The 72,089-nt window shown below is 33.3% G+C and overlaps 1 protein-coding gene across 1 annotated transcript; it reads right to left on the bottom strand.

Annotated features, from left to right (window-relative positions):
- Positions 1-56,126: 56,126 nt before the first annotated feature.
- Positions 56,127-68,454, bottom strand: LOC148574879 (uncharacterized). The gene is made up of 14 exons (XM_088505976.1): positions 68,322-68,454; positions 67,279-67,290; positions 67,127-67,166; positions 66,484-66,601; positions 66,087-66,187; positions 63,430-63,502; positions 63,073-63,343; positions 62,893-62,992; positions 62,636-62,752; positions 62,149-62,448; positions 61,932-62,046; positions 61,626-61,757; positions 61,441-61,521; positions 56,127-56,237 (listed from the first exon to the last, which is right to left on the bottom strand). The coding sequence occupies exons 1-14, from the start codon at positions 68,452-68,454 to the stop codon at positions 56,127-56,129; spliced, it is 1,704 nt and encodes a 567-aa protein (XP_088362102.1).
- Positions 68,455-72,089: the final 3,635 nt, after the last annotated feature.

Below are 72,089 nucleotides of genomic sequence, written 5' to 3'. Positions count from 1 at the left end.
CTCCTATCCACTGATGCTCAAAGCCTTGGATCCTTTTTATTACCCTTGCCTTTTGGTTTTAAGGGCTATTGGCTTTTTGCTATTGCCTTTTAGTTTAAAGAGCTTTTGGCTTTTTCTGCTTGCTTTTTCTTTTTCTTGCTCTCTCTTTTTTTTCGCATTTTTTTTTCTGCAAGCTTTATTCTTCACTGCTTTTTCTTGCTCAAGAATCATTTTTATGATTTTTCAGATTATCAAATAACATTTCTCCTTTTTCATCATTCTTTCAAGAGCCAACAATTTTAACATTCATAAACAACAAATTCAAAAGACATATGCACTGTTCAAGCATTCATTCAGAAAACAAAAAGTATTGCCACCACATCAAAATAATTAAACTATTTTAAAATTCGAAATTCATGTACTTCTTTTTCTTTTTCAGAAAACAATTTTCATTTAAGAGAGGTGATGGATTCATAGGACATTCATATCTTTAAGACATAGACACTTAGATACTAGTGATCATATAGTAAAGACACCAACATAATTAAACATGAAGCATAGTAAACGAAAAACAGGAAAATAAGAACAAGGAGATTAAGGAATGAGTCCACCTTAATGAGGGTGGCGTCTTCCTCTTGTTGAAGAACCAATGGTGATGTTGCTCCTCCCTTATAGCTCTTTGATCTGCAGTCAATTACTCTACCACTGAATTATGGAAAAACAAAAAGCAATACTTTTACCACACCAAACTTAAAAGGTTTGCTCGTCCTCGAGCAAAAGAAGAAAGAAGTGGAGAAGATGGAGGAGATGGAGGTGTGTGAATGGGTGGGTTTAGGAGGGGAATGGTTTGAATTTGAATGGTGAGGTAGGTGGAGATCCTGTGGGATCCACAGATCCAGAGGGGTCAAGGATGTATCATCCCTGCTCCTATTAGGCGTGTAAATGCTCTTGCAGTGCAATCCTGGCGTTTAACGCCAGACTGCTGCCTGTTTTTGGCGTTAAACGCCCAAATGTAGCCTGTTTCTGGCATTTAACGCCAGGTTGATGCTTGTTTCTGGCGTTAAACGCCAGCTTGGTGCTTGTTTCTGGCGTTAAACGCCAGACAGATGCTTGTTTCTGGCGTTTAAACGCCAGAATGCTCTTCCTCCAGGGTGTGCTATTTTTAATGTTGTTTTTCATTCTGTTTTTTATTTTTCAGTAGTTTTTGTGACTTCACATGATCATCAACCTAAAAAAAACATAAAATAGCAATATAAAATAAAGAGATATAGTTAAATAACATTAGGTTGCCTCCCAACAAGCGCTTCTTTAATGTCAATAGCTTGACCTTACTGAGCTTTTAATCTAGTCTCAGCCTTGAGCATTCTTGCTCAACATTGCCTTCAAGATAATGCTTGACTCTCTGTCCATTAACAATGAACTTCTTATTAGAATCAATGTCTTGAAACTCCACATAGCCATATGGTGACACACTTGTAATCACATATGGTCCCCTCCACCGGGATTTCAGTTTCCCAGGGAATAGCCTGAGCCTAGAGTTAAACAGCAGAACCTTCTGTCCTGGTTCAAAGACTCTAGATGACAGCTTTCTGTCATGCCACCTTTTTGCTTTCTCTTTGTAAAGCTTGGCATTTTCGAAAGCAGTGAGTCTGAATTCCTCTAGCTCATTCAGCTGAAGAAATCTTTTTTCTCCAGCTAATTTGGCATCAAAGTTTAAGAATCTGGTTGCCCAGTAGGCCTTATGCTCCAGTTCCACGGGCAGATGACAGGCCTTACCATACACAAGCTGGTATGGAGAGGTCCCTATAGGAGTCTTGAATGCTGTTCTATAAGCCCACAGAGCATCATCCAAGCTTCTTGCCCAATCCTTTCTACGGGTACTTACAGTCCGTTCCAGGATTCTTTTTAGTTCTCTATTAGAGACTTCAGCTTGCCCATTTGTCTGTGGATGATATGGAGTTGCCACCTTGTGGCTAATTCCATACCGGACCATAGCAGAGTAAAGCTGTTTGTTGCAGAAGTGAGTGCCCCCATCACTAATTAGTGCTCTAGGGACACCAAACCTGCTGAAGATATGTTTCTGGAGGAACTTCAGCACTGTCTTAGTATCATTAGTGGGTGTGGCAATGGCCTCTACCCATTTGGATACATAGTCGACTGCCACCAGAATATAAGTGTTTGAGTATGATGGTGGGAAAGGCCCCATGAAGTCAATACCCCATACATCAAACAACTCAATCTCCAAGATCCCTTGCTGAGGCATGGCGTAACTATGAGGCAGATTACCAGCTCTCTGGCAGCTGTCACAGTTACACACAAACTCTCGGGAGTCTTTATAGAGAGTGGGCCAGTAGAAGCCACATTGGAGGACTTTTGTAGCTGTTCGCTCACCTCCGAAATGTCCTCCATATTGTGATCCATGACAATGCTATAGGATCTTCTGTGCTTCTTCTCTAGGTACACACCTACGGATTATTCCATCTGCACATCTCTTAAAGAGATATGGTTCATCCCACAAGTAGTACTTTGCATCAGTGATTAATTTTTTCTTTTGTTGCCTGCTGTACTCTTTGGGTATGAACCTTGCAGCTTTATAGTTTGCAATGTCTGCAAACCATGGTGTTTCCTGAATGGAAAACAAATGCTCATTCGGAAAGGTTTCAGAGATCTCAATAGAGGAAAAGGATGTCCCTTCTACTTGCTCTATCCGGGACAGATGATCAGCCACTTGGTTCTCTGTTCCTTTTCTATCTCTTATTTCTATATCAAACTCTTGCAGAAGCAACACCCATCTTATGAGCCTGGGTTTTGAATCCTGCTTTGTGAGTAGATATTTAAGAGCAGCATGGTTAGTATACACAATCACTTTTGATCCTACTAAGTATGATCTAAACTTGTCAATGGCATAAACCACTACAAGCAATTCTTTTTCTGTGGTTGTGTAATTTTTTTGGGCATCATTTAAAACGCGGCTAGCATAATAAATGACATGCAGAAGCTTGTTATGCCTCTATCCCAGTACTGCACCAATGGCATGGTCACTGACATCACACATTAGTTCAAATGGTAATGTCTAGTCTGGTGCAGAAATAACTGGTGCTGTGACCAGCTTAGCTTTCAGAGTTTCAAATGCTTGCAGACACTCTGTGTCAAACACAAATGGTGTGTCAACAGCTAGCAGATTGCTCAGAGATTTTGCAATTTTTGAAAAATCTTTTATAAACCTCCTATAGAATCCTACATGCCCCAGAAAGCTTCTGATTGCCTTAACATTGGTAGGTGGTGGTAATTTTTCAATTACTTCCACCTTAGCTTGATCCAACTCTATCCCCTTGTTCAAAATTTTGTGCCCAAGGACAATCCCTTTAGTCACCATAAAGTGACATTTTTTCCAGTTTAAAACCAGGTTAGTCTCTTGGCATCTTTTCAGAACCAGTGTTAGGTGATCAAGACAGGAGCTGAATGAGTCTCCATATACTGAGAAGTCATCCATGAAGACTTCCAGAAATTTTTCCACTATATCAGAGAAAATAGAGAGCATGCATCTCTGAAAGGTTGTAGGCGCATTACACAATCCAAATGGCATCCTTCTGTAAGCAAACACTCCAGATGGACATGTGAATGCTGTTTTCTCTTGATCTTGGGAATCTACTGCAATTTGGTTGTAGCCTGAATAGCCATCCAAAAAGCAGTAATAATCATGACCTGCTAGTCTTTCTAGCATCTGGTCTATGAATCGTAAAGGAAAATGATCCTTTCTGGTGGCTGTATTGAGCCTTCTGTAGTCAATACACATGCGCCACCCTGTAACTGTTCTTGTAGGAACCAGTTCATTTTTTCATTATGAACCACTGTCATGCCTCCCTTTTTGGGGACAACTTAGACAGGACTTACCCAGGGGCTATCAGAAATAGGATAAATAATCCCAGCCTCCAGTAACTTGGTGACCTCTTTCTGCACCACTTCCTTCATGGCTGGATTTAACCGCCTCTGTGGTTGAACCACTGGCTTAGCATCATCCTCCAATAGGATCTTGTGCATACATCTAGCTGGGCTTATGCCCTTAAGGTCACTTATGGACTACCCAAGAGCTGTCTTGTGTGTCCTTAGCACTTGAAGTAGTGCTTCCTCTTCCAGTGGATTTAAAGCAGAGCTTATGATCACAGGAAAAGTGTCACCTTCTCCCAGAAAGACATATTTCAAGGATGGTGGTAATGGCTTGAGCTCAAGTTTAGGAGGTTTCTCCTCTTCCTGAGGAAGTTTCAGAGGTTTTTTCGATTCCTCTGAATCCTCCAAATCAGGCTGAACATCTTTAAAGATGTCTTCCAGCTCTGATTCGAGACTCGCAGCCATGTTGATCTCCTCTACTAAAGAGTCAATGAGATCAACTTTCATACAGTCTTTTGGTGTGTCTGGATGCTGCATAGCCTTGACAACATTCAATTTAAACTCATCCTCATTGACTCTCAGGGTTACTTTCCCCTTTTGGACATCAATGAGAGTTCATCCAGTTGCTAGGAAAGGTCTTTCTAGAATGAGAGTAGCACTCTTATGCTCTTCCATTTCCAGCACCACAAAGTCAGTGGGAAAGGCGAATGGCCCAACCCTGACGATCATGTCTTCAATCACGCCTGATGGGTATTTAATGGAGCCATCAGCAAGTTGGAGACATATTCGGGTTGGTTTGACTTCTTCAGTTAAACCAAGCTTTCTGATAGTGGATGCAGGTATTAGATTGATGCTTGCCCCAAGATCACATAAAGCTGTCTTGGTGCAATTACCCTCTAATGTGCACGGTATCAGAAAGCTCCCGGGATCCTTAAGCTTTTCTGGGAAGCTTTTCAGAATGACTGCACTACATTCTTCAGTGAGGAGAACTCTTTCAGTTTCTCTCCAATCCTTCTTATGACTCAAGATCTCTTTCATGAACTTGGCATAAGAGGGTATTTGCTCAAGTGCCTCTGCAAACGGAATCTTTATTTCAAGAGTCTTGAGATAGTCTGCAAAGCGAGCAAATTGCTTATCCTGCTCCTCTTGGCGGAGTTTTTGAGGATAAGGCATCTTGGCTTTATATTCCTCAACCTTAGTTCTTGCAGGTTTATTTCCTACAGAGGTGGTTGGAGAAGCCTTTTTAGAGGGATTGTTATCAGTACTTGTGTGTGTCTGATCCCTCACTGGCATTTGAATGCCAGGGTTAGAAGCTGGAGTGGCGTTGGACGCCAACTCCTTACTTGTTCCTGGCGTTTGAACGCCAGAACTGAGCTTCCATTGGGCGTTTGATGCCAACTCCTTGCTTGTTTCTGGCATTTGAATGCCAGAGTTATTCCTCTCTGGGCTCTTACTGTCCTCAGAGGGATTTTGGATAGCAGTTTGTTCATTTCTTGGCTTCCTGCTGCCTTGAAGTGAGGTATTTAATGTTTTCCCACTTCTTAATTGAACTGCTTGGCACTCTTCTGTTATTTGTTTTGATAACTGTTGTTCTATTTGCTTCAACTGTACCTCCATATTTATATTAGCCATTCTTGTGTCTTGTAGTATCTCCTTGAATTCGGGCAGCTGTTTTGTTAGAAAGTCTAATTGCTGATTGAATTCAGTAATTTGTTCTGCAGGACTGAGTTCAGCAGTTACTGTTTTAGCCTCTTCTTTCATGGAAGATTCACTATTTAGGTACAGATGATGATTTCTGGCAATTGTATCAATAAGCTCTTGAGCCTCTTCAATTGTCTTTCTCATGTGTATAGATCCACCAGCTGAGTGATCTAGAGAAATTTGAGCTTTTTCTGTAAGCCCATAATAGAAGATGTCTAACTGCACCCATTCTGAAAACATTTCAGAGGGGCATTTTCTTAGCATCTCTATGTATCTCTCCCAAGCATCATAAAGAGATTCATTATCTTCTTGTTTAAAGCCTTGGATGTCCAGCCTTAGCTGTGTCATCCGTTTTGGAGGGAAGTATTGATTCAGAAATTTTTCTGACAGCTGTTTCCATGTCCTTATGCTAGCCTTAGGTTAGTTATTTAACCACCTCTTAGCTTGGTCTTTTACAGCAAATGAAAATAGTAATAATCTGTAGACATCCTGATCTACTTCCTTATCATATACTGTATCAGCAATTTGTAAAACTTGTGCCAGAAACTATGTAGGTTCTTCCTGTGGAAGACCGGAATACTGGCAACTTTGCTGCACCATGATAATGAGCTGAGGATTCAACTCAAAGCTACTGACTCCAATGGAGGGTATACAGATACTGCTCCCATATGAAGCAGTAGTGGGGTTAGCATATGACCCCAGAGTCCTTCTGGACTGTTCATTTCCACTTAGGTCCATGATGGAGAAAGGGAGATGATGCGAACTGCAAATAATTTTTTTTTTTGAAAACCGAAATTAAAATTAAATAAAATAAAATAAAATAAATGAAAAATTGACTATATTTTCGAAAATTAGAAGAAAAAGAAATAAAAGAAAATTGAAAACTAAATTAATTAATTAAAAATATTTGAAAAAGATGTGGGTGAGGATTTTCAAAAAAAAAATGAAGAGAGAGAAATTGGTTAGGAAGTTTTGAAAAAGATATGTCTTAAAATTAAAGATACTTGTAAGAAAATAAAATAAAATAAAATAAAGAAAAGATATGAAAAAGATTTGATTTTAAGATTTGAGATTAGAAAAGATAAGATAAGCTAAGTAAGAGAAGATAAGGGATTTAAATTAAAAAGTTTTGAAATTTTAAATTTTAAATTTGAAAATTAAATTTTGAAATTTGAAAATTTAAATTTGAAATTTTGAAAATTGAAATTTGAAAATTTGAAATTTGAAAGTTGAAATTTGAAAATTGAATTTTGAATTTTCGAAAAAGTCAACAATATAAGATAAGGATTTGAAAAAGATTTAAATTTTGAAAAGATTTGATTTTTAAATTTGAAAATTAGATTTTGAATTTTAAATTTTGAAATTTGAATTTTGAAATTTTGAGAGTTGAAATTTGAAATTTGAAATAAGATAAGATAAAATTTTGAAAAAGATATGATTTTTTTTTAAATTTGAATTTTGAAATTTTTAAAACTAAGATAAGATAAAATAGAAATTTTGAAATAAAAATCTGAATTTTTTTTTTGAAAAAATTTCGAAATTTGCTCAAAAATAGTTAGAGAAGATATTTTTTTTATTTTTGAATTTTATGATGAAAAAGAAAAACACACAAAAGACACACAACGTAAAATTTTTAGATCTAATGCTCCTTATTTTCGAAAATTTTGGAGGGAAAATATCAAGGAACACCAAACTTAAAAATTTTAAGATCAAGACACAAGGAAAACTCAAGAACACCTTGAAAACTCACAAGAACAACATGAACATGAAGAAAGAACACCAAACTTAAAATTTTTAGAAAACTTACATAAAATTTTCGAAAACAAAAGAAAAGCTAACAAGAAAACACCAAACTTAAAGTTTGGCACAAGATTTAATCAAAGAAAAATTATTTAGAAAAAAATTTTAAAAAGAAGATAGCCAATTACCAAGAACATAAGCACAACGCTCTAGCCAATTGAGCTATAAATTTAACATATTTTAATATTGTATAAAAAAATAAAATTTTCCTTGGAAACCGATATTTTGAAAAAGCACAAGAAAAACAAGAAAAGACACAGAACAAGAGAAACTAAAGATCAAACAAGGAAAATAAACAAGAACAACTTGAAGATCAAGAAAGAACAATGAACACTAATTCGAAAATTTTAAAGGAAAATAAAGACATTCAATTGGCACCAAACTTAAAATATAAAACTAAACTCAAACAGAGAAATTCAATTATTAGTAAAAAAAATAAAATTTCGAAAAATTATTTTTGAAAAAGAAAATAAGGATTCTAAAATTTTAACAAGAACAATAATAAAAGACTCAAAGACAAATCACAGATTAATAAAGAAAAATAAAAATCTTTTGAAAGATTTTTAAAAAGAAAGTAAAAGACTCTGACCCAAAAGACAAAATCTTTCTAATCTAAGCAACAGGATGAACCGTCAGTTGTTCAAACCCGAACAATCCCCAGCAACGGCGCCAAAAACTTGGTGCACGAATTGTGAATCACACTTTTCACAACTCGTACCACTAACCAGCAAGTGCACTGGGTCGTCCAAGTAATACCTTACGTGAGTAAGGGTCGATCCCACGGAGATTGTTGGTTTGAAGCAATCTATGGTTATCTTGTAAATCTTAGTCAGGAAATCAATTATAATTATCAGTATGAATTGCGAAGAATAAAAGAGCATGGATTAAATACTTGTTCTGCAGTAATGGAGAATATGTTGGAGTTTTGGAGATGCTTTGTCTTCTGAATCTCTGCTTTCTCCCTGTCTTCTTCTTCATGCATGCAAGGTTCCTCCTATGGAAAGCTGTGTGTTGGTGGATCACCGTTGTCAATGGCTACCATCCGTTCTCTCAGTGAAAAAGGTCCAGGTGCGCTGTCACCGCACGGCTAATCATCTGTCGGTTCCCACTCATGCTGGAATAGGATCCATTGATCCTTTTGCGTCTGTCACTACGCCCAGCCCTTGTGAGTCTGAAGCTCGTCACAGTCATTCAATCCCTGAATCCTACTCGGAATACCACAGACAAGGTTTAGACTTTCCGGATTCTCAAGAATGCTGCCAATGGATTCTAGCTTATACCACGAAGATTTTGATTAAGGAATCCAAGAGATACTCATTCAATCGAAGGTAGAACGGGAGTGGTTGTCAGGCACGCGTTCATAGATTGAGAATGGTGATGAATGTCACGGATCATCACATTCATCATATTGAAGTGCGAATGAACATCTTAGATAGAAACAAGCGTGTTTGAATAGAAAACAGAAATAATTGCATTAATTCATCGAGACACAGCAGAGCTCCTCACCCCCAACAATGGAGTTTAGAGACTCATGCCGTCAAAGAGTACAAAGTTCAGATCTAAAATGTCATGAGTTGCGAAATAGACCTCTAAAAGTTGTTTAAATACTAAACTAGTAACCTAGGTTTACAAAAAATGAATAAACTATGATAGATGGTGCAGAAATCCACTTCTGGGGCCCACTTGGTGTGTGCTGGGGCTGAGACTTAAGCTTTTCACGTGCCTAGGCTGTTTTTGGAGTTAAACGCCAGGTTGTAACCTGTTTCTGGCGTTCAACTCCCATTTGTAACCTGTTTCTGGCGTTTGACGCCAGACTGCAACATGGAACTGGCGTTGAACGCCATTTTACATCGTCTATCCTTGAGCAAAGTATGGACTATTATATATTATTGGAAAGCCCTGGATGTCTACTTTCCAACACAATTGAGAGCGCGCCATTTGGACTTTTGTAGCTGCACAAAATCCATTTCGAGTGTAGGGAGGTCAGAATCCAACAGCATCTGCAGTCCTTTTTCAGCCTAAATCAGATTTTTGCTCAGCTCCCTCAATTTCAGCCAGAAAATACCTGAAATCACAGAAAAACACACAAACTCATAGTAAAGTCCAAAAATATAATTTTTAATTAAAAACTAATAAAAATATAATAAAAATTAACTAAATCATACTGAAAACATACTAAAAACAATGCCAAAAAGCGTATAAATTATCCGCTCATCAGTGGTTAAACGAGATCTACATATAAACAGTCTCTCTGTAGACATGATACATGACAGAGCACAATGGCGTCGTTTGATTCATGTAGCCAACCCCACTTAGTGGGACAAGGCTTTGTTGTTGTTGTTGTTGTTATTAGCTTAGTTGTTTACAATTTCTTTTTCTTTCTTTTATCTTACATTTTTATGTTGGTGTTGGAGCTTTATTTGGGTAATTATTTTGCTATATTTTAACTTGTGGCTATTATGAGGAGTAATTTGACAATTGACATTTTATTTTGGGTCTCATATACACTTGGATTAATTACTTTACTTCCTATTTTAAATTGCACACCAAGTGTTTGTGAAAAAGCTCTCATGGAATTTTGAATTCTTTTCTATTTATTCTTACACTTTAATGCCTCTTTTTCACAACCCTTGCAATCCATGTGTATTGAGTATATTAGTCTTTAATTGGCAACATACAAGTGCTCATTATTTTGTTGCATGTGATTATTTGCATGCTTTAACCCTCTTGCATCTAGTTATTATGATATGCCTTTATGATTTTTATTGATGTTTTCCATGCATGTAGTAGCTACCATGTATTTTAGACATTCTCTTCTCCTTTGGCATTCATTATTACTTGAACTTTCCTCCCTCCGGTTTTTAGCTATCTATATTTGACATTACTTCTCTTTCTTTCTTCTTTAGGATGGCCACCAAGAGAGAAAAAGAGAAGACTTCTGACAAGACACCGGTAAGGAAAGGCACTAAAAGAGCACCGAATAAGACGCAACCATCTACAAGTGTCAAGCCACCTACCAAGCGGGTGAAGAGGACAATCAAAGTTGATGAAGCAGAGAAGGCATTTCCTGCACGGGATTCCACACAGTTCACTAACTGTTACTGTGAGCAGATGTTCCCCATCATGGCAGAAAGAAATTACAATAATGAATATCTACTCATCCTTCCAACACATTTCGTTGACTTTGTGGAGCTCCGCATTGACAGGAGACAGTGGGGATTCTTAAGGAGGCAGCCGCAGGAGGCCAATCTATCTTGGGTAGTCGAATTCTACTCTAACTTCCACTCGCCTACCCTGCAGTCTATCTATGTTCGCCAAAAGCAAGTCTCTGTCTCCGAAGGTGACATTCAGAGAGTACTGGATCTTTCACCTAGCCTAGAGGGGTTGGATGCCTATCAAGAGACCCAACTCAAGCACCAGACATATCAGTTTGACTGGAGCAGTGTCCTTGGAGTTATAGCCCAACCTGGTAGCAAATAGATCTATGGACAACACCGGGCAAAACCCAAGAGCATCTCCGCACAAGCACTTACCTTGGAGGCTCGCGTGTGGGTACAGAATATGTCTCACTACATCTTTTCGAGCACCCATGAGTCCACATTCACTGCTGACATGGCGGTTCTCATCTGGTGCATTCTTACAGAGCAACCTCTCAACTTACCCCGACTCATCCGGCAGGCCATGGGACATGTGCAAATAGCGGGCAACCTACCTTTTCCCGCATTGGTTACAGATTTAGTATCTGCAGCGGGAGTTTCCTATCGAGCGGGGATACGAAGGCCATGATCCCTAGGGATGATCAGTATGTCCCGAATGGGAAGTATAGCAGACCTCCAGTACCCTCTGCGAGCCGGTATGCAGGCCCGTCCTTAGACACTCCTTCTTCTTTTGCTCCACCATCATCCACACCTCCAGCACCATCCACCAATCAGATGTTCTTTCAGAGGTTAGACCGGCAAGACCGGCGGATCGAGCAAATAGAGCGCCGCAACAAGCGCCGATACAATTATCTGAAGGAGCTCATTGTTAGTACTCACCCACCTCCGGAAGAAAAAGATACCCGGACTCCACTTCACCTGCCAGCATGGAGAGCCATGACGAGCCAGACAGTGGAAGCGATGCTCCCAACCCCACCTTGCTCCTTACTGATGGCACGGAGGACCGTGCCAAGCCTTAAGTGTGGGGAGGTCAGTATCTGACTTCCGAAGGTAATCTCTCTCTTTCAACACTAGTATTGCATTTTCCCTTTGTTAGATAGGATAGATTGCATGATAGTAGTTGCTTGCATGTATGTACTGCTTGGTTGAAGTAATGAATTTCTTTTCAAGACCCTATTTTATAGCATTTCACTAATTCAAATTAAAATTTTTGTTAAACTTGTTTGAAGATTTTAATTTGGAATATGGTTAAGAGCTAAGAACATACAACTTGTGAGATTTTGAGCTTAATTATATGGTTACATTATTTAACCATGATTTTTATTCTTGTGTGTTTTCTTCTCTATGATTGCAATCTTTGGTTTGTTTCATTCTATTTGTCCATTATTTAGTGTATATTCATGCATATATGTGATTGAGGCCATCATTTGATATTAGCTCACTTATCCCAAATAGGCTACTGTTTCATCTGCCTTTGTTTGCCACTTTGAGCATTTTTAATCCTCTTTTTGTTCTTTATATTACCACATCACTAGCCTTAAGCAGAAAAACAATTAATTACCCTATTTAAATCTTTGGTTAGCTTAAGATAGAGATTGTGTGTCAACTAAGTGTGGGGAAATGTGGGAACTATGGTTGATGAGAATGTGTTTTGCTCTTATTGACAAATATTGGGAATTTGGGTGCTCACTCGTGTAAAATTAGAGAAACCATATGCATTGATATATTATGCTTTCAATTATATAAAAAGAAAAACAAAAACAAAAAAACAAAAACAAAAAAAAAAGAAAAAAAAAAGAAAAGGAATAAATGAATAGGGGACAAAATTACCCTAATGTTAAGTTCAATAAAAAAGATCAATGCATATGAGATGGAATTAAAACTGTTACATGAGTGTGTGAAATTATGCAAAAGTGAGAATTTGGGTAGCTAAGCATGATTTTAGAATTATATAGAGTGTGTGTATTTGTTAGGTGAGAACTTAGGTTAGTCAAAGATTCAAATTATAGCTTACTTGGCCATACATATATCCTCACCCTTACCTTAGCACCATTACAACCTTGAAAAGCCCTCATGATGTTTGTATTTGTACACTAAATATTTGTTGATTGGTTAGATGAAAAACAAAGTTTAGAAAGCATGACTAGAAGAGATTAGAGTGGATTAGCCCTAGACACTTTAGCAAATAGAGTGCATATACACTTCCAGTGAGGGTTCAATGCTTGATTCTGTGTTTCTGGCTTTCATGAGCTATCTTCTTACAAGTTTACTTGTCCCTTATTGTATGATTTAAATTAGTGGAATATGATTTATGTTTGTCTTGTAGAACTTGTTTACTTTTAACCAAGTAGGAAAAAGTATTTTTTATATAGTTGCATTTATATATATAGGTTGCATTGCATGAGTCTTATTTTCCCCCATTCATTCTTTTGGTCTCCTTGAGCTTAGCATGAGGACATGCTAATGTTTAAGTGTGAGGAGATTGATAAACCACTATTTTATGATTTATCTTGTGCTAAATTGAGTGGTTTTTATCAGTTCTTCGCACACTTATTCATACAAACTGCATGGTTTTACAAATCCTTCCTAATTTTGTTCCATGTTTGAAAACTTGCTTCCTAAGCCTTTAAATTGTCTATTTTTAATTTTCCTTTATACCATTTGATGTCGTGATCTATGTGTTAAGTGTTTTTAGACTATATAGGGCAGGAATGGCTTAGAGGATGGAGAGGAAGCTTGCAAAAGTGAAAGGAACACCTGAAACTATGGAGCTGAGCAGCGAAGATCGACGCGCACGCATAATTGACGCGTGCGCATGCATTGGCGCATCGTACATCGACGCGTAAGTGTGACTGACATGTACGCGTGACGTGCATCACATGCTGCAATTACAGAAGACGCTGGGGGCGATTTCTGTGCTGTTTTGGACCCAGTTTTTGGCCCAAAAACACAGAATAGAGCCAGGGGACAAGCAGAGACTCAATAGACATTCACATTCACTTAGTTTTAGTTTTAGTTTTAGAATTTTAGAGAGAAAACACTACATCCTCGAAGGTTCTTAGATTTTAGTTTTATACTTTTGGATTGAATATTGAGAGAGCTACTTCTACCTTCGATTGAAGTCTTCATCGTTATAGTTTTCTTTTCTATACTCTACTCTTTTGTTTTCCATTTAATTTACTCATGGTCATATATGGATATTGTTAATTTTGGGATTTATTAATGCAATGAATAATTTTTACATTTAATTTCATTTCTTATTTGATTCCCTTTAATTAATTATCAACTTCAAAATTTTTTTATTAATTTATTTTAATTACCATGTCTCTTATTTATTCTTATTCCATATTGTTGAAAAATGGCATTCATGTTATGATTTAAAACTCTCAACTTAGATTGGGAGTTGATTAATTGGAACCCCTTGAGTTGGAAGACTCAAGTATTAATTTGTAATTCGGGATTGCTAGCTAACTCACTTTTCACTAACTCTAATCCTTCCCTAGGAAGGGATTAGGACTTGTGAATCAGAGTTAGTATTACCCACTTGACCTTCCTTCGCAACTGCAAGAGGATAATTGAGTGGAAGCAACAACCTTTTACTATTATACTTGGGAAAGTCAACAAGGATAGAAACTCCAATTAATCTTCTCTCAGCCAAGGCCTTTTAATTCAAATACATAACACATCTTGCTATCATTCATTGCTTTGATTTTTAGTTATTTATTTTTCCATTCTCAAACTTCAAAAGTTTCTCAGAAAATTCCTGATCAATAATTTACACTGCTGTGTCAACTCTTTGGGAAACGACCTGAAAAATCTACTCCCAGTTATTTCTTCTTAATTGTGACATCTTTTAAATTGATAGTGAGAATTTCGTCGGTTAGGACTGTACTCACAACGCTGCTTTTGTTAAAATTTTTTAATCGGCATTTTTCCACCCGTCACCGCTATCAGAAGGAAGCGCAGACGGAATTGCCAGAAAGAAGCGCAGATGGAACTGCCCTTGTCTGAAGAAAGTACAGATGGAACTGCCATTGTCTGAAGGAAGCGCAGATGAAACTGCTGCTTTCTGAAGGAAGTGCAGATAGAACTGTCACTATCTGAAGAAAGTGCAGACGGAATTACCACAAAAAAAATATAGACGGAACTGCCGAAAGAGTGGCCAACTGCCAAAAAACTGTTGAAGAGATGGCGAATTGCCGAAAAATTGTTGAAAAAATGACAAAGTGTAAAGAGATAGCAAATTATCAGAAGGTGACGAAAAATATATGGTTTTCCATGAAAATAAGTAAGTAGGTAATGAGCTAATCGGTTAGGTGAGAAAGCATCAAAGCATTAACAAAAGAAAAGGAAAAAAATGGCACAGAAGAAAAATATGAAAAATACGGTGATTATACCAGAAAAAAATAACCTAAAGGAGGATACCACGGCTCTGATACCATGTTAGAAACAGGAGACCAAATTGGAGAAAAGATTGTGTATTATTGGGTGTATTCAAGTTGTCTGAAATAATACAATATAAAAGAGTATTTATAGGTATTAAGAGAATCGCAATAATAAATATGTAATATTCTATAATAAATATTTAAATATACTAAATAATTCTAATTAATACTAATTGATCCTAATATATTCAGACAATAATAATAATAATAATAATAATAATAATAATAATAATAATAATAATAATAATAATAATAATAATATCTTTTATTATACACATTATTTCGACAAAACATTAATTCCAGCTACATATAACAAATTCTCAAGGGGCATATTCCTTTTAGTTTTTAGCATTCATTATGTTTATTTGTATTATAGATAAATTTACATTTAATTTTTAAAAAAATAATATATTGTTTTTTATTAATTTTAAAATGACTAAAATTAGACCGTGAGCAATTTATGGTAATATTTTGTTCTTAATTACTATATTAATTTAACAATAATACTATACAACTAAGTTATTTTGGTAATTAAATTTAATCAAATTGGTTTAATAATTTAAAAATTAATAACTAAAAATTTTACTTGAAAAAAAAAAAAAAATAAAAGAAGAAGAGGCATAAGAAGAACAAGCATAAGAAGAAGAACAAAGTTTTAAATAAGCTTGATTACAAAAATAATTTGTTCATTTAATATTTTTTTATAAAATCAAAAAACATTTGAAATTTTTTCATTTTTAAATATATTAAAAACAATTAAAAGTTTGACTATATTTACTTAACTAATAACATTATATCTATAACAATATATAAAGCTAATACAAAATGTTGACTATGATTTTAGTGTCTAATTTTTTTGGACTATATTAATTTTATAACAAACCATTTTATAAAACAAATTACAAGGACAAAATAATCATAAAATATGTTTTGAAAAATCCAATAACTTTCCACTAAAATAAAAATAGTTTTGTTACTCTTATAACTATAATAACACATCTCTAAAAAAATGCAAATTGTCTGCAAAATACTAATAAATAAAAAAATTGACGAAAATGAATATCAATATTTTCACATTCTTTACCATCTTCATGCTTCCTCTTTATTGTTTAATTCTATGTTAATTTAGTTTCTACTTTTCTATATTTTTCTTCTCCTTTCTTTAATATCCTCGCCTCTATTATTTTTCATTGCCTTTCGTTGCAAATTTTGGACAATTTTACAGCTGAATTTCACGCGCATAACATCCACTTATATTTTTTTCTCTTTAATTTACTTATCTAATCTATATTCTCAGTAATTCCTCTGTCTTTTTAATTTATTCTAAACTTTTTACGTATAAAAATAGTACTATGTCTCTTTTTCTTATCAATTTAATGTGAAAAAAACAATTTTTTTTATCTTATCAATTTGATGTAGAAAGAAAACAATTTTTTTATTTGATATGTATTTTTATTTTTTGATATGTCTCTACCTATTAACGATTGAATGAAAGAAGTCCCATAAATATTTTGTTAACTTATTTTTTCTTTTTAAATTGCTTGTAATAAATTTTTTTATTTTCTAAAATATTGATTATGTAGAGTATTATATTTGATATTTGAGTACATAAATATTTACTTTGAAACTAAATTAAATTATTAATTTTGTTTACTACAATATTATTTATTTTGAATATTGGCCAATTTATTTGATTGGCATATATATAAGACGCAAGAAAGTTCGCTTAAAAACATTAATATGTTAATTTTCTAAATTATCTAAATTATTAATTATGTAGAGTATTGAATTTGATATTTAATTATATAGAGTACTTGATTTGACATTTATTAATTTTTTAAATTATATTACAAAAAATTAATTAATTTAATATTATTCGTTTGTCACATGATTAACATATAAAAGATACAAAAAAATTTACACAGTAATTGTAGCAATTTAAGAACTTTGTTAATTGATTTTTCAAATAATCTGGTGGCCTAAGATAAGAAATTTGTTAATTGATTTTGTTAATCTTTTTTTTATTTTTAATCTATTTTATATTAAATAATATTATTTTTTATTGATTATTAGATAGACATATAATATTTAAATGTGGTAAGATAAGAACTCTGTTATACAATTTTTATTGTTTCAACTTTAATGATTATTTTCTTCTCTTTATTTTTCTATCTCATGGACCACGTAAGTTTCAATTTATTGTTTTTCCTATATATATTCTACTTTTTAACATTTTATTTTATTAGATTTTCTAATTTATTTTATTATATTTTTTTTATTTTGAAAATTTTAGGGTCTAAAAATCTCCGGTTTAAACGATTTCAATTATACTATTAACAAGTAGTTCAAAAGAATATGTTTGAATTTTGGTAATTTATTAAGTCTAATTATTATATAAGAAGTTAAAAATATTTTAAACTTAAAAACTTTCTACTAATAAAATTGAGTTTGTCCAAAATCATAGAGAGACAGAAAGAGAAAGAGAAAGTTAAAATTTTTTAACTAATTACAAAAATTCACCACCATCAAGGCTATTAAATTTGAGTATATTAAGTGAGGATTAATAAGAAGCAAATCAGAACGATAAATCTACAAATTTTCTCTCTTTCTTTATATAGAGTTTCACTTTAAGTAAATATTTTTTATAGATAGTATTCAAATGACAAACAAAATAAAAAGATTCCCATTAGATTATGAAAATTAACCTCATCTATAACAATATATAATGTCAATACATGGGTTTGGTGTCCAAAATTTTTTTCAATTTTGCCCTTCCTTCTATCCCACTATATGTCAGTTATTCCACATTAAAAAACTTCCACTACCTCATCTTCTCTCTTTTTTTTTTTTTACCAAAGATAGGAGACTCGAACCCGCAACCTCTTAATTGAGTATGGGGAGACTATGCCATTTGAGCTATTACTCATTGGCACCTCATCTTCTCTCTTATCACATACATTTAAGTTCTCTTTTATCTCATTAATTCACAATCACGGAACTTCTATAATTATCTATTTTTTCTCCTACTATCTATCATCTCATATTACTATTAGTGCATAATTGAAAAACCTTTTTCTTTTCTTATTCATCTTCTCTTGCATCCTTCTTACTTTACTTAGATATAACATAAAACCTAATATAAGAATAATTGGTATCTAAATTTAAGTTCTAATATTGTTTCTAAAAAAAATTTATTATTAAAAAATTCTTTCATTAGTTACGTTAAATAAAAAAAATTTTATCCATTTTTTTATACTAATCTGATTAAGATTTTTGTGTTGGATGTAAATTATTGCTGTAGATTTTTTTTATTTGGATATATTTTTAAAGAATAAAAATAAAATAGTTCAATAGGGACAATTTATAAAAAAATAAATTTACACAAAATAATTTTTTTTATCATACTCTTCTAATATACTCTAGGTACCTATTATCCTAGAGAAGTTTATTATTAAAAAATTTTTTTCTATACATCCGTTTACGTTGAATAAAAAAAACTTTTACATATTTTTCACACCAACTCTATCAAGAGTTTTCTATTGGATGTAAATTATTCATGCGGATTTGTTTTATTATGGATATGTTTTTAAAAGAATAAAAGTAAAATAGTTTACCAGGACAATATTTTTCGAAAAAAATTACATAGAATAATTTTTGTACTAATATATCAAGATTCATTTTACATATAATATTCATTCATCTGAATTTATTCGTGGAGGATCTTATAAAAATTATATTTAAGTAATTTTTTTATCTTATAATCATTTTATATTTTGAAATTTAAAATTTTGTATTTTTATTTTTATTCAAGTTTTATTTTTATGTTTTATTTTAGTTCTGTTAATAAAACATTATTAACATTAGTTTTAATGTTTAACTTTTAGGATAAATAAAAAGATGAGATTTTTTTATAAATTTGATGATTAAAAAATTATTTATTATAAAATAAGTTAAGTCTATTTCTTGATTATAGGAATATATATAATTCACTCTTGAATATAATCAATATATATATATATATATAATTAATTTTTTAATTTTTACATTAATTATTAAAATTATGATATAATGGATGTACTCCTATAAAAAAATAAAAATGACTTCATAACTATTTGTTTGTTGGAAGAAAACACCACTTAATGATTATAGAGTATAATTTAAACAACTGTAGACAAGTAACATAAGTAATAAAAAAACGGACATAAAATAAAATTTTTTGTTATTTGGTATAAAAATAAATATAATAAAATAAATCACTGTTCTCATACATAATGACATCAAATTTAACATTATTCTTTACTAGAGTCATCTAATTTTTTTTTTTTTTTGGTTTTTATCCTTATTTTTGTACTTTATTTTAATTTTATTAAACCAAAAAGTACTAATATCATTTAACTTTAATTTTTAACTTTTATCATAAATGAATATGTGACTTTGAATGTATTAGATAATAAAAAAAGGGTTAAATTTACTCATTCGTTACATTTACAAGAGTGTAGATGATTCACATAAGAGTTACGCGATTTTTTTTTAACTTTTATTTTTAAAGTAATATTCACTTCTGAGTGTAATAATTATAAATTAATATATGTTGGTAACTAATTGCGATTGAAGAGAAGATAGAAAAAGAATAAGAACTGAGGAAGGAAGAGAGAACAAGCTAATATAAGAGTGGTGGTGAAGCATATGTAGATAGATAATGATAAGAAAAAAGAATAATAACAACAAAAATTAAAAATTCTAAAAGAATAATAAGACTAAAGATAATTTAAAATGTTGAATATAAAATTATAAGAAATAAAATTTTTTTAGCTATTAAATTATGCGAGAGAAAGAGTTATTTAAATATAAATTTTTATATTTGTTTCAAATTAAATATAATTGAGAAATAAATAAATTTACAAATATTTATAAATTTTTATCGTTATTGTTACACATAGTAACATAATGATTTTAGTATTATACCTAAATTTATTTAAATTTAATTATTTTATATATTAAAGAAATTAAATAACTAATAAATTTTTTATTTTTTATTTAATTATTTTAGACAAAATTTTTGAATGCTTGATATCTTAAATTTTTTTTAAAATGATAAAATATGACTTAACAAGTAAGTATGAAAAATAAGTATCTTTATAATAGTTATATATCTAAATCAAACAAAAAAAATTCTTTTAAGTTTTAACAAATCTTTAACAACTCAAAAGTTAACATAATAGATATGTATAGATCAAAGTGATAAACAAAAATGAGAGCTGCGATAATGGTAATATGATATGGTGGTAATTGATTGCGATTGGGGTTAATAGAATAAGAAAACAAAAAAAAAAAGAATAAAATAAGGCAATATAATAATGACGGTGAGACAATAATAGTTATACATGTAAAAAAATTATAAGAAAAAATAATAGTGTATAATATGATGAGATGATATAATTAAAATAAAAATTAATAATTTTAAAATAATAATAAAATTAAAGATAATTAAAGATGTTCCATATAAGATTAAAAAAAATTTTATCTATTAGAATTATGTATAAAAAAATGATTTAAATATGAATATAAATTTTTAAATTTATTTCAAATTAAATAAAAATGAAAAAATAAATAAATTTAATATATAAATAACTAATTTATAAATAATGTTAATAAATTTTTATTTTGATTTTGTTACACATAATAATAACAAATTTTTTTTAATTTTTAACTTAAATTTATTTATTTTATCTTTTTAATTTGTTTTTTAATTATTGATATTAAATTTATAATTTTAAAAATAAAAAATATAAAAATATTTTTTCAATTCAATAGAAAAGCGGCTCGTGCCTGTTGAGTTGAGCCGCTAGTAAATAATAATTAGAGTAATTAAATAATAATGCTATATTTTAATATTTGTATTACTCGTTACATATGTAGTTATTAAAATTTGTCTAATAATCTATTTATCACTTATCAATATATACAAGTTACACTGATGTAAATAATGGTTTCAAATGTGAAATTTAGTTTTGCTAAAAATGTTGTCAAAAGATTTGAATTAATTATCTATTTTCTTGTACTAATAAAATAAAGCAAAGCAAACAAAATTATTACCAATTTTTTTTATTATTATAAAAATAATTTAATTTTGATACACTATCAGTAATATTCGATATAAAATAATTTTATATGTATATTAAATTATATAACACTATATAAATAAAAATAACTATCTTATATTAATTACATAGAGAATCTTCCAAAACAAAAAATGTGATTAAATGATTATGTAAAATATTTTATATGATAAATATATTAAAATTAAATTTTATGAAAAAAATAAGCAATAAATAATTACTTTTTTATTTAAATTTAATATTTACTTATATATATTATTTTTTAATAAATTAATTTTATTAAATACATATTTATCACAAACAAGCTCACATTTTATTTTTCAAAGGTTTTGAAATTTGAATCAATCTACTCTATCAGCCTCATAAAAAAACACAACCCAATAAACTCACTTATCCCACATTTTGAACACCCGTATCAATTGAGGCATTCTCCAAATTATTCATTATAATTTCGTCAACTTAAAAATTATTTATGCAATATTAAAAAATTGTATACAGAAATAATTACAACCATAAAATGGTATCTTTTTCTTTGGTCCTTAAAGAATCTGATTATACTTTCTTTTTTTTTTATGATAGATAAATTCTTAAATAATTTCTTTTTTAAATTTATTATCAGCTTTGAGCCTCCATATTAATAATCCACTGCATCTTTAAATATAGTTGTATGCTCCAATTCTGAAGAAGATTATCTGATGCTGCTAATTTAATAATTGTGTGAGAAAATTACTTCTCTTCTCTAGAATCGGAGTCGAAGTAAATCCACAATTAGATAATTTTTTTTAACTTTCTAATATTACTTCAACATCCTCAATCGAGTTATTAGATTTAATGGGTTAGATTAATTTTAATTAAAATGTTTTTTCTAGTTTCAGATTGTTAATAATAATTAGGATCTATCTTTTTTTTTTTATCAGATGAATTAGACACTTCTCACATATTTATCATATTTTCTCTTTGATTACAATTTTTAAAATTTGAATTCAAGACCATTAAAATGAAAAGAAAGAGATATGCCATGTAAGTTAAAGTTTATTGGCAATTAAGACCTATCTAATAGTCATAACTTCTGCTATTATGCTTGGATATGTGTTAACTGTAGCCCAGAGAATTCTAATAGAATAGGTTCTGTTAAACAGGCCATAAACAACAAACATCAACTTCAATAGCTTTGAAGCCCAAAGCCTAAAATAATCCGAAACTTTCTATTTTTTAAAAGTAAATAGAAGTGAATGAGATAAAAGTCAAACACACGATTTAACAATTCATATTAGATTTTTTTTAATTGTTTAAAATTTATTTCTTTCTAATTAATTTGATTGCAGTTGAGTTAATCCACCATAACGATAATACTCTTCTAGTATTTCTTTTTTCTACATTTACAAATTACAACCATTGAATTTGATACTTGACTTATGAAAAGTTAGCGTGTAAGTTTTATAAATTACGACTGCAGATGAATCGTATTGGATATAGTTAAAATTTTAATCTGATAAAGGTTGCGAGAACTGGACCGGTCAATGAACCGGTAAAGTAACTGGTTCACTGGTTTAATGGTTCGATCGGGGTTCAACCGGGGTTCAACCGGTTTAATTAAATATTAAATAAAATTATTAAAAATTAATATATGTAATGCTTGATTGCTATCTAGTTGTTCTATCTTCAAAAATAAAAATTTCTAATTAGTAACAACTACAATTTACAAACACAAATTTACACAAATTAAATACAGTTACAGTCAATGACTAAATATTGATTGTTGAAAAGCAAAGTAAACCTGAACAAAATCACTAAATGAAGTCAATAAAAATACAATGGTTCTCAACAAGCAACTAGAGAGGGCTAATTCCATAATTTCTAGTCTTGAAGATGCCCACAGAATTATGTTGTAGTTGCTGATCATTTTGTGGCTGTTCCATCTAAATTCAAAATGACAGCAATCTAGAATCCAGAAAAATATATTAATCCATATAACTCATACGACATTCATTCAACATAATTAACAGAGCAGAATTGAATTTAAATTTTAAACCCAAAATTCAACAGAGCAGTAATCAACAGAGCAGAAATAAACAAAACTCAATATAGCCAAATCCAACATAGCAGAATTGAATTTATATACCGAAATTCAAAATAAACAAAATTGAAAAACAAAACAAGAATAATTAACAAAATAAAAAAAATTAATTGAAAAACAGAACAAGAACCCATGAACAAGAACTCAGAAGAAGGAAAAGATTTGAAAAACAGAACCATGAACTCAAAGCTGTCCAATTCATACAGTTTTATCACCAAATAAACGAAATTAATTGAAAGAAGGAAAAGATTGAAGTACTGACTACTGAGTACTCACCGCGGGAGAGGCCGAGAGCATGGTCAGACTGTCAGAGCTAGACATCGACCCACGCTTCGGTGACGGTGACAGTTCGGTGCCGACAACACGCTGACGACCACGACGACGCCAAGCCGATGACCAGACGACGCCAACACGGTGATGCTTCGACCCGCGACGGTGGCCTTCGACCTCGATTCGTGACGGCGACCTTCGACCCGGACAGAGGAGAGATGTATCGGAGACAGAGGTGTTTTTGATGACGAGAAAGAGGCAGCCGACGACGGGGACGACAGAGAAGACTGGCGGCGTCTGAGACTAAGAGCGAGATAGATTGGGGGATTTTGCCATTTTGGTGAGGCTGAGAGTGAGAGAGAAGAGAGAAGAGAGAAGCAGAGAAGCTCGGGAAGCCATGCACATCAACCACAGCTCCACCGCCTCCTTCCTCCGCCGCTGCCATGCTCCGACAAGCCTCATTCTTCGCTGCTCTCCAAAGAACCTTTGAATCAGGGATTTTGATTGTACGTTGGTGACACTGAGAGTGAGAAAAGGGAAAGGGGATTGGGGGGCATTTGGGCTACGCGTTTTGTTTTTTTTTTTTTGTTTTTGTTTTTTTTTTGTTTTAAAATGCCAAAACGACGTCGTTTGGCATATGAATTTGCAAACCATTGAACCACTAAAAAACCGGACGGTTCTTTCGGTTCGCCGATTAACCGTCGGTTCGACCGGTTTTTTAGCCGGTTTTTTGCCAAGCGATTATTAGCGTTACCCGGACCGGTTAGGTGATCGGTTCTCGGTTTTTCCGGTTGAACCGGCCGGTCCGGTCCGGTTTTCAGAACCATGAATCTGATTCATACAAAATTTATCAGATCAAATTCAATATCAACACTTTTTGAGTTGTGATCCGATTTGATGCTGGATTGAATCTAATATACCCAATTGAAAAAACAAAAAATAGAAAATATTTCAAAAATTTAAAAATAATAAAAAAATATTTTGAAAAAATTCAAAAAAAAAATTTAAAATTCAAAACTCAAAATTCAAATAAAAGGCAGAATGAGGTCTGCATTCAAAAAAGAAAGAATCAACAAAATTAACAAAAATAATATCAAAATCTTAAACTAAAACTAGACATCAATGTTTATCACAAAATAAATCAATTATAGCTACCACAAAAAGAAACACAGAAGAATGATGAAGAACATAAGTAAATAACTGAAGCAGATTGAAGGCAACTAGATTGAAGGCAAAATAATAGATAGGCCAAAACAAATAAATGAGAGAATTGAAGAAGGAATTGACGAGCCAAGAAGAACAAGATCTCTGGCATGGCAGCATAGAAGAGCTGGAGGTTGGTGGATTCTTGATTGGTGACTGTGGTACAAAATTTCTAACCACAACTTATTGGCAAGTGCATCGGGTCGTATGAAGTAATAAACTCAGGTGAGTGAGTATCGATCCTGTAAGATCCAAGATTTTTAGAAAATAAATAATGAATAATTTATGTTTATATATATGATTTTATTTCCAAAAAAAAAATTATTTTATTGAAAAGTAAATAAATCAAAATTACAAGACTTTGAGTTTTAAATTAATTTAGATTTATATAATTTTCAATTACAATTGGATATTTTTGTTTAATTGAAATTAACGATTTAGGTTTTTGTTTAATTAAAATTTAAAGTTTTAGTAATTGGAAACAAAAGAGAATTTTATATATGAATTAAATTAAATAATTGAAAGTTTTGATTAATTTTATAAATAAAAAAATTATTTGATTACTTCTACTTTTAAAATTAGAATATTTGTTTGAAAATTCAATTGGCAAATTGATTAAATAAAATGGTATTCTTAAAGTAATTTTATTGAAATAAATTTTGATTTTTAATTAATCATCTACCTAAACCCTAATTCCCAAATCAAAACCCTAATTTTACCTAACCCTAACTCACCACCGCCATCCCTTTCCCTTTACCCCACCCACACACACCTGTAACACCACTCACACACACAGAGAAATGGTGAAAAGAGAAAGAGAGGAGAGGAACGAGGGAGAAGGAGAAGAGGGTAGGGAGTCGCGTCGCCACCGCGTTGTCGTGCCCAGCTCATGCCACCGTGCTCCTTGCCGCCGTCGTCGAGGTCACCACGCGTCGCGTCGTTGTAGGAGCTTCACATTAGTCATGTGCTTCTTGGTCGTCGTTCAGCAGAGCTGCGAGAAGAAAGAAGGTCGCATGGAGGAGGAAGGGACCGCTGGATGCCGCCGCACCTTGCCTCCGTCGCCGTCGGTTCGCCGTGGCCGTGGTGAGGAGCGTAGATGAGAGTCTGTGGAAGAGAGAGGGATTTTGCGAGGACAGAGAGGGACCGCGCACTGTTGTACTCCTTGCCGTCGCGACCCATCAGCTCTGCCACTCATGTCTGCTGTCGTTGCCGCTGTTCTAGCTGCCGGGAACCGCCGCTGTCTTGGTAAGCATTTTGTTTTCAAAACCCTTGAAATCAGTATTCTGTTCTGAGTTGTTAAAGGTTTGGAGATGTGGGTAACGTAGGGTCACTTTCCGGGTCTTGCATGTCAAGTTTAGTGGCTGTTGCATGCGACATCAGGCTGTTGCGTCGTCATCGGAGCTGCCGCTGCTCCGTTTTCTCAGTTATCCATAAGTTTGGGTCGAGTATCGGTGCTTGCATATTGCGATTGAGGTAGGGGATTTATTTAAAATGAACTGTTTTAATTTACGAATGCCATTGAAATTTAGTGAGTAACTACAAATAATTTATAAATGTCTTGTTTGATTAATTGATGAAAATTGACGAAATTGAGATTGTTGGTGATTGTGAATATGATGAAATTGTGTCGAGATTGATTTGTGGCTGTGTTTGAGGATGATGATTGTTATTGGTTTTCTGATTATTTTAGAATTGCTGGAAATTCCAATTTTAGTTGATTATGTCAAGTTGGTTGCTATTGAATTGTTCATTTGATGACACTATGATGGTTGTTGATATTGGTTTATAACTAACTAGGCTTGGGTTTGAAAAGGGTTAAAGGATTTAAAGTTTGATTACTAAATCAATTTTCTTAAAACCTGAATTTTAAGATAAAAGTAGTAGTTTTGAAAATGAACTAGTAATTTGATAGTGAATGAAATTGTATCAAGTTAAAGGCTAATCTTTGAAAAATTAATTATAACTTTTGATATTGGACTGGGCTACTTTTAAAGAATGGTTGATGAAAATTCTGAATGCTATTTGATGAAAGGATGTTAGTCATTAAACTAATTTATGATGAGATGATTATTAAGAATCTGTTTTTATGATAATTGCTGACAAAGGGCTGGTGAATTATTGAGAAAGAGGAAACCCGTAAGGGTGGTTAAGTCTGAATTTTAGAGGAAATGCTGCCAGCAGGGATGTCCTTGTTGGTGTTCAACGCTAGCTTCCCTGGGTTAGTGGGCATTGAACGCCCAGTGAGGGGTTCCTCACGGGCGTTCAGTGCTAGAATGGCTGCATGGTTGGGTGTTGAACACCCAGTAAGGGGTTCTTCACCGGCGTTTAATGCCAGAAAGCCTGCCTGGTTGGGCGTTGAACGCCCAGTGAGGGGTTCCTCACTGGCATTCAACGCCAGGAAGCCTGGGTGTTTGGGTGTTGAATGCCCAGCCAATGCTCCCTGGCTGGCGTTCAACGCCAGCTCTTCTGCCAGGATGGGCGTTAAACACCCAGTGAAGGCTTCCTTACTGGCGTTTAACGCTAGGCTTGCTTCCATTGTGGGCGTTGAATGCCCAGTGAAGGCTTCTTCATTAGCATTCAACACCTTCCCATTCTCTTCTGATTTGGCCATGTCTTCCATAGTTATGGCCTTGCACTCTTCTCTAGGATTAACCTTAGTATTACTGGGAAGAGTTTCAAAAGGAATCTTAGGGATCCTCTTGTTTAGTTGACCAACTTGTACCTCCAAGTATCTAATGGAGGACATTGTTTCATTAATGAAACTGTGGGTGGTCTTAGTGAGACTGGAGACCAGAATGGATAACTCAGAAAGGCTTTGCTTAGAGGTCTCCATATTCCCTTGAGAAGATGGGAATGGTGGTCTGTTATTGAACCTATTCTGATTCCTTCCACCTTGACTGTTATTGAAACCTTGCTGAGGTTTCTGTTGATCCTTCCATGAGAGGTTAGGATAGTTTCTCCATGAAGGATTGTAGGTGTTTCCATAGGGTTCTCCTATGTAATTCACCTCCTTCATGGTGGGTTGATCAGGATCATAAGCTTCTTCTTCAAGAGAAGCTTCCTAAACACTGCCAACTGCAGTTTGCATCCCAGTCAGATGTTGAGAGATCATGTTGAACTGTTGGGTCAAGATCTTATTCTGAGCCAGGATGGCATTCAGAGTCTCAACTTCATGAACTCCTTTCTTCTGAGGGATTCCATGGTTTACAGAGTTTCTCTCAGAAGTGTACATAAACTGGTTGTTAGCAACCATTTCAATGAGTTCTCTTGCTTCTGTAGGTATTTTCTTCAAGTGGAGGGATCTACTTGTAGAGCTATCCAATGAAATCTTGGATATCTCAGACACGCCATCATAGAACACGCCTATGATAGACCATTCTGAGAGCATGTCAGGAGGACATCTCTTGATCAGCTGCTTGTATCTTTTCCAAGCTTCATAGAGGGATTCACATTCTCTTTGTTTGAAGGTTTGAACTTCCACTCTAATCTTGCTCATCCTTTGAGGAGAAAAGAACTTAGCCAGAAAAGCATTAACCAGCTTTTCCCAAGAGTCAAGACTCTCTCTTGGTTGGGCATCCAACCATAGCTTAGCTCTGTCTCTTAAAGTAAAGGAAAAAAGCATAAGCTTGTAGACTTCAGGATTAACTCCATTAGTCTTTACAGTATCACAAATCTGTAAGAACTCACCTAAAACTGATGTGGATCTTCCATTGGAAGTCCATGGAATTTGCAGTTCTACTGCAAAAGAGAGACTAACTGAGGCTTAAGCTCAAAATTGTTAGCTTCAATGGCAGGTACAGCAATGCTTCTGCCATAAAAGTCAGAGGTAGGCATGGTGAAGTCACCAAGGACCTTTCTAGGCTCCTCTTGAGGTTCGGCTATGTCCTCTGTTTCTTGTTCAAAACTTTCTGAAAGGTCTCTTCTGGAGTGTTGTGCTTTAACTTATTGTAAACACCTCCTTAGAGTCTTCCCAGGTTCAGGATCAGGAGTTAAGAGTGGTTCTTTATCCCTATTCATGGTCATAAACAAGAAAGAAAAAAAAAAGAAGAAAACTTTCTATACCGATAGGCAAGAAGCTCCTCCTTAAAGTGAGATGTAAAGAAAGAAGAGAGAAATAAAAGAGAAAAATAAAAGAGAGGATGAAAGACAAGAAGGAAGAATACAGAGGGGGAAGAAGAAGAATGATATGAGTAGAGATGAGAAGAGTTAGTTAGGAGGTTTTGAAAAACATGAGAGAAGAAGAGAGATATTTTCGAAAATTAAGGCAGAGAAGAGTTAGTTAGAAAGTTTTGAAAAATAAGAGAGAGAAAATAAGATATTAATTAAGAAAAGATAAAAATAAAAAAAACGAAAATAAAAGATAAAATAAGAAAAGATTTGAATTTTAAAAATGAGATAGAAGATAAGATAAGAAAAGATTTAAAATCAAAATTTGAAATTAGAAAAAGATAAGATTTTGAAATTTGATTTTGAAAAAGATATAATTTTTAAAATTTGAAATTTGAAAAAGATAAGATAAGATTTTTAAATTTTGAAAAAGATAAGAAAAAGATAAGATTTTTAATTTTTGAAAAAAATTTGATTTTTGAAAACATGACAACTAAGATATGATAAGATAAAAATTTAAAATCAAAATCTGAATTTTTAGTTAAAAATTTTGAAAATATACTTAAAATAAAAATAGAAAAGAAATTTTTTTATTTTTGAATTTTATGATGAAAGAGAAAAACAAGTAAAAGACACAAAACTTAAAATTTTTAGAACTAATGCTCCTTATTTTCAAAAATTTTGGAGGAAAACACAAAGAAATACCAAACTTAAAAATTTTAAGATCAAAACACATAAAAGACTCAAGAACACTTTAAATACTCACAAGAACACAAAGAACAAAATTCAAAGACTCAAAGAACTCAAGAACATATGAAGAATACCAAACTTAAAATTTTTAGAAAACCAAAAGCAAATTTTCGAAAATTGAAAGAAAATAAACAAGGAAACACCAAACTTAAAGATTTGACACAAGATTTAAACAAAGAAAATATTTTTGAAAGAAAGCTTTGAAGAAAACGAAAAATTCAAGCAAGAACAAACACAAAAGACTCAAACTAAGAACAAAGATCAAACAAAGAAAAGAAAAATATTTTTGAAAAGCTTTTTGATTTTTTCGAAAATTGAAGAAGAAAATAAAAGACTTAATTAAGAACACAAACAAAGACTCCTCAAACAGAAAGCTAAGGATGCTAAAAAATAAACTATATGAAAAAGGTTTTAAAATTTTTGTAATTGTAAAACAGAAAACAAGAACATGCAAGACTCAATACCAAGAACAAAAATTGAACAAAGAAAAGAAAAAGAAAATAAAATTAAAGACTCAAATAAAATAAAAATCACCTGATCTAGGGAGCAAGACAATCCGTCAGTTTGTCCAAACTCAACAATCCCCGGCAACGGCGCCAAAAACCTGGTGCGTACGAACCCCACACTCTCGTACAGTAGTACCAGCAAGTGCACTAGGTCATCCAAGTAATACCTGCGCGAGTCAGGGTTGATCCCAGAGGGATTGTGGTTTGAAGCAAGCTATGGCTATCTTGCAGGTCTTAGTGAGGCAGATTCAGAAGGTTGTTAATTTTCATTCATCAAGAGAAACTATTTAATGCAGAATAAAGAAAAAAAAGGTAGGAAATACTGATAGGAATAGGGTTAAGGATTGGAGTTGCTTTATTTTTCTGAATTAACTCTGGTACTACTGCTATTTTTGCTTGTGAGTGATTTCCTCAATGGCAGGCTGTAAGTGATTGACATTGGTTTGAGCAGCTGCCAATACTCCTCCGGATATGAACCCCAGGTTTAGTGTGGATCCATCTCTACTTGAGGGTGAAGTGCATACATTCCATTCTCCTTCATGATCCTACTCAAAATGTCACAGACAAGGTCAGATCTTCCAAATCAGAGAATGCTATATCTTTGGGTTTTAGCCTCTACCACAAAGACCCTAATCTCCCCAGAAATCAGCTAAACTGATGTCTCGAGAAGTCCCCAACGAAGTCATGGATTAGCCGTCTGAGAGATGTATATTTAAGCTGTTGGTCGTCCTTGTCCGGTGAAAGACGTATTCTAACCCAAGTAGACGTGGGTGTTTGTCAGGCACATTTACCTTAATGTGATGAACAGAGCTAATTGGTTAGATCATCCTATTCACCACGATGAAGTACGAATATACATCTTAGAATTAATCAAACATGGATCGAAGAGAAACAGTAGTACTTTTATTAATTCATAGGACTCAACAGGGCTCCTCCCCTCAACCTAGGAGGTTTAGAAACTCATACTGATAAGAAAATACAATGGAAAACATGAATATGCTGAATGGTGATCAAAAGGTTATGTGAAATACACTTTAAATACTAAACAGATGACTGGTAAGGGTAAAACAGTCTATTTAGTGCTAAAATCCACTTTTGGGACCCACTTGGTGAGTGTTTGGACTGAGTTTTGATGAGATCCACGTGCTATGAGGTCTCTGGGGGCATGGAACGCCAGCTAGGGGGTCCTCTTTGGGCGTTTGTACATTAGTCTCTGCTCATTGGGCGCTGGACGCCTAGAAGGGGCAGGAAGCTGGCGTTGAACACCAGTTTTGGGCCTTCTAATCCGAAGCAAAGTATGGACTATTATATATTTTTGGAAAGCACTAGAAGTCAGCTTTCCATAGCAATTGAGAGCGCTCCATTTGAGCTTCTGTAGCTCCAGTAAAGCTCTTCCGAATGCAGGCAGGTCAGATTTGGACAACATTTGCAATGCTTTCTTTGTCTCTGAATCAAACTTCTGCTCCAGATCCTCAATTTCAGCCAGAAAATACCTGAAATTGTCCAAAAACACAAAAAACTCATAGTAGAATCCAAAAATATGATTTTAACACTAAAACCTATAAAAACTTAATGAAAACTAAATAAAAACTATATGAAAGTGATTCCAAAAAGGGTATAAAATATCCGCTCATTATATACATACATACATACATACATACATACATACATACATACATACATACATACATATATATATGTATGTATGTAGGGTTTAGGGTTTAGGGTTTTGGGTTTAGGGTTTATTATGTATGTATGTATGTATGTATGTATGTATGTATGTATGTATGTATGTATGTATGTATGTATGTATGTATGTATGTATATATAGGAGAACCCAAAAGAAACCCAAAACACAGAGTTACAGAACCTGTTTCTCCAAAATAACCTATAAGAAGAGTTAATACATCATATATATAGAGGTGGAGATAATAAGTATCTATGTAAGTACATATAAACAAAATAAAACCCCGAGAGCTAAGGATATTCACTATCAGAAGCTTCCAGCATGCGTCAGCGAGGAGACTCACGTCCTGCATCTGAAAACCACAAAATCCGCATGGGTTCTCACCATGGTAGCAGCGCCCACATATCTAACATATAATATCCTGGGAAAGCCAAAGACAATCCTAGAACTTCCAACAGATAATTAAAGCTTATAAACATAACTAAACCATGAGAAAGTAAGAGGCAACTAGCTAAGGGTCTTCGGTCTATCTAAAACTCCCCTTTCCAACTCCTCCAGACCTCCCAACTGCCACCGAAACCAGTTGTTACAAACACATTTATTTCAAGTAAGAAAATCACAAATAGAAAGCAGATACAACAATTAAACAAGTAGCAAGTAGTTATACAATCAATTAGGCATTCCAAATAGAACACATCAAACAAACATATAGATGCATATGATGCATGCCTGTCCTAGTGGCTGATGAGTCTCATCTGTCGGTTATAAAGCCAACCCGACAAGTCCTGGTAGCTAACCATTAGACTGTCCCTCTATCGTGCATTCCTAACTTGAGTTATTCACAATCATAATCACAATCATATAACACCCTCACTGGTGTTTATTCACGGGGGAAAGCTCATCCGGAACTTTCACAGTGTCTGGCCACACTTACTGTAAGAACTGCGAATTAATTAACCGATTAATTAACGTAAAATAATAATAATTTAATTGCCTAGAATAGGTTCAAAATTTTAGAATATAAATTAGAAAATATAAATATGCTATTTGGACTCAGTATATTTTTCTGAGTTGAAAAATGTAATTTTCTTCGGAAAATTGCATAAAAATGCATACCGGTAAATTAACCGGCAGTACCGGCTTAAGTCTGTCCGGTACTATGTGAGAATAATAAATGCAGTAGAAAACCTTAGAAAAATATTTAGAATTGAAAACTGGACACTATTTTTAAAGGTTTGGCCCAAAGTTGGGCCAAACAAGCCAAAAACGTTAACGGGTTGGACCGTGCCAAAGTTGGCCCCAAGCCCAATATATATAAGTTCATTAATAAACCCATTTTAGCCACATTCATCCTCATAACATAAACACAATAGCAGCTGAAGTGAGGAGAGAGGTGAGAGCTTTTCACCATTATCACTATTCACTCCTCTCTTTTGGTGACCATAACTCGAGCTACGGTGCTCCAATTCGTGTGCCGTCAGCGACTACGCGAAGCTCTTGCCAAGCCCGTTAGATTCATCTAACCTAAGAGGTATGATTTTCGAAAATCTTTGCTTAGATCTCAGCCCTAAGAAATTCGAATTTTTGGGTTTTGGTTTGGAGTGAAATTATGTGTTTTGGTTGTTTAGGTTCACTCTAGCACTTGGTTGCTATTGGGTTTTACTCCCAAAACTGTTAGGCAAGGTAAGAAATCCCAAATCACTTGTGGTTTTATGTATATATGGAACCTTAAGTATTGATTTTATGAATTAATTGTGTATAGCTTGATTATTGTGATATTGGGAGCATTTGGATTTGAGTTGGTGGCTTGGTTGTGGTTACAAGCTTGTTGGGCACATAATTGTTGTTTTGCACATATTGGGAATTGGCCAAGGTATGATTTTGATTTCCTCTATGTAATATGTAATATCTCTGGACACTTAGGCTAGTAGACCTTAGGATAGGATTGAATTGGTTGGTGATGATTGTTGATGTATGATGATTGTGATAATTGTGATGATTTTAATGGATGATGATGTTGATTTATGATATGGGGTGGATAATGAATTACGAGGTTTGTGAATGTTGATAAATGTGAGGAAGGTAAAATGATAGTTTATGATGTTAAATTATTGAGGTTTGAGTTTTATAAGTGGGATTTGGTGTATAAAATGGATGATAATATAGATTGCTAAGTTGTGAATTGTTGAGAAGATGTATGTATATAAATTAGGTGCATTAGAACTGTTTTGGATATGGAATAGGTGGTTTGAATTGAGAGTTTTGACAAAATTGAGCTTTTAATGTTTTTGATAAAAATGAAATTTTGGCTAACTTTGACGGATCATATCTTGAGCTAAAGTTTTTGAAATTTCTTGAATTTTATATCAAATTAATGATAATTCAAAGAGCTTTAAAATGGTATAGAATTTGTGAAAATTGGAATTTTGTAGAAAGAGATATGATCATTGGAAGTTGGTGTCAAAAATCTTAACTCTGTGATGTTGTAGAATTTTTTATTTCTGGTTTGTGTGCGCACGCACACTGCTGTGCGCGTGCTCTGATCAGTGGCTACGCTTTTACTTGTGCATACACACACCCTTGTGCGCACGCACACCCCTGTGATTTTCAGAAAACGTGCGTAGCATAGACTGGTGCGCACGCACACACAGGGAGATGCCTACTATTGAGAGTGATCCCATACTCTGGTGCGCACACATACTTTGGGAAATTTGCAAGTTGTGTGTACGTACAACATTGTGCGCATGCACACGCTGGGAAGTGCTTTTTGTTAAGGGCGTTCGCACGTATCTGTGCGTGCATTAAAAAAAGAAAACTTTTACTTTCTGTGCGTACGCACACCTCTATGCATAGGCACACTTTGAGAAAATTCTTCTGAGGGTGCGTACGCACACTGCCTTGTTTTCTTTGAAAACTTTGTTTTAACTGTTTTACCTTTTCGGCAAACTTGTAAACTTCCATAACACTTATCTAAGATTCTTTAGCTTGTTTTTAGGCGTCAAAACATAGAGAATGCTTTAGGTAAGTTTAATTAGGTATTTTTTTGGCAAAAAGTCTAGAAGATAGAGCTTTAGGTTTCTGGAGTACTGGGGGGATTAGTCGAGTGAGGTGGTAGAGTATTGTAAAGACGATTGGTATGAGGAATTGAGGAGTTATGGATTTGGTGATGGCTTTACTGTGTACTGAAAAATATTTTCTGAAAACCACTGAATTACTGTTTTATACTGATATTGTTGAGATGCTATGCACCTGGCAGGGACGGCGGTTGGATCCCGCCTGTCGAGGTCGCGGCGGCGGCGTAAGAGCGGTGGTTAGTCCCGCATACGTTGAGATGTGAGGTCCGCGGCAAGAGTATCCCACTAAAGTGTGTAGGCACTAACCGTGATCCGGGCACGATATCTCGGGGGTTCCCACTATGAGACCGAAGGGCGACATCTCCATAGAGATGTGTTGGGTTGGCATTTGAACCCACAATGTGATATCACAACCAAATAGGACAGGCATTCATCATGTGCATCTTCTATCTGTTTGCTTGTTTTGCCAACTTGAATTCTTGCCTAATTGTATAACATGAGTAATTGCTTCCTGAATTTCTTGATATATATGCTATACTTGTGCTTTACTTGCATTGTTATTACTTGTGTTTTCTACTGGGATTCAGGAGGTTCGGAAGGCGGTGGCGATGGGATCGCATGGCGGTTAGGCTGGTGAAGGCTGTGGGATAGCGGTGAACTAATAGTTAGAAATTCCTTAAGTTAGTTTACCCCATTTTATAAAGGTTAATAAAGTTATGGTTTTAATTTAAGTTATGCTTTAAGTTGAATCTTATGATTGATATGAAGTTCTAGGATTGCCTCTGGCGTCCGGGGGTCTTATATCTTATATTACTGGGCACTGTTACCATACTGAGAACCTCCGGTTCTTAATCCATACTTTGTTGTTATTTTTTAGATGCAGGTCGCAACCCACCTCGATGAGTTGCTTGATGGTAACAGAGCAGAGGACCTTATTCCATTTTGTTGTCTTTTAGTTATTTTGACTAGTTCTCTCACTTTTGTATTTATAATGCCTTAGAGGCTTACTTTGAGGGAGATATTGTATAAGCTATTTTACTTTCAAAACTCTGTATGTCACTATTTAACTAGTCGGTCTAAACTCCGCGGGTTATGGTTAGTGTCTTATGATTATTATACTCTTGTATTTTCGTTATCTTGTACCTTTATCTTGTGCCTTAAGTTTGTAGCTTCATGTGAATGTTTCGTGCTTTTGTAACTCTGTTTTTGAGCTTATTTCTTCATCAGGCTTCTAGAATTATCATTCCTTTCTATATATATTTATGTATAAATTTTAAAATTGTCGTAACCTTTGATTAACCTTTGCTTTACGACTATAGGTAAGGCTTAGGGTAATTAGGGTGTTACACTTACGACATAGGGGTCAGCAGAGTATCGAGTCTTAACCTGGAGCACGTGGTGGCTAGCCACTGCTTTCACCCAGGAAAACTCATATCTCATATGTTTGGAAGTGAAACAATCACATTATCATTCAACAAGCATATATGCATTCATACTCAGCCATAATTCATTGTTAATACAACCATTCGGCTCATAATATAATCGACAACCAGCCATAATTCATTATCACATACAGTCGTTCGGCTCATATCATACACAGCACTTCCATCAACATCCTCAGCAACTCATAAAATCATCACTAATCATGGTTCATCATTAATTCTCCATTTACTTCATCCACAAGTTACCACATTTCCTAGCATATTCTCATTACTATGCATACTATTAATATTTAGGACTAAAAGGATAAAAATTAGAGGCTTAGAGGTTTGAAATTGGTTTGAAAAACACAAAACTCATATTTGTTAAAAACAGGGTCACGCGTATGCATCGCCCTTTCCGCGTACGCATGCCCCCCAGATAGAAATGACTGGCCACGTATGAGGGGGTTCGCATATGCAAAAATGTACATTTTGGCCCATTTCGCGTATGCAGATCCATTCCCGTGTACGCACGTGCGCCAGGCAGAAACACATATCCGCATATGACATATGTATGCGTACGCATACAATGCAGCAGTACCAAAAAGCTGCTAAGTCCAAAATTTTCAGTTTGCACACCAAACTTTAATCAAGCATAACTTTCTCATTTTAAAACATTTTACCTCCGTTCTTCAAACGACATAAACATCTCGGACCAAAATTTATTTCTAAATAAATTTGACACAAATAAGAGGTTTGGAGACTAAGTTACGCTCCACCAAAGTTAGGCCAAAATCACAATTTTCCCAAAAATAACCGAGCCTCAATTTTCAAACATACACTTTCCAAACCCTTTTAAATTCAACTAAAACCTTACCAATTCAGCCTCAACTACATTCCAACTTCCTTATTCAATCCATAACTCCAATTTCTATTTGTATCAATCTTAATTCAATAATCCAAGTTCAACAATTCACAATATATATTATCAATTACCAACCTTCCATTTTTCTCAAACTCCAAAACCAAGACTTTCAATTCCACAATGTTCAACATACAAAACCAATTATCTATATGAAGCACAATTTCAACTTCAAATCAACCTTTATAATTACCAATCATCATCATCATATACAACTCACATGCATCATTTATCAAGAACATCAATTACACCCTCCAAAACCAATAATCACATAATCAACACTATCCATTTCAACCAATTAACAATCATCACAAATTCAATTCCTATCCTAGGGTCACTAGCCTAAGTTTTCACATTACATTACATTTTAGATACAGGAAACCGAAACCATACCTTGGCCGATTCTCCACTCAACCCAAAACACTTCCAATTCACTTATCTTCAAGCTTCCAAGGCTCCAACACCTCCAAAATTAGATTTCTAGCTTGCAATCCACTTCAAGCTCCCAAAATCTTCATCAAGCTTCAATCCGCTTACATATATACATTGCCTAATATACATAATATACACCCACACATACAAACTCAATAACTAATCATAACAATTCAAGTATTTCACTTAGGGTTGAGAATCTTACCATACCCAAGGATCAAAGGGGTGAGATTAAGCCTTTCCCTCAAGCTAATTGGATCCTATAACATCAAAGAGCTCAAAATCTCAACACTTTTACCTAATAATTTCAAAATCAAGGGTTGGGAAAACTAAGAGATTCATGGCTTACCTCTTGAATAATATTGTGGGCTTTGTAGAGCTTGACACCGCGGTCGCGTGGTCACAAACGGTGTGGCGATCAGAGCTCCGGATCAAAAGTTACGATGGATTGAACAAAGAGCAAGGGTTTGAACTTTGAGAGAGTTCTTCTCCCTTTCCTTGCTGTGTTTCAACATGTTTTGAGTGCCAAGAGGGGAGAAGATGCTGTTTTGTTTAGTTGGACTGAGTTGGGTTGGGTCTTGGGCCCAATACGGGCCCGATTAACCCAATTCGGTCCGTTTGGTCCAAAAATATTAGTGTCAAAATTTTCGTTTTAATTTTCTCTATCATATTAAACCATAAAGTTTCATATTCTAATTTTCTAGAATAAATTTTAATTTTGTGGATTAATTATTCATTAATTATCCGGATTTTACATCATTTATGACATAAATATTTGTTATTTTATTAAAGTTGTTTGTTAACAATAGGTCGCTATAACTCTGACAAAATTTTTGAATAAAAATTAATAATTTCGTTACATATTAAATAATTATTATACTGGTTGATATTTTTCGTTATTTTAGTCAAGTATGATGGAGTATTTGAATTTAAATTCATGCACAATTGTATCAAGGGTTTCTAACAATATACGACATAGACCTTTGATGCCTTACATTTATCTTGTTAAATTTTGTGTGACCAAATTACTTAATTTGATAAATACAAAATCACAAAATCCTTCTAAATTTTAATAAAGTTTTAAAATTCTTAATTTTGTTAAATGTTTGTTATGTACTATCTCTAGTATATTATTTTATTCTTCATGTATGGTTTATTAAAATTTCTTGCTAAACAAAGACATTTAGGCTAGATATTCAATAGTTTGAGACATTTTTAACTATTTATTAATTTAAAGGATTTATTAAATACATGACCATTCATATATTCTAAATTTTGTACAACTAACTACAATGATAAAAAAAATAAATACTTGGTGTATTTTCTAAGAGAAAAATTATTACTTTAAAAGGAGAATATAAAATTTAAAAAATATGGAATTCAGTTCAAAATACTATATCTCCAATTATTTATGAGGAAAATGGGGTACTATCCTCAAAAGTTCATACAATTGAAGTTAATAATGTTATAAGACTTTATTTTAGGGTCAGTTCATATAAAAATTATTTAAAGTATGGTACTTTAGTTTAGATAAATATTTGTCCCGTCAAAGTTATGTTAAATATCTTCCAATGTGAAAGACAGCAATTAAAAAAAAAAATCTTAATAACGTCTTTTTCTACTATTGAAAAAAAAAGTAATCATAAAAAACCCACCTGTTTTTACATTATAATCAATCTGTAACAATAATTAATTGTGCTTACTCGATGTTGTGCAATCTACATAACCCCTTTTCATGCACCATTAAGATGAACTTGTCATTTTGAATCCATAATACATGGTTAATTTGTTTTAATCGATTAATGATTGCATTTCGTTTTTCGAAATAGCATGACCACGCCCACATATCTTTTTAAAGGGGATGATTACATTTTTCTAAATATATCACTGAAGATTGTGATAAGGATTTAACTTAGTGGACGACATAAACTAATATTAGAATGATAAAGCGTCACGTAGCTACGTACATGCAAGTTGTGAGTTGTTTGTGAGGGTTAACCACATGAATACTAACCCCTGCGGCGGCTAGTTCTTCGACGGCCTCCCCTGGGATGATGAGCTCTGCCGATATTGTCAAGTGTGTCATCTAGTTGGTTTTTTGCATAGTTCAAGTAGTCGAGTCTGGCTTCTATTGTTTTCAGATCTGCTGCAAGCTCTATGAACCTATCCTTTCACTTCTCAACAACTTCGAAGTTGTAGTCATGAATTGGTCTTCCCAGTAACTGAGAAAGCGTGTCAAGGCCAACCCGGGCAACATCCTCATGGGCAGTTGCAGGATCAAAAGAGATTCGGCTATAGAGGACGCTAGCAGCCAAGGATTCAGGTAAAACCAAGGCAACTAGATAGCAATAACATCGGCGAGCATCCTCTACAAATCCAACAACGATTCGGTATATGGGCTCTGGGATACTTAGCCGTTTGCATACTTTTAATAGCCAATATTTCAAGCTTCGGCTAATCAGTAGGGATGCTGGTGGGTCTAGGACAAAATTATCACCTACAACTCAAAATAGGTGAGCATGTGGTAATAGAACTGAGTTGTAAATAACTATTACGGTTGGCTTACCTTTGAGATTCTCAAACGTGGTCTCACGGTGCTGCTTGTAGTGCAATTTCAGTACATGGATAGCCATCTGCTCCTTCTCCTAGTGGATGGCAGGTTGAATCCCTATTGGTGCACTTCCTTCCTGGATTCGTCGCGGGCCTTCGACATGATTTCCTCCACCGAAGTAATTTTCCCACTCATACTGCGCCTCCTTCAGTGTTTTGTAGTGTTTTCAAGAATTATCATCATAGTTGTCCATCTGCTCCTAAACCTCCTCCACAGTGGTGTATATACTTGGCACCCATCCCTTGAACATGCAAAAGTATCCTCCATTTTTCTCAGGCTCCATGATTCTTGTGGAGTTAGGTTAGGTGCTACTTTAAGTAGGAAGTATGCTGAAAGAGGGTGTTCAAAGGATTTTATAATAATATAAGTGATGGAGAGATAAGTTTTTGTGTTGAGGTGATATTAGTATTATTGGTGGTCATTGGTGAGGGGTGGCCCGCTGAGGACAAGAATTTCATTACTCTATTCAATGAGTGATGTTCATGTATAACATAGAAAAGCTGACCATGGTATTTTTTTGTCTTACATGCAGGTAAGGAATATAGTGGGCCATAGTATTCTTTTGTGTTATATATGCACTTTCTAGTAATGATGGTTATTGAAAAGTATAAAAGCAAGTCAATAAGTCTTCAAATCAAATAGTTTTCTTACTATAATCAAAGACCTTTTTTATTTTTTCAATCATTCACATTTTGTAAATAGTATTGAAATAGTTTATACGTTATGATTAAACCGTAGTGCAATTCATTAAACATTTTGTTTTCAATTAAGTTTACAAAATACAAATTTAAGTATAAAAATATTCTTAAGCACTGACTTTTTAAACATATTATATATGTGTTAACATTTTATCAAAATTAAGGATAAAATCACTAATTTAAGACATTTAATATTCTTACGATTCTAACAGTAGCAATAATATTGGCAGAAAATTTTAAGAGAAGTTATTATCTATTCTTGTAAACTACTTTTTAATATAAATCATATCATAGATAAATTTTGATCGTATAAATTATTTTGTAACATAAAAAAGAAGTGATGTTGTTTATATGAAGTTTAAATTTTATCCTTTTTGAATTGTCAAAATATTAAATTTTTAAAATTTTAAATTTAAATGAAGGATAAACTACAAAAAATGTACCCAAAAATTTTGTTGCTGACAAAAATACACTCAAATTTTGTTATCGACAAAAATACTCTCAAATAATTTAAAAATACGACAACCATGCCCAACATTAAATATGTATTTTTCAAAAAATACTTTAAAGATTGAATCTTGATATGATTTTACATAACCATGATTAGAAAATAAGATATTTTTATATCCTTAAAATTTGGTGATTTCAAGTATATTTTTTAATTTTTTTGTCAACAACCAATAATACTTTAGAAAAATAAAAAAATATATACTTAGCGAAAAATCACCAAATTTTGAGAATAATAATATCTCATTTTTTTAATCATGCTTGCAAAAAATCGCATAAAAATTCAATCTCTAAAGTATTTTTTGAGAAAGACATATTTAATGTCAGATATTTTTGTCGCGTTTTAAAATTATTTTATGACATTATTGTTGATAGCAAAATTGCAGTACATTTTTGTCAGCAACAAAATTATTTGAGTGTATTTTTGATAGTTTATCCTTTAAATAAAAATATTTACCAAAATAATTCGAACAAATTCGTAACAAAATACACCAATTTTTTAGTTATTAATCGATTCAATTGATACAAATATTCCGAATTTTACTCAAGTAGTGGAATAATAGTGACATTGCGTTAGCTCATAGATAGTCCCACGCTAGGACTATTTATGTTTTAATCTAAAGCTCAACATCCTTCGATAATTGACATTGGTGGTGGAGATTAAAAAAAAATATTTTCGGGACCAATACAAAATTTTTATATAAAGAAATTTTATAATAATATTTATATTAAAATAACATTAATAAATAAAATTATTCTTAAATTTGTAAAAAATATGACAAAAAATAAATATTTTACAAAATAAGATATTTTCAAACATTACTCTTCGAATCTTAATTGACTTGAAATTCTTAGTCATGAAATCCAAATTAAAAATTTTAGTCAATTTTATAATATAAATAGATAAAGTCTCATAAAAAAAATCATGTTGTAACTTAATTTTAAGTTTTTCCTACACTAATTTAAAAAAAAAAATAGTTTGTTGAAAGGGTGTGTAAAAACTTTGTTGATGTTTAGTCAATTATTGTTATTATCTGAAATAAAAATATGTTTTTAGTGAAGAATAAAAAAAATTGTAAAATTTGTTAGAAATATGACAAGAACTAAATAGTATTACGAATTTCCCTTTATTAAGGCTAATCCAAACATACACTATATAGTGTAGTTTGTCAAGCAACTATTGCTGCCTTCAAAAAGCAAGATACATCAAATGATGTGACTATACTATGAGTGAACCATGAGGGTGGATTTTCTTGACGTCAAAGAGTTTGTTCCTGGTCAATGATAAAAAACGTGTGTTCTTCACCTACTCCACAAGAATTTCTAGGCCACTAAAGACATTCATTTTATTCTTTCTTCTTTCTTTTTTGCATGGCTAACCCCCACTACCCACATTATTCGATAAGTTTTTTTGCATCTTTCCATGGAACAATCTACCATAGTATTTTTCTCGTTGTTGATACATTATTGAAAAACTCTACTTGGTGCGGACTCTGGTGGTTTATTTTTTTCATGGCTAAGACGACTAAGTGGGCCAAACCAAATGAATGCTGACATGTGGCTTAGTGAGTAGAGACTAAAAGGTTTGTTTGACTTTGCTGATCACAGTAACTTAGGTAATCGTACAAGAAAAAAAATTTGGATGGTTAATTAGGAACATTATCCTTGAGAGTTAATCAGATTCAAGAAAAAGGGCCAATTAGGAATTTCAAAAAACTTGTGTACAAAAAACCTAGATGACCAAAATGCTCTCCACGCTTGAGTTTGAAAGGTTTTCTGTGGATGGCAATCATGACCTAGGATTCATGTTGAGGTCAACTTGGACCATTGTTGACGGCGAGTTTTTAACCGTTGGTTTCATAAGTATGCCCCCCGCGTTGTTTAGGGGGAGGTATTTGGCTGTCGATCGTCTTTTGTTTTGGGCGCATTCGGTACAGTAGCAGATTCAGTCACTACTGCGTCGTTCCAGGTCCGCAACAATCGCCGAGGTTAGGGTGGCTGACTACATCGAAGCCTCCTCCGATCTGCGGCTGTGTATCTTCTTATTGTTTAGGTGCAATCCATAAAGCAGCATATGCAGGCACTCAACCTCATTCTAGGTCTGCAACATTTGCCGCTGTGTGGGTGGTTGTCGACGTTGAAGCTGCCTTCGATCTGAGGTAAGTGTAACCTTTGATTTGTTTTATTCTTTCCATCTCATTCGTCTCTTGTATGATTGATGATGAATCTGCATGTTGCCAACTTAAATGCCCAGTTAAATCCAAAGAAGAATTGTTCTGTGGGGAGAACATTTACACTAACTTCATGACCTGCATAGTATTTTTTGTGTTTTGGGTAGTAATTAGTTTATTGCAGCAAACAAGTTCGTCATCTTTATTCTTAGCCGTTATGGTTAATTTAATTCATTTAATTTAATTTAACGGACGATTTTATCATCTTCCATGTTAGCCATTATGGTGCATAGTACTTTTGTGTTGTTGCTAGTTATTAATTTAATTCATCGCACCATGTTATCATGTTCTTTCATAGCCATTATGCTTCATGTTTTTGTATTATTGATAGTGATTAATTTAATTGTAGTAATTAATTTAATTCCGCGTACGATCTGTCCTGTTAGTCATTCTGCCAATCAAATATCTTGTCCCTGGTCTTTGGTATTAACACTTAGCCTTTTGAGAATGAGAATTTCTTTACATTTAATTGTTGTGCTGTGCATTGGCTGCAATCATGGGATTTTGTAGTGCCCAAGTCGTTTCTGGTTTATGCAGGACACAGTGCTGCCGATTTGAGATGGAAAGCCATGGAGAAGGAAGTTCCGATTCCTCCGTCCAATGGACAGATGGATGGAGCATGGACTCAATGGATAACAACGAAAAAACTACTGCACAGTCACTAGAGATTGAGGAAGGTCAATCGGCAGCGGGGGATAGAGAAGATGGTTCAGTGGCTGGTGATGAGGGGTCCATGCTGGTACCAACAGAAATACACGTTGCGACTGACAATCCATATGGTGACGAAGAATCAGGATCAGTAGTTTTAACTGCCGCTGCATTAGAATCAGCTGAGTACAATAGTATAGAAGAGGCGTACAAAGCATATGTGGCTTTTGCGAAGGTGACTGGATTCGCTGTATGAAAGGGTGATTCTGTGAAAAATGAGGAAGGGAATATCGTGCGGACATTCTTTTATTGCAATCGATAAGGTTTGCGTGAAAAGACGCATTATGAGAGGGTCGATAGGAATAGGGCTTATAAACTAGAGACCAGAACCAATTGTTATGCCAAGTATGTTGTATACTTGGACATGAGTTCTAGGAAGTAAAGGACGAAGACATTTATTGTGAATCATAATCACGATTTGGCCCCACTGGATTTCACCAATGTAATGGCGCCGCGTCAGAAGCTGACAGATGGAGACAAAGCTCACATACACAGCATGCATGAAGCTGGATTCTAGACAACTAAAATCATGGGGTTCTTTGCTCACTTATCTGGTGGATATCAGGATGTCAACTTTATCAAGAAGGATTTGTATCACTATATGGATGATGTTCGGTAATCCCGCATTGTTGAAGGGAATGTTGCGGCAGTGATTATTTATCTAAAGGGTAAGACTGAGTTGGATCCGTTGGTAGTTGTAAAATATTCGTACTACGCTGAGAAGCATCTGGGTAATCTTTTTTGGTCAAATGGCCACATGCAATATGATTATGAGTGCTTCGAAGATGTGTTGGAATTTGATTCTACTTACAAGAAGAATCTATACAATAGGCCTCTGGTTATATTTTCTGGTACTAACCACCATAGGCTGACTATTATGTTTGGTTTTGGTTTGCTAGAGGATGAAAATATTCCATCATATAAATGGTTGTTGGGCTATTTTCTGGAGGTTATCCAGAATAAAGAGTCGAAAGTCGTTGTCACGGATGGTGATGAGTTTATGAAGGAGGTGATTCGGAGTGAATTCCCTAATGCGACCCATTGACTCTATAGCTGGCACCTTGCTCGAAATACACTTCAAAAAATAAAAGATCATGATTTTTGTGCTGTGTTCAAGACAGCTGTGTACGACCATTTTGATGTTAAAGACTTTAAAGATTACTGGGCAGAAGTGGTGCGTAGCTTTGGGTTGGAGGATAACGATTGGATAGCAAGCACATACGAGAAAAAGGAGCAGTGGGTTCATGCTTACTTGTGCGACAAATTTTGTGCAGGTTTGCGAACAACATCCAGATGTGAGGGCATCAATTCATCATTGAAGAAATTTATAAAATTTGGAAATTGCTTGCTTGAGCTAGTGGAGAACCTGGATCATGTTGTGAAAGAATACCGCAACAATGAGTTCATTACGGATTACAACTCATTATATACTGATCTTGTGCTGATGACCAGATTGGAATCTTGATGGGGGATAAATGTCGGTCTAGAATCTTGTAAGTATAGTTTAAACCAACATTTTATCCTCAATCAAAGTTTAAAAAGGTTTGTCACAATACAAATCAAAATAACCGGGAGTATTAATCCCGGGTCATTCTCCCTAGGAATTGCAATTGAGTGCTCAATTATTGGCTCTGAAGAGATTCAGGGTTTTGTTTGAAATAAGCAAGAAATGTAAATTGTAAGAAATTAAACAAACATGCAAGGAATTAAATGAAAAGCAATAAAAGTAACAAAAATGGAAATTAGATGGCAAAAAGAACTCTTGGCTAAGGCATAGAAATTGAGATCATCATCCTTGTCTAACAATTATATATTGACAATTATGAGGGACCAATCCATCAAGTCTACTTCTATGCTTGAAGTATGTCAAATAGGCTTGATCCACATCAACCCATAAGTCCAAATCTAGCTACTAATTGACTTAGTAGTAAGCTAGCGTCAATGGGTATCAAATTGACCAACAAGGGTTCCCAAATCACCAATCCAATTAGACCCAATGACTTAAGGTCACTCAACTCCTTTAGCCTAGGCCAAGAGTATAGAAAATTACTCCATAACTAGTGAAAATATTTTGTCAAACACCTAGAGTGCAATAAAGGCAAACATCATAAAATGCAAGAATTAATAAAAACTATAACTAACCCAAGCAAGAAATGAATAATAGCCACTAAAGCAAACATCAAAAGACATGAAAACATAAAATTGCATTAGAGGAAATAAAAATCTAACAAGGGTTCATGAAAGTAAAAATGGCAACATAAAGAAATTAACAAGAGAAACTAAGAAGATTAAGACAATCGAACAATAAAATATAAAGAGAGTTGAACTAAAAACAAGAATTAAAACTTGGATATAAGAAAATTTGACCTAGACTACACTAAAGTCTAGAGAGAAGAAAGAGCTTCTCTCTCTAGAATTCTAACATAAAACATGGTGAAAAATAAACTATGACTACTTGGTTCATTCTCCCCTCAATCCTTGGGTTCAATAGCATCAGAAAATGAGTTGGATTTGGGCCTGGATGGCTCAAACATTTCCCCCAGCGTATTGCCTTTAAGTTGGTCATGTGCTGCTTGTCACCCGTATGCATGGGTCACGCATACGCGTCGCTCGGAAGATTTCCTTCCCACGCGGACGCATGGGCCACGTACACGTGTTGCCATGAATTCTGAAAATACTCATTTCTTCATGAATTCTCCACTTTGCATGCTTTTCTTTTCACTTCTTCCACCCAATCCTTGTCTTTATGAACCTAAAATCACTCAACAAATATATCAAGACATCAAATAGAATTAAAGTGAATTAAAATTAGTAATTTAAAAGCCTAAAAAGTATGTTTTCACTATTAAGCACAAATTTGGAGAAATTCACAAAACCAAGTCTCTTGAGGGGTCGGTTAGTAAGCTGTACACAAGGAAAATATTCTTCTAGGTAAAGAAATAAACTGAGAGTGTTGGTGGGATGATTGTATTGCACAAGGACAGGTTTGGTAGCACTGAGAAGTTTATGTTGAGGAAGTTTAGAAAGCCACATTGTGTCCATGCGGTGCTATATGATAGGAGTTCTGACAAGTTCGAGTGTTAATGCAAGTTGTGGAATAGTGTAAGTATTTCTTGTGGTAGCATATTCTGTGTTCTTAAAGAGCTGGAGATAGAAGAGTTGCCTAATCGATTGGTTCTTAAGAGGTGGTGTAAAGATGCCAAATCTGATAGAATTAGTACAATAGAGGTCCAATCAGATCCAAAGTGGGTATTCTGCATTAGGTACGGTGCATTGTGGGCTACTTGTTTGTCTATGTGCTTCTTGGTAGCACATGGTTCAGAAACCTACGAAAAAGTGGTGAATGTAGTCACGAAGATGTCTAACGAGTTAGAGTCCATGTGCTACATAGGCAACAAGGGTGGACAAGCACATCCCGCTGGAAATCACATTGACATTGGATATCTTTATATCATAAGGTCAAAGGGTGCTCCTCGAGGCAACACTAATGCGAAGAATGGGAGACGTTGCAGAAGGTGCTTTGGGTTTGGTCATGACTGCCACAACTGTTTGGCAGATTAAAACAATCGGATGAGGTTTGATTCTTCTTTATAAATGACATCGATGTTGAGCTCCATAATTATCAAGTTTAGATTGAATAAGCAAATTATAACTTAAAATTGACTAATGTGCATTTACTTTTAGTTTGTTCATGTTGCTTCTTAAATTGTCATATGTTTTCCTATTTGAGAACATGCTGGTTTTGTTGCAGGAATCAATTTCCAGGTCGAGGCGAAGCCAGAGCCATGGCTGGAAAAGGGGTCGCGATACTTAGTATTTGCTGCGAGCCAATCAATGTGTGGTTGTTGGAGATGAAGGATAATCCATTGTCTTGTAGTCCTTTTGACTGAAGATGTCGTCACATGGATGTTGACTTTTTATTTATTTTTTTGTAGATTTTATTTTTGAGTTTCGATGCATATGTTTGTCATATGGGAGATTCATACTTGATGTTAATTTTATTGAAGACCTACTTAGATACCTTCAATTCAAATAGAATTTGTCATGGTTATGCAAAGATTGTGTCCCTTAATGAATTGCTTATTCGTTCCTAGGGTAAAGGTTCACATGTGATTTGTTTGAGTTCCAGGATAACCTACTCTAAACCTGTGCAGTTCAGTTATTGGTATTGCATTGGGTTTTAAATTACCATGGTTTCATTGTTGTATCGTTCATGTTTAGGTCGAAGTTGTCGTGTTCACTGCTCACTTGGGTTGGCGTTTGGTGTTGTTTGATAGGGATGTTGCTGAATTTTTGGCTTAATCTACAAAACAAATTTCTATTTTATTTGTGCTACCTCTGCTAGTTTTATAATTTGATTGTCAAGGGCTTGTATTTGTAGCTTTAATGTTAGTACCATTATCTACTTTTATCTGCAACCATTATCTATTTTTATCTACCACAGGAGTTTTTCAGAAAGGCAAATTAACTTCTGGAGGGGGGGGGAGGAGAATGTTGTAGTTATTAAGAATTTGCATATGCAGTCGTCTCAATCGGACTGAATAATGGCGTTAAAAGAAATAAACAAAGATGCCATACTCCATGTCTGAATCATTTAAAAGCAAGGGGCACTCTAGTTTTATACCATGGAGAGTCAACACAAATGAGACCTTACATATTTATGTCACTTGTTCCACACCTAAATATGTTTAAATATTCAAGTTTTTGGAAATTCCCAATATAGGATAAAATGATTTGCCTAAGTTACTTAAGTGGCAAAAGATTTATAAATATTTTACAACTAGATACACTGAGTCGGATGGGGTATGCGTGTTGGGGTATTTAGCGTTTGGAACATGAAGATTGAACTTTTAAGTTTTGTTGCACGCTTCAATTTAGTTTGGTGTTTTTTTTAATGCATATGTATTTTTTATTGTAAACCCACTTATATGTCAAATTTATGTCTTTTTAAGAACAATTAGGAATTATACAACCCACTTATATGTTGAATTTCACAAAGCCAATCCAAACACACCAAGCACACGTATTGTGAAAAGCATTATTTATGGGTTGATACATTTCATCGTGGACATTAAGGTATAGTAATTCATATCTACTTCAAAACTTGTTTAGTCCCAAATTTACACTAAAGTACCAAGTTAAAATGAACAGGCAGCAACAAAGTACAGATGCTACCAATATCAGATGTCGATAGCATTTTGGTCTACAACTTGTTGACGTTAGGATTTTTGCCAGTAAAGAATTTCATAAAAATAGTCGCGTTGTAGATATAGTCTCTAAACTGACAGAAATCCCTTCGTACAAACGTGTATGAAAGAACTGAAGATTGATGGTTTAGAGGTTATAGAAACTCTCGTTGTAAGTATAGTTACTAAACCAAGCAATCAACCTTTCTTACAAAAGTTGTGGTTGTCACAAGTAACAAACCCCTATAAAATTGATAACCAAGTATTTAAACCTCAGGTCGTCTTCTCAAGGAATTGCAGGGAGGTATGTTCTTATTATTGGTTATGAGTTTGTAAATTGGGGTTCTGGAGTTTGGGCAATGCGCACAGGTATATTTTCAAGCAATAAAAATAAATAAATATCTGTAAAATAAAATCTTGGCAAGGTATGAGAACCGGAAGTCCTATCCTGGTTATCCTTATCAATTGTGATGAGAATTGGATTTTTCTCCCACTTTGTTAACCTCTAACTATGAAGGTAAGTTAAGTGGATGAATTAATTCTGATTTCTCAAGTCCTAGTCTTTCCTTAGGAAAAGTTAGAGTTAGTGGAACTCAAATTAATTCTTGAAGAATTCCAATTTTCAATCAACAGTGAGTTTGATAACTCAAGAGTCTCCAATTATTTAACCAAAGCCAAAAGGGAAGAAAGTCTACTTGAATGAAAATAACTTGGATAAACACAGAGCATTAATAAATTAAAGAGAGCAATCATAAGTCTGAAATACCTCAAATTATATTAAATAAAATATTCAAATCATAACATGGAAAAGTTCATAAATTAAATTGGAAAAATAAATAAAAATAAAGAACCTGGGATTAAGAGTCACTCCTAAAACTAAGAGAAGTCCTAAATCCTAATCCTAAGAGAGAGGAGAGAACCTCTCTCTCTAAAAACTACATCTACTCCTAAAATTGTGAATATGAGAGCCTGATTTTGAATGGATGCATTCCCCCACTTTATAGCCTCTAATCTGTGTTTTCTGGACTGCAAACTGGGTCGAAAACAGCCCAAAATTCGCTGGTCTCGAATTCAATCACGTTGGATTTCCGTCACTGCAACGTGGCCGCATGGAGCACGCAACTGGAACCGCGTCGTTTGGACCTCTGTAGCTAAAGTTATAGCCGTTTGAGTGCGAAGAGGTCAGGCTGGACAGCTTAGCTATTTCTCCAACTTCTTGTATTCCTTCCACTTTTGCATGCTTCCTTTCCATCCTCTGAGCCATTCCTGCCTTATAATCTCTGAAATCACTTAACACACATATCAAGGCATCTAATGGTGATAAGAGAGGATTAATATTAGCAATATGAAGGCCAAAGAAGCATGTTTTCAATCAAAGCACATAATTAGGAAGGCGAATGTAAAACCATGCAAATAGTATGAATAAGTGGGTAAAGAGTTGGTAAAATCCACTCAATTGAGCACAAGATAAACCATGAAATAGTGGTTTATCACTTGTGCACAAGCAAGAGTAGTTATGTCTTTTGCAGTTTCTGGGATTGGAGATAGTAGATTAAAGGCAACACTAAAAGAAATGTAAATTGCATGTCATCCTTAAGCACAAGCATGCAATAATCACTCGGTTTAAATACAACAAGTCAGGATATGGAATAAAAAATTATCCAATACAGCAATACTTGTGTTGGGAATATCTACACTGAATCCTGCCAGTTATATGGGTATTACCAGAAAATAATTGTATGTTCGGTTACCTGTTGAAGTCCATGCGTGCCAAATTAGAGGGCAAAAATACCTTTGACATTATCTTTTTCTGATATGGTAGTCGCACACTGAAGGGCATGATCAAAATAAAGGAAATATCGGCATGTTCGGACCATATAGTTGGGTTTGATGAATTGGAACAAAGTTCCTCCAATATCCCAATGCAACATTGACAATTTTCTCCCGATTGTCATTGTGATATCTGAGCAACATGTGGACGGTAAGGCACATGCGGCTGTAGTCGGTTACTTTCTGTATTTGTTGGTGTCAAACAGTTAGTGTATTGTCACAACAATATACAACAGATTTAGTGTGATATTGGTTTACCTCAGCGTCATAAGTACCCCATAGATGATACATTATCATCCATTGAGCAACAAACATCCCACAATCGTTGCTAGCACGTGTGGAGCAGTGCAAAGAAACCAAACCACAAATTAGTTCGCCGGTAAAGGAGGACAACCTAAAAGAGCCCATGTGGCTGACATAAACATGCTAACATAAACAGTAATAAACAACTTATCATTATAATTACACAAGAAGAATGGATATAATTTCCAAAGCTATTTCAGAAGTTTTAGAACAATAATTAGGTGTACTCTATATTTACATGAAAGTAGTGCAGTCTGAATGAGTTTACTTAAGCATGTGTATTTTTTAAATTAATACAAGTAAACTTTCTTTAATTATATTTTAGCCTGAATTTTAAACCTATAAATCTTTTAGCTGAATTTGAAACCTTTAATTCTTATATTAAACTCTAGAATCTGCTTTTAAAATGAATGAGCCATAAAATTTATTCTCAATAAAACATCAGTTAACTTTCAGTAAAAAAAAATTAACTTTTCACATTTGGGGAAACTTAAACCATTCAAAAGGAACATAACTTATTCGAATTTCAAGATCAAAATGCAATGAGTGACTGGTCTGCGTAATGGAAAACAAACATGGTCGATAGATCAACGTGAATGCATTAAAAACATGAACATATCAACTCTACATTATTTAATACTTTCTGCCATTTATGAAGCAAACTAGAAAGACAAGTCATTACCACTGTTGACTACTCATTTGATTTTTTACAATAGTATAATACAAAATACATAGGACAGAATGTACTTGTAAGGATCTTGCTGTACTACTGCTGGCTCGAAAATTTCATATTTGCTGACCAGTTCTCGACCTTTCTCAGGCATGCCGTACCACCTGTCATGGTTGAGTAGCTCCTCTAGGAATGTGGCTTGTTCAAGGAATGAAGTTTAGTTAGCGGCAACAAGTAGCAGCAATAAGTTGGAATTCAAAGTATAGTTTTTGTGTGTTTTGCTAACCACTATCTTAATCTCTCTACGATACTTTGCTCTTATATTTGCCGACTTGAGTGAATTAATATAAACTACTTACCGGCAGACTACGTCGACAACCACAAGAAACCAGTGACTGTGACACCAAATGGGACAATATATCTGTGGATGTTATAAATAATTAAGATATCCGGTCAGCCATTTTAGCAGCAGCGCGGATAAGGCCAAGGAATAGTACAAAATTGTTGTTGGCTTACCTTGTAGACACAGTTGACCTTGGCCCATGAATGCTGTCTCGATGGTGGTTAAAGTTGCATGTGGAATTGGGCCTCTGCTTATTACAATTTGCTGTGGAGAAAAAATGGCACACCCATGAGGTGTTTAGTTACACAATATGAACTTTATGGACGACAGAGAAGTCAACCATGAAGAGGCTGTAAAATAATACACAATAATTAACGACATACTCACCGTGAAGGTTGTTGGCAGAAACCAATGCAAATCAATTGTCTCCAGCCTAAGCATTGATGCCACGAGAATCAGAACCTGCACCATACATGGAGGACATCCAACAGGGAAAATTTATTAAAGGAAAAAGAAAAATGTGATTATGTTGCATGCAAAAATTAATTTAATATTTGAGGCAAAGAGGTTAATTACGTCATCTATAACTTTTTTACCTTAGGAACTAAGGGCCCAATCTCATTTACTGTGGCTAGGATCGATGCATTGTTGCTGGAGGAAGTTAGGTGATGCGTGAGCATCTTATACCCTTTTCCCTAGCATTTGCTAGTTGTTTTTAGCTAGGTTTTATTTATTTTTACTTGATTTTAGTGCAAAAATCCCCTTTGGATGCTTCTTTGAGTTGTTTTGGTGTTTTTATGATTTCAGGTAAAATTTGGAGCAATTTGTCAGAGTTTGGAGCTGAAAAGAAGAAAGCTGTCAGCACCCTCCCTGGGTGCTAAACGCCCAACTGCCATTTAGCACCAGTAGGGGACTTAGGGCCAGCAACGTTGCACCCCCATGGGTGCCAGCAGTATTCCGGATTACCCCTCTTCAGGCCTCTCGAGTGGATTTAGCACTTATTAGTTTTATTTTAATTTCTTTTTGTAATTTTATTTACAAACAATATCTTTTAGGTTTAGAATTTATTATTTTATTTTATTTTTGTTTCAAATTAGTTTAGTATATAAAGGAAAAGATCACTTGCATTTCGAATCTTCTTCTTTCCGCACTCTTCAGAACCCTAGTTTCTCTGTAAGTCATGAGCAACTAAACCTCTTGGTTAAGGTTAGGAGCTCTGTTTATTTAGATGGATTAGAACTATTATTCTTTTATTTTAATTAATATTTTGATTCAATTCTAAGGATTATTTTCGTTCTTAATCTTATGAACTGGGTGGAACGAGAGTATGTCCCTTTTCTACATGAGTTCTTGTGATTCTCGAGAGAGTTATCTCGCTTGAACTACAGCTTAAAAACAAATTCCTCCTAAACTGCTAATTACACGAACTGATTGGGATATGTGATATAAAATCCTGTTAGCTTTGGGTAATTAGGGTTTTTGTGGCGCTAAATTAGTTTTTTGAACTTAACCCTCTAATCGGAATTAAGTGACCACGAGAGTGGTGGTTAATGAAGGTTAGAGGAAGCTAAATCACTAAGAGATTAGGGTTTAGACACTTATGGTTTGCCATAGAATGAATCGTGTATTGTTAAAATAGTTGGTAAGAACCTTTAATCCAAAAAGATAAACATCTCCGAAACCTTAACTGTTTTCTCATACTATTTTCACACCAAACCCTTATTTGCTTTCTTTATTTTCCTGTTTATTGTTTATGCGAATTTCAACCATCAAAACCTCCTTTTGTTCGCCTGACTAAGTCTAGCCAGACAACCATTGTTTGCTCAGTCCGACAATTCTTATGAGATCGACACTTACTCACCTGAGGTATTACTTGGATGACCTGGTGCACTTGCCGGTTAAGCTATGTGAAATCCTAATTCGCGTAGCATTAGGGCAATCTGAGGTTAATTGAATCTTATATGTGCTACTAGTGACATATTACCTATCTTTGTTCATCCCCTTATACCTATCGGTCGACGACCCAAATAGAATCTTTTTTCCCTTATGCGAAATGCCTCTAGACCCCTTCTTCTCAGATGATTTAGATCGGCTGTAACGGCGAATAAAGTGGAAGGAGCCATTGTCCGAGCTATTCAGTGGTGTAGCAACGGGTACATAATTAGGATCTTCTCTTCTAGTGGTTGTTGCACTAGTCTTTCGCATCTTGTACGCGTGGATTGTTTTCTTTACATCATTTGTCGTTATGCCTGCTTTCGAAAAAACTTTTGTGTTTGACTGCAGTGCGTATGGAGAGTTGCTGCCAATGACCGGAGAACCCACCCTGGGACCTAGAGCCTGTTTGAGCATTCCGATCACAGACTCATTGAATTGACCCTGTTTAGCCACGATAGACTTCAATTCCATTATCTGGTTCTGGATTAATTTGACTTCGTCAGGCAGGGCGGACCTGGCGTGTGCGCCGTTTGCCATTGTATCACCGTCATCCTTACTATACATAGACAACACAACCAGAAGGATCAACCCATAAATAAGCTGGATTCGTTTTGAAACACCTTACACGATTACAAGCAAGGACGGGTATAAGGGGGGTCAAGTACTGTCTTTGACCCCCCAAGATTTTGAAGAGGTATATATATGGAGTATGTGCATGATAAAATAAAAAATATTTAGCGATTATATATGTAATTATTTTTAATAATGTGATAGGTTTAAGTTTCAATTATCTCCTTCAATATTTTCACTTAATCAAATTTTTATCATACACTCAAGTCTTTGTACTCTTTCAAATTAATTTCTATATGCTGAATTGTATGGATATAATGAATTACATCATTTTGTTTTAATAATCACATTTTTTACTTTAGATATTCTTTTCTTGTAAATAATACAGAATTTTTTTCTAAACTTATATTATTGAAAAAATATTTTTTTTTCATGATAACTTATTTCAACTATAGTCTTATATTCAAAGTTGTATTTTGGATTCTATAAGAGTGCCGATATATTTGAGATGGTTAATAATCTATAATTTATTTTCGAGTTTTTGAAACTTTTAAGAGAACTAATTTTAATTAAAAATATATGTAATAACTTCTTAACTAAAAATACCAGAAACATACTATAAAAGCATTAGTATCCTATAATTTTATAGAGTACTTTTCATATTGTGATATTTCTGATATGTAATTCTCATATGAAAAACAAAATTACGAAAAAAATTCTATATTTTATTCTATGGATATTCCTAAAAGTTAAAAAAAAATAGAAGTTAAAGAATAACATATCATGCATAAATTACTCTTATATAATAAACAATACAAAAAATAATAAAAATTTTATAAAAAATTTAGCTCCCATATCAAAATTTCTAGATTCGTTCCTGATTATAAGAAAAGTTCGATTACAAGAAACGATGAAAAGAAGTTGGGATTGAGGTTGCAACAAACCTGTTATTCGGAACCACTGTTGCGGTGCCCTTACTTCTGCGAAGCACACGATTAGTTTGCGGTCATGTAACGATCTGCGGTAGACATTGGGATCTCCTTGTTGAAAGAAACGTCCACCGTGGTTGGCCTCCGAATCGACGCCATGAGCTTTGCAGTGTGGACCTGCTATGAGAAGCCATAGTTAATTATCCACTCATTTAACGGTGCGTGTAGGTTTCAGCAATTAGGAGATTTACTAAATGATTTTTAACGCTTGTATGAGGGTTTCCATGTGGGGAACTAGTCTGGATGTTAATGGAGGATTTTTTCTTTTGCTGTATACATGAATAGGTTAGAAAATGGTTTGGAGTCCTTTTTTTGGCCTACTAGGTTATGTTAGAAGCAAATGACCTTTAAAAAATAGAGAGTGAACCGTTGTAGTTAACATTTTTATTCAAAATAAAGGGCAATTCTTTTTTTATGCTAAGGGGTCTAGGTATTCTCCTTATTGGGGCTACTCATATGGGCTTTAACCAAAAGCCAATTTGGGCCAGGAAATAATTATCCAAGACTGAAACTTTGCATGTATCAAATGTAAAAGAGATGATGTTAAAAAACAAATAAGGATTATACTGAGATAAATATTGGGCCAAGCATGTTCTCCATCGATTCAAGTAAGTCCCACATGATACAAATAGCATCTGCCCTGGACTCACACATGTTAATTTCGGTGCAATCAATAAAACACTAAGAAGTCAACATTTTACACTTGATATACTTGCTAACATGACAACGGATAGTTTTTCAATGTTTTCCAAGAAAAAAAAGACAAAGTTGTCACAATGCCCGACCCAGCTGAAGTTGGTAATTAATATGATTTTCATTATCAACAAAATTGGGAACCATGTAAACATTTCAAAAATTTGTTTCGCAAAAAATGCATGCAATACTCAAATATGCTCATAGCCGAGGCACTGTGCAAAACTTGTAGAACCATTTTCACGTAATAAAAAAAATACACAAAATGATAAAACATACTTAATTACAAGCGTTTTGTATCAAAATTTTTATTATTAGGATAGAGGGAATAAGAATCTTTTCAGTAGCAAGACGCATAGGCTAGTCATATAACATTTAATAGGAAGTTGGGTATTTAGTATAAAAACTAAAATAGATGAATATGTGACACATTTTTTCTACCACTGCTACAGAATGGTATGGTTTTTCACTTGTGTAGTCAGTAGTGTTAATGGCGACACACGTTTAAAATATTACCTATATGGATTAATGTTGCAGTGTGTTTTATTGTGTAATCCAGTCAATGGTGTCTTTTATCGCCTTCTACCTAGATGCATTCCATTGCAGCACACGTGGAATCCCAAAGCAGGTAGATTCTCTAAAAGGTAAGTACAGTTCCGTAATAATGTATTAACAACGAGGAAATAGTATGGCAGATTGTGCCATGGAAAGATGCAAAGGAACTGATCGAATAATGTGAGTGGTGGGTGTTTAGCCATGCGAAGAAGAAAGAAGAAAGAATAAAGTGAATGTCTTTAGTGGCTTAAAAATTCTCGTGGAGTAGGTGAAGAGCACACGTTTTTTGTCATTAACCGGGAACAAACCCTTTGGCGCAAAAAAAAAAATCCACCCTCATGGTTCACTCATAGTATAGTTACATCATTTGATGTATTTTGCTTTTTGAAGGCAGCAGTAATTGCTTGGCAAACTACACTATATAGTGTACGTTTGGATTAACCTTAATAAAAGAAAATTTGTAATACTATTTATTTTTTGTCATATTTATAACAAATTTTACAAATTTTTTATTCTTCACTGAAAATATTTTTTTATTTCAAATAATAACCATAATTGACTGAACATCAACAAAGTTTTTACACACCCTCTCAACGAACTAATTTTTTCAAAATTAGTGTAGGCAAAACTTAAAAATAAGTTACAACATGATTTTTTTAATGAGAGTTTATCTATTTATATTATAAAATTGACTAAAATTTTTAATTTGGGTTTCATGACTAAGAATTTCAAGTCAATTAAGATTCGAAGGGTAATGTTTGAAAATCAATTTTTTTTGTAAAATATTTATTTTTTGTCATTTTTTTGACAAATTTAAGAATAATTTATTTATAAATGTTATTTTAATATAAATATTATTATAAAATTTTTATATAAAACTTTTGTATTAGTCCCCGAAAATATTTTTTAATCTCTGTTAGAATGTCAATTTTCAAAGGATGTTGAGCTTTAGATTAAAATGTAAATCATCCTAGCGTGAGACTATCTATGAGCTAACGTAATGTGACTATTATTCTGCTACTCGAGTAAAATTCGGAATATTTGTCTAGTACCAATTGAATCGATTAATGACTAAAAAGTGTAATTTGTTACGATTTTGTTCGAATTATATCGGTTAATATTTTTATTTAAAGGGTAAACTACTAAAAATACAGTCAAATAATTTTATCGTTGACAAAAATGTACTCGAATTTTGCTATCAACAATAATGTCATCAAATAATTTAAAAATGCGACAAAAATATCCAACATTAAATGTCTTTCTCAAAAAATACTTTAGAGACTGAAATTTTGTGCGATTTTTTCCAAGCATGATTAGAAAAATGAGATCTTATTATTCTCAAAATTTGGTAATTTTTCGCTTAGTATATATTTTTTTAATTTTTCTTAATTATTATTGGTTGTTGACAAAAAATTAAAAAAATATAATTAGTGAAAAATTACCAAATTTTAAGGATATAAAAAATATCTTATTTTCTAATCATGGTTATGTAAAATTTACACTCAAATAATTTTATCGTTGACAAAAATGCACTCCAATTTCGCTATCAACAATAATGTCATCAAATAATTTAAAAATGCGACAAAAATATCCGACATTAAATATGTCTTTTTCAAAAAATACTTTAGAGATTGAAATTTTATGCAATTTTTTCCAAGCATGATTAGAAAAATAAGATCTTATTATTCTCAAAATTTGGTGATTTTTCGCTAAGTATATATTTTTTGTGATTTTTCTAAATTATTATTAGTTGTTGACAAAAAAAATTAAAAATATAATTGGTGAAAAATCACCAAATTTTAACGATATAAAAATATCTTATTTTCTAATCATGGTTATGTAAAATTGCATCAAGATTCAATCTCTAAAGTATTTTTTGAGAATACATACTTAATGTTGGGCATGGTTGTCGTATTTTAAAATTTTTTGAGAGTATGTTTGTCAATAACAAAATTTGAGTGTATTTTTTTCAGCAATACAATTTTCAGGTACATTTTTTGTAGTTTACCCTTCATTTAAATTTAAAATTTTAAAAATTTGATATTTTGAATATTTAAAAAGGATAAAATTTAAACTTCATTTAAACAACGTAACTTCTTTTTTATGTTACAAATAATTTATACATCAAAATTTATCTGTGATATGATTCAAATTAAAAAGTAGTTTACAAGGATAGATAATAACTTCTCTTAAAATTTTTTGCCAATATTATTGCTACTGTTAGAATCGAAAGAATATTAGATGTCTTAAATTAGTAATTTTATCCTCAATTCTGATAAAATGTTAATACATATATAATACGTTTAAAAAGTCAGTGCTTAAGAATATTTTTATACTTAAATTTGTATTTTGTAAACTTAATTGACAACAAAATATTTAATTAATTGGACTACGGTTTAATCATAAAGTATAAACTACTTCAATACTATTTACAAAATGTGAATGACTGAAAAAATTAAAAGGTCTTTGATTATAGTAAGGAAACTATTTGATTTAAAGACTTATTGACCTGATTTTATACTTTTCAATAACTGTCATTACTAGAAAGTGCATATATAACACAAAAGAATACCATGGCCTACTATATTCCTTACCTTACCTGCATGTAAGACAAAATACTATGGCCAACTTTTCTATGTTATACATGAACATCACTCATTGAATAGAGTAATGGAATTCTTGTGCTATAAAATTAGTTTTGTGATATGAACTTTCTATATACACAGATATATCTCTCTCTTTCCCGGATCCCCACCACCACTCATATTTCATTTATCAATTAGGGTAGTGCATATATCATAGAAGGATGTCAAAATAAAGGCATACATACTGGCAAGCTCATTCTAAATTTTTGGATAATATCCATAGAATAGATTCCATGGTAATTAGATTAGTTCACCAAGTCCTTAAATTAAATTGAGTCTAAAGAAAGATTCACCCTAAATACATTGTCAAATACTTGTGCACAACTATCTAAAACATAAATATGTTAACCAAAACAATCCTAATTGGAATTTCAGCAATATTCAAAATCCTTTATAAGTACATCACTCATCCCCTTCAATAACTTGAATCTTCTGTCCTTTTCTAGACTTTCAGCTGAATTTATTGGTTGAAAACTATCCTTCCTCATCGTTATCAATTGCACTATTAGATCTAGGGGTGGCAGGCGAGGAAGCCCGCCCCGCCCCGCCAGAAGCCCGCCAGCCCGCCCCACCCCGCCTAGTGAGGCGGTCCCAAAATCCCAGCCCGCCCCGCCTAACGGCGGGCTGGCGGGCCGGCGGGCTAAGCCCGCCAAATATCCTCTTTTTTTTTTTACTTTTAACTATTAAATAATATATATAAAGATATAAAAAAATCTCTTTTATTTTTTACTTTTAACTATTATAATTTCTAAAAGTATAAACAAATTATAATTTTTGTATTCACAAATATTAAAATCTTTGTAATTATAAATATCTAATAAACATAATTATAAACCAAGTTTTCATCCAAAACATAATTATAAATATTGTTTCCAAAGCAAAATAAACATAATCCAAAACATAATTAACAATATTGTCTCTAAAACAAAACAAACATAATCTAAAACACTCAATTTTCATCTTCATTCTCTTGTAAGTTGGGTTGGAAGAAGTTGGATTTTGGTAAAAAAAATTGTAAAAATACCCCTTGCTAAAATAATACTAAGCCCGGCGGGGAAGCCCGCCCCGCCCTGCCAAAGCCCGCCAAAACCCGCGGTTTAAGCAGTGCGGGTTATGCGAGCTTTTGCTTTTTGGCGGTCCCAATTTTCCAGCCCAGCCTGCCTTTTTTGGCGGGTTACGCGGGCCGGGCCGGCGGGTTTAGGCCCGTTTGCCACCCCTAATTAGACCCAGACTTCACCCCACTGGAAGCTTTTTTAAATGGGGTCTTATGTTTGAGGGAGGAAACACACTCATACAAAATATCCTACGTATAAACATAGAACGAACAATAAATTATTTTTTCAATTAATATTTAATTGAACAATTAAAGAAAACTACCTAAAATATGATACATAAGAAGGTTGGAAACAAAAGCCAAATTTTCATACCACAGAAGACTGAGGATCAACATCAACATTAAGATGAATAATATTTCCAGACATATCAACTGAGTTGCTGCAGTTAATTTCCTACATAATCCGAAACCATCCTTTTTGTTTAAATATACTTGTGAACCATGCTTATTTAAGAAATATAACTTCTTCAAGAAATTAACATAAATACTGAACCATACAGTAACACTAATAGACTGATTAGATTGCATCTCTTTTAAAAGATTCTTCTGAATTATCTCGTCATCATCACACACTTTCATGACAGTGTAGACTTGATCTCTATGATTAATGTTTGCAGATTTTACATTAATCTTAAATAGCACCCTTTTGTCCATCATATTATCAAGGATAGGGGATATTCATTACCACCTATGACCTGGAGCTAAAACTAAATGTTAGTCTCACTAATCCTAGCTTATTTATTGAATGAATTTATTGTTTTAGATTAATTTAAAAATTAGCATCATGTTTAGTTGTGTACTTACATCCTCCTCCATCACTTGTTCTGCTCGTTTACCACACAAATGAGTGGTTTCTCTGTCCCACAGAAGCAAACTCATACTTCCAGTGCCATCATATACCATGACCTCCACCTTGAACCTACCATTTCAACGGATAAAAATATATTACCAATTAGAACAACTCTAAACCTAGTACTTGTATGGAACCACGATAAGTAGAGAAATCTAAACAAAATAATACCTCAAAGCTGCACAACCATGAGTGTGGCCACATTTGTTACACTCGTATCTATCACCGATACTTGGTTCTACTTTTTTCGGGCACCTCCTACATGCCTTGTAGAACCAATCCTTGTTCGTGGCATTTATAGCCACAATGGTTGCAGATATCCAGCAAGGACCTTCCTGAACCAAGCCAAGTGTTTCTTCGATTGTCTTTACAGAAACAGAACTTTGATTAAGTTCATCAGCTCCTGACCATGCATGCTGTGAAGGTACTTGACTAATCCTCACAGAACTTGATGGTGACACACTAAGCAGCCTAAGGTGAACAAATGAAAAATAATGAGTAGCAACATGTGGTTGAATGAAAAATATTTACATTAGAGTTATTAATACATTAAGATTTTGCAAACCTTTTCTAAAACTCCATGATCTCTTTTAAGTTATTGTCAAAGTGCATTTGAGACACATCAAAGTTGCTTTGAATAGAGGTCTTTCCATTCCACCTTGTTGCTCTGAAGTATTGAAACAAAACTATAAGGGGTTCCACCCTTCCATCTTCAAGTTTAGGAAGAATCTGGTCCACCATGTTCCCGAATAGAATGCAGTTTATTCTGTTGGCCCTGCAAGAAGTTAATGGAACAATTTAAACAGTGCAAATCTTTATTTTTTAAAATGATTCTAAACATCAAAGGATTTTTCCAAAGTGCAAATTTTTATTTTGTAAAATAATTCTAAACATCAAACGAGTTTGACAACATACTCTAGGTCTTCTAAGACAACCACCAAACGCTTAATCTCTTTCCCTTTGTTGGTGACCAAATGTCCGGGATCCTCTTTGCCAACTACCTCGGCAATGACATCTGAGAATACAAATTCTCTTTATCAATCTGACTAATAACTTAATATAGTAACATGTTTAGTATAAAATACATGTACTTACCAAAATCCTCAGAATCATCCAACTTATCAGCATTCAATGAATCTAGTATAGGTTTGAAATGGAAGGCTTCCAATGGGAAGTATGGATTCTCCACATGGATGGCTCGTGTTCTGTGAGAGAAGCAAAGTATCCATTTGCTCAGAGTTATGATTGTGCCCATATCATTAGCAACAACAATGAAGTGGGTCATTTGAAAATTCTGAAACTGCACAACAGAACCCTTCCACTTGCTGATCAAAGACCTGGGAATTTTAACATGCATCCTATCGCCCTATTAGAAAGATTTGGTATTAGTTACTGGTGAAGCATAAATATTTTAGCTAGTCGGAAGAAAATATTAAAAAACAGTGTACAAACCTTACTATCCTGAAGAATCATTTGAATGCTTCCAACTTCCTTCTCATTATACTTGCTTGGAACTTCCCAGATCCTAATAACATAAACTTTGAAATTCCAGGTAAGTTTTGTTAGATTCAAGTCAAGTAGGTAATCAACTTGCTTGGCCATTTGGATGTTAGTATTTGTATGAGATGGTATGAAATAAAATTTTTGGGTGCCTTGGAGGGATATTTATCCTATTTCTTTGAAGATAGAATTATGAAGAATAATGGCAGAACACTGGGTTAAGATACAGTGAAAAGGTCTGTATTTATAACCACAGCAATGGAGCTTATATTGCTCTTTTATTATGTACCACTCTCTTATTTAACCAATTTGATTTCAGCAAAAATTTGGTCCATGTATGTTCGATTTAGGGTTGACAGCTGTTCAAACTAATTTTAATTTTTATATAATTATTATGTGACATCAAGTATAACTTTGTGTATGTATAACTGTATTATACTTTCAAAAAATACGATCTCATATATTTGAGAATAGGTTTGAATTAAGCAAAAGATTTGGCCCTGTGTGTCCACTTTAGATTGCCATCTATTCCAACTGGTTTTATTTTTTATTTTTTTATTATGATGTGACATCAAGTATAATATTGTATATGTATAAGTGTACAACTTTATATGTTCTAACTTTATATGCAGCACCATCTGTATTTAGTAATCTATTATACGGTGATATAACAACACAATAAAAAAGTTTTTTTTTACACTACTATAATGCCACGTGTTGCATAATAAAGTGTACCACTTGTCAGCCAATGAACTATGTACTACTCTCTTATTATATATAGAGAGATGAGTGTTTTGTATATTGATTCTTGATGTTGACATACTTGTGACTTCACAATCAATCAAAATCTTATTTAATTTGATGGGGAATAAGACATCAGCTATAACAAATTTTGTATAACCATTTTTTTCTATTTTAATTTATTTGTCTTATGTGATATTATATCACTATATTATTTATACAACAAATTTAAACCAATACAAATAAATATATAAATAATTATATCTCTAACAAAATTAAATATATTAGCTTAGTCTATACAAAAACAAAATAAAATCAATTAATCATAATGACAATTAGAACATAAATCAAAGATGAGAAAATAATTTAGAAAAATATAAACATATACATTGAATCAATTTCATTATTATTAATCACTCAAACATGTATCCACATCACATGCACATACATACATGACAACTTCCCTTTGCATATACATTGAATCAATTTTAGATATTAATATCAAAAAATGAATGAACATTATTATTAATCACTCAAACATGTATCCACATCACATGCACATACATACATGACAACTTCCCTTTGCATTTATTAATACACACACATATATGTGTGTGTGTGTGTGTTTTTCCGGGACATCACTCATTTCATTTATCAATTAAGGTGCATGGCTGGGTCATACTAAAAAGTGTATGGGTCTCTCATTTTGGCCTCATCATTTTTTTCCTTTCCTTTAACTCCTTCAACACCAACTATTCTCTTTCCTAAACACACAACAATCCCTTCTTCCTTCCTTTTTTCAAACACACAATAAATCCACAACAATAATTCTCTTTGTTAAATTTATGGTGCGGCGTATTTGAGGAACCTGGCGAACTTATAACTTGTATCTTGAATTAATTTGGATCTATATAAGCTTGCCAACATCCCAAATATCCCATATCATAATTTAATCACTCAAGTGCTCTATTGCCTCTCTTATAATCTGCTTGCATGTATTTTACTTTCTTAAAATTTGAATTAATTATATGTAATTTATTTACTTTTTTTTTAACTTTTTTAAATGTTCAACTTTATTATCCTACATTTTGTTAAATTTTTGTAGTAGTTTTTTAAAACAATCACAAAAATTTACTAACATGTTAATTGCATATCTAAGTGTTGCTAATCTCACTTTTATTATATCTTCAATCAAAATTGATTTGCCCAACATTCTTGCAGTTTGGGGGGTTTAGCCAAACAAAAGAAAAAAAAAAAGAAAAAAAATGAATGTTCGTATCCCACTATACTTCAAAATATCTTTTGTCGAGTTATTACTAAGAAAATATATTTTTTTGAGTTATCTTTTTTTTCAAAGATCTTCTAGAAAAGTAAAAATAATTTTATGTTTGGATATCTCATTCAAATTATTCATTCAAGTTTCATGGTCAACCATCACTAGTTCATTAAGTCCAAACTCTGTTTTAGCAGGGAATACCATGAGTTTTAGTTGGGAACTTAGGAAGAAGATTATAAGAGTTTGTCGTAACTCAAATTTAGTTAGGGTTTTAATTTCTGCTTTACACTTTTTGTTTGAGTCTGTTTTGAATCTCTTTTTCTATTGGCTAGTTTTCTCACATATATAAGGTTGATATGAAATGGAATTGATGATTCAACATTTTCAACGGGTAATTTGTTTCATTCTCTTCAGAAGTTATTGCATGTTGTCCAAATGTTTACTTTATGTACCAAGATTTTCTTTTGCATAAGAAAATTCATGCAGATTTTTTTTATTTTCTTCTAGTGTTTAAAGCCTGAGCATGTGACTGAATTGTGATGATTAATTCAGACACTCAAACTTTGTTGATAAATGTGGTGTTATTTGTTACCTTAGTGAAATCGGCATTATACTTATTGTATGAATTATTTGTTGATGTTGTAATAATCTTGGATTCATCCAGCTAACCTGATATTCAATCATGGGCTTGATCTATAGTTGAACTCACAAATGGAATATCAAAGTGGATTATCCTAGTAGACATGCTGTGCTTTCTCATTCTGTTGTTTTATTGGAAGCCGAAGAGAGAACTTCTAAATCTGTGTTTAATCAATTTGATTTAATCAATCAAGAGTGACAAGGGGCATCAATTGACTCAAATAGCAGCAATAGTCTATTATTAGAGTTCCAGTCTCACTATAAAATTTGACTTTAAAACATAAATTTATGTTGCTGAAAAATTTTAGTGTTCTTAATGATAAAAAAGATTGTAAATGGCAATAACTTACAGTTCTTGAGTCATGAACAACGGGAACAGAGATGCAATTTACACTACTTTTCTTTTCCGTTTCATGAATTACCAATTTCTCATGAAGAGGTAAATTAACTTTGAACCATTCAACGTTGCTGAACATAATCATGTAAAAGTTCAGATTAATACTTAAAGTCTGAATATACATGTTAGAAGGATTTTATTGAAATATTAGCCATTTATATATAATATATTCAATGGAGGATATAAAGCAAAAGCATTCTCACTATAAGCCTACTTTAGTGCTTAATAAGTCTTGATAATTTTTTTATTTATGGTCCTATAATTACAAATCATCATTCTCTTATAACTATTATTTTTATTGTACTGAAGCACAACCGTTCCATGTCAAGGGCCATGGCCACCACCAAAACTTTCACCATTGGTTGCCGTATACATCAAAAGGTGGCATGTCATGTCCACATAATAAGCCATGTGAATTTGTCACTAGACCATAACCTCATCAAGTCGATTTCTCTATTATTTGAGTGCACTCTGCAAAAATATCTTTCACTTTATGTAACAAAATCACCACCACGCAAAACACAATAAATAATTAAATATATAACATTAAGCAATTATATATCATAGTAAGGACATTGCATACTGCCAACACTTACCTGTTCTTGAGAAAAACCATAGATTGGAGTGCATTGCTATCTACCAACAACCAGAAAATGTTACAGAAATTTATATAATGATAATTCTAAGCTATTTCATTTTTAAGTTTCAACGTTTTTTAGCTCTACATTAGCTATAATAGTTCACTTACATTTGACACAATCTAAAGAATAAGGTGAATAAGGAATTCACATCTTATATTCCTCTGTCCTACCACAATAATACCTCTCTTTTTCTTTTTTCCTGCTTTATGGACTACCGATTTGGTTGTGGAAAAGTGAAGGAGGTAAAAGTTTTTGGTTTAAACCAACAAGGGAAAAATAGCAGTGACAAATAATTTGTTGAACACGTTCCTAGTAAAAGTGGAAATTGATCCTAAATTCTGAAGATATATCAGTGAACTATCTCAGCTTTATGTATAGTCATATATGTAGCAGTATCTTGCTTCTGACATGTAAAATTATGCAGGAAAAATAGCACTGCCACCTCTCACCAATGACCACCAATAATATTAAAATCACCTCAACACAAAAACCCATCTCCCCATCACTTATACTACTATAAAATCCTTTGAACACCCTCTTTCAACATACTTCCTACTTAAAGTAGCACCTAACCTAACTCCACAAGAATCACAGAGCCTGAGGAAAGTGGAGGATACTTCTGCATGTTCAAGGGATGGGTTCCAGGTATATACACCACTATGGAGGAGGCTCAGGAGCAGATGGACGACTGTGATGATAACTCCTGGAAACACTACAAAACATTGAAGGAGTTGCTGTATGGGTAGGAGAATTACTTCGATGGAGGAAATCATGTCGAAGGCCGGCGACAGATCCAGGAAGGAAACGCACCAATAGGGATTCAACCTGCCATCCACCGGGAGAAGAAGTGGATGGCTATCCATGTACTAAAATTGCACTACAAGCAGCACCGTGAGACCACGTTCGAGAATCTCAAAGGTAAGCCAACTGTAATAGTTATTTACAACTCAGTTCTATTACCACATGCTCACCTATTTTGAGTTGCAGGTGATGATTTTGTCCCAAACCCGCCAGCATCCCCACTCATTGGCCAAAGCTTGCAAGATTGGCTATTAAAAGTATGCAAACGGCTAAGTATCCTAGACCCCATATACCAAATTGTTGTTGGATCCACAGGGGATGCTCATCAATGTTATCGCTATCTAGTTGCCTTGGTTCCACCTGAATCCATGATTGCTAGCATCCTCTGTAGCTGAATCTCTTTCGATCTCGCAACTGCCCATGAGGATGATGCCCGAGTCGGCTTCAACACGCTTTCTCAGTTGCTGGAAAGACCAATTCATGACTACAATTTCGAAGTTATTGAGATGTGGAAGGATAGGTTCACAGAGCTTGCAGCAGATCTGGAAACAAGAAAAGCCAGACTCGACTACTTGAACTACATAAAAAACCAACTAAAGGACACACTTGACAGTATCAGCAGAGCTCATCACCCAAAGGGAGGTTGTGGAAGAACCAGCAGCCGCAAGGGTTAGTATTCATGTAGTAAACCCTTACAAACAACTCACAACTTGCATGTAGGTAGCTACGTGATGCTTTATCATTCTAATATTAGTTTATGTCGTCCACTAAGTTGAATCCCTATCACAATCTTCAACAATATATTTAGAAAAATGTAATCGCAAAAGATATGTAGCCGTGGTCATGCTATTTCGAAAAACGAAATGCAATCATTAATTGATTAAAACAAATTAATCGAATATTATGGATTCAAAATGACAAGTTCATCTTAATGGTTCATGAAAAGAGGTTACGTAGATTGCACAACATCGAGTAAGCACAATTAATTGTCCTTACAGATTGATAATAACTTAAAAACAAGTGGGTTTTTATGATTATTTTTTTCAATAATAAGAAAAAAGTTATTAAGATATTTTTTTAATTGCTGTCATTCACATTGGAAGAGATTTAACATAATTTTGTCGGAATATTATCGAAACTAAGGTATAATACTTTAAATAATTTTTATATGAACTGACCCTAAAATAAGTTCTTATAACATTAACTTCGACTGATTGAACTTTTGAGGATATTACCCTATTATCTTCATAAACAATTGGAGATTTAGTATTTTGAATTGAATTCCATTTATTGAAGTTTTATATTCTCCTTTTAAAGTAAACTAAGTATTTATTTTTTTTATTATTGTAGTTAGTTGTACAAAATTTAGAATATATGAACTGTCATGTATTTAATAAATACTTTACATTAATAAACAACTAAAAATGTCTCAAACTATTGAATATCTGATCTAAATGTCTTTGTTTAGCAAAAAATTTTAATAAACCATGCATGAAGAATAAAATAATATACTAGGGGTAGTACATAACAAACATTTAATGAAATTAAGAATTTTAAAACTTTATTAAAATTTAGAAGGATTTTGTGGTTTTGTATTTCTTAAATTAAGTAATTTGGTCACACAAAATTTAACAAGATAAACGTAATGTATCAAAGGTTTATGTTGTATATTATTAGAAGGCCTTAATACAATTGTGCATAAATTTAAATTCAAATACTCTATCATACTTGACTAAGATAACAAAAAATATCAACCAATATAATAATTATTTTATATGTAATGAAATTATTAATTTTTATTCAAGAAGTTTGTCGGAATTATGGCGACCCATTATTAACAAACAACTTTAATAAAATAACATACAATTATTTATGCCATAAATGATAATTAAAAATATATATGTAGATAATATCTTTAATGTAACGTGTATGATATCTATATTGCAATGTATATTTGTGCCCATATTTAAGAAAATTTTAGTTGGGTGTTAAACATTTTTATATTATTAAATATTCATACAATATTAAAATTTTTTGTATTACGTAAATTTCATTTGTTAAAATCAAATTTACTTATGATAAGAAAAACAAACAAATAAATAACAATAACCAACAATTCTTGCCACAATGACTGATTAGTTAATTAAGTAAAATTAAGCTTAACTTGTCAAATAGATATTATTAGTTATTAATAGTTTTCTTATATATATATATATATATATATATATATATATACCTCACTTATTTATTTTTATTATTTTATTTAGTAAAAATATTATTCATATACTAAAATTATTCACTAAAATTAGCCACTAATGTATTTGTGTATAAATATATGTGTGATTTAATTTATTTTTAACTAGTATTTTTACTTATAACAATATTACGAGAATATAAATTTTTTAAAACTACGTCGGTCTTGATATTATAGATTATGGGTAAAATAAATTTATAACATTAAACTACTTTTACAAAAAGGTTGTAAAGGATAAAAGTCTCCGTTGGCTAAGAAGACTAGGGTCTCTGTAGATAATAAAATTAAATAATAAATTTTTTAATTATTATTTTCATATAAAAGAATTTAATTTTTTACCAATAATTAATTTAACATTCGTTGTCTAAAAAAATTGAAAGAATTTTAATTGTATACTCTTATATTTGATTAGGTGTTAAGTCTGTTGCACAAATAAAAATAATTAATTTTTATGCTTGCTATTTAAAAATAATATTTTTTACTCTATGTATATAAATATATAATTAGATATTAGCATAAAAGAATTTATATCGATTCTAACTTTTAAAACATAGATCAGAAAGATAAGTAGTAAAAATTTAAAGCTAAATAAAAAAAATATGTATATAATTGTAACACCTTAATTACCCTAAGCCATACCTCGCACCGTAAAGCAAATGTTAAGCAAAGGTTACGACAATTCTAAAGCTTGTACATAAATATATATAGAAAGAAATAATAATTATAGAAGCACGATGAAGAAATAAGCTCAAAAATAGAGTTTCAAAAGTGCAACTGTTCACACGAAGCTAAAAGCATAAGATACAAGGTATAGATACAAGAGAATAGAGCATATATAGATATAAGAGCATAATAGTCATAAAGAACTAGCCGCAGCCCGTGGAGTTTAAGCCGACTAGCATATACAGATGTACAGAGTTTTGAAAGATAAAACATCATATATAAAATTTTTCTCAAAGTAAGCCTCTAAGGCAAATATAAATACAAAAGTGAGAGATCTAATTAAAATAACCCAAAAGACTTCAAAACATAGCAAAGATCCTCTGCTCTGTCACCATCAAGCAACTCACCGAGGTGGGTTGCGACTTGCATCTGAAAAACAACAACAGAGTATAGAATGAGAACCGTAGGTTCTCAGTATGGTAACAGTGCTCAGTGATATAAGTTATAAGACTCCTAGACGCCAGAGGTAATCCTAGAACTTCATATCCATCACGAGATTCAAGCTTAAAACATAAGTAAATTTAAAACCTTAACTTTAAAACCATAATAAAAAAAAGGTAATCTAACTTAGTGGATTTCTAATCTAACAAATCACCGCTGTCCCACAGCTTTCACCAGCCTATCCTCCAAGAAAATCCCATCGATCGCCACCGCCTTCCAAACCTCCTCAATCCCAGAAGAAAACACAAGTAATACAATGCAAGTAAAGCACAAGTATGATTATATATATATATATATATATATATATATATAAAGAAATTCAAATAAGCATTTAGACATGTTAACAATTAGGCAAACAGTGCAAGTCAGCAAAGCAAACAAACAGATAGAATATGCACATGATGAATGCCTGTCCTATTTAGCTATGATATCACATTGTCGATTCAACATCCAACCCGACACATCTCCATGGAGATGTCGCCCTTCGGTCTCAGAATGGAAACTTGATGAACGGATATTTTATACGCTTTTTGTCACCATTTTCATTTAGTTTTCAGTATGTTTTGTTGAAGTTTTATTATATTTTCATAGGTTTTAGTGCAAAATTCATATTTTTGGATTCTACTTTGAGTTGTTGTATTTTATGATGATTTCAGGTATTTTCTAGCTGAAATTGAGTTTTGGACTGTAGATGCTGTC

The sequence above is a fragment of the Arachis ipaensis genome, chromosome B2 (assembly GCF_059453495.1).
Source record: "Arachis ipaensis isolate K30076 ecotype BB chromosome B2, ASM5945349v1, whole genome shotgun sequence".
NCBI lineage: Eukaryota > Viridiplantae > Streptophyta > Magnoliopsida > Fabales > Fabaceae > Arachis > Arachis ipaensis.
Note: the sequence above shows the minus strand (reverse complement) of the source record. Positions and strands in the feature narration are given on the sequence as shown.

Excerpts from the sequence above, each read along its gene's own strand:
- LOC148574879 (XM_088505976.1), bottom strand. The coding sequence starts at position 68,454 with ATGAATTGGTCTTTCCAGCAACTGAGAAAGCGTGTTGAAGCCGACTCG. Across the intron at positions 66,602-67,126 it reads ATGGTTTTTCTCAAGAACAG|CAACGTTGAATGGTTCAAAG; the intron begins GTAAGTGTTGGC and ends GATTATGTTCAG. Across the intron at positions 63,503-66,086 it reads ATAATGCCGATTTCACTAAG|GATCTGGGAAGTTCCAAGCA; the intron begins GTAACAAATAAC and ends TTATGTTATTAG.